At 44.4% G+C, this 72,089-nt stretch overlaps 1 protein-coding gene across 2 annotated transcripts; it reads left to right on the forward strand.

Annotated features, from left to right (window-relative positions):
• Positions 1-21,935: 21,935 nt before the first annotated feature.
• On the forward strand, positions 21,936-49,718 carry LOC147658878 (uncharacterized). 2 transcript variants are annotated; one of them, XM_086952071.1, is made up of 2 exons: positions 21,936-22,045; positions 43,922-49,718. In XM_086952071.1, the coding sequence occupies exon 2, from the start codon at positions 44,626-44,628 to the stop codon at positions 47,098-47,100; it is 2,475 nt and encodes an 824-aa protein (XP_086808197.1). In that variant the 5' UTR covers positions 21,936-22,045; positions 43,922-44,625; the 3' UTR covers positions 47,101-49,718. The 2 variants fall into 2 exon arrangements, with proteins under 2 accessions (XP_086808197.1, XP_086808198.1); XM_086952072.1 differs by lacking the exon at positions 21,936-22,045 and having other exon boundaries at positions 44,477-46,076; positions 46,162-46,348.
• Positions 49,719-72,089: the final 22,371 nt, after the last annotated feature.

Raw genomic sequence — 72,089 nt, forward strand, 5'->3', positions numbered from 1 at the left:
TGTCCCTCCCTAATGTGGACTCCCAGTGATCCTGATATCGCGGCCGCGGAGACATAGTGGTATCTAATGGCAACCTATACAGAAAAGAGATCGCTCCTTTCATGGTGGAGGTGCGAAGGAGGAAGGATTCGAATGTCGTCAAAGGCCTGGTAGCGGCATCCACTACTGCAGGCGACGTCGCCCAGTGCAGAAGCTGAAGATGTCTAAACCGCTCCGTCGGTAGAACACCGTAGTCCCTCATACAGTTGTGGAAAGTGAGGGGTTCGGTGCCATGGAACAGGTGGGTGAGGGCTCTGCAGCCACCCTCCCTCCAAGTCTCAAAGGGGCCCTCCGTCAGAGCCGGGGGAAAAGCCGGGTTGAAATGAATCGGGGTGAACGGGGATGGGAATGTGGTCCATAGGTCATCGCCACTCACCGTGTCCCAGACCTTCAATACTGTGCTCGTGGGGGTGCTAATGTACGCGTTTCTGGGCCGGTCCACCTTAGGCTTCCAGGCCAGATCCCAGATGGAGCGGCCCGCAACACTTCGATCCATGTGGAGCCAATGCTTCTCCGAAAGCTGTTGGGACCACTCCACAAGAACTCTCAATTGGGCAGCCTTGTAATACAGATGCATGTCTGGAAAGCCCACTCCCCCCTCTAAGCGTGGGCGCCGAAGAACCGCAAACGGAAGCCGCGCACAGCCACCTTGCCAGACATATTTCAGCATCACGGTCTTCAGTCGGCGAAAGTAGTCCAGCCCTATCGGGATAGGTAAAGCTTGAAAGAGGTACAAGAGCTTGGGAAGAAGAACCATCTTGAGTGCATGAATCCTGCCCAGCCATGAGATGAATTTGGGTTTCCATCGCTCCAGTTCAGCCCGGATCGACGTCAACATCGGGGGGAAATTAGCTTGGAACAGGGCACCTATGGTGGAAGTCAGTCGTATCCCCAGGTAGAGTAAGGACGACGACGCCCACGCAAGCGGGGTAAGCAGCCGGGTCTGTTGCACCTCCCCTGTTGACAGGGTCAGATTCAAGATGTAGGACTTGTCAAAATTAACCTTAAAGCCCGCCACCTCCTCGTAAGTGGAGAGTACCGAGTGGACATGGGGTAGTGACAGCGCTGGGTCGCGAATGGACAACAGGACGTCGTCAGCAAAGAGCGAGATCTTATGCTGCTCGCCCGTAAAGGGAAGCCCCAGAATCCGCTCATTCTCACGTATCGCCAGCGCCAATGGTTCTATGCTGAGGGTGAAGAGGAGGGGCGAGAGGGGACATCCCCTCGGGAATGGCAAAAGCTCCCGGACCTGTGGCCATTGACCAACACTCGGGAGGTAGGGCTACTGTAGTTGGCCTCAATCATTCGCACGAAATGGGGCGAGAACCCGAAGGCCACCAGCGTCTGGTGCAAAAAACCCCAGTCGACGCGGTCGAAGGCTTTCTCCGCGTCAAGTCCTACCAGCACCGCAGGTATGCGGAACCGTTCCGCCTTTTCAATGAGGTGGACGACGCGGCGCAGATTATCATGAGTCTGCCTACCCTTAATGAAACCAGATTGATCAGGATGGATCAAGGCAGGCATTAGGTCTTGCAGTCTGCTCGCCAGAATGGAGGAGTACAGTTTAGCGTCTAGATTGAGGAGCGCTTTCGGGCGGTAAGACGTACAGGAAGTAGGGTCCTTCCCCGGCTTGGGGATAATAGTAATCAACGCTTCGGCCATAGAGTCCGTGGTCCTACCATCAGTCGCCATTGCATTGAAGAGGGAGACTAAGTAGTCGCAAATGTCAGAGGCGAACGTCTTGTAGAAGAGGGCCGTGTAGCCGTCAGGCCCAGGGGCCTTATGCAGCTTCAGGGCCTTGATGGCATCCAGGACCTCCTCTCGAGTGATGGGGGAGGACAGCAAGTCATTCCATTCTTTAGATACTTTCGGGAGAGGCAGACCCTCCAGAAACTTGGATTGAGCCTCCGGGTCGAGAGCGTCACTCGAGTAAAGTGCTGCATAGAAGCGACCAAATATGGCCGCCTTGTCCGCATCTCTGTGCTGAACAGAGCCCGCATGATCACGTACTCCCCCTATATAATCCCGTTCGCGTTTGTCACGAAGTTGCCGGGCAAGTTGGCGCCCAATCTTATTGCCTTGGGAGTAGGAGGTACGCCGAAGGCGCAGAAGAGTAAATTCCGCCCTGTTGTTATAATGGGCCCTCAGCTTCCCTCGTACCGCCGTCAGGGGGCGTAGAGTCACCCTGGAGGGATTCGCCTTGTGGGCTTGTTCTAAAGCGGCAAGTTCCAATTCAAGAGCCCCCCTCTCCTCGCGCCTCAATTTGTTCAGGTTCGTGTTGAGAGCGAGGCATGTGCCCCTTAAGGAGGCCTTGCACGCGTCCCACGTGTTATATACCGAGGTGTCTGAAGGAGGATTGAGGAGAAAGAAATCACCGATAGCCTTGCGTAAGGCCTTACAGGACATCTCATCCCTCACCAGAGCTGCTGGAAAGTACCATTTACGCCAACCGTCCCCCCCGGCGGCCCAATGTAGTCCCAGAACCACCAGGCTATGATCGGATAACGAGAGTGGAAAGATATCAGACAGTTGTATATCCCCCCGGAGAGCCTGGCCAACCAAGATATAGTCAATGCGGGAATACGAGCGATGAACGTTAGAAAAAAAGGTGTAGTCCCTAGTTTGTGTATGGACAAAGCGCCAACTGTCTACTAGCCCCATATCACTTAACTGACGTTTAGTTTCTTCTGAGAAGACGCCAGTGTCCGCTCTGCGCGCTCCAGAACTATCCAAATCTCTGTCCCACACCATGTTGAAGTCACCCAGCAAGATCAAGTGCCCCTCCACAAAGTCCCCCATCTTATCCAGCAAACCCTGCAAAAAGCCATTCTGACCCGTATTCGGAGCATACACTACAGCAAAAGTACAGAGGCGGCCGTGCAACATCCCCTTCACCATTAGCCAGCGGCCCTCCTTATCAACATTCACTCCTAGGGGCTGAAAGTGTAGGGAAGCCCGGAAGAGAAGGGCCACCCCCCTATGCTTCATGGTCGCGGACGCCCTGTAGATAAGAGGGAACTGCCTATGACGGAGCCGCAGCTCGTCCCTCCTAGCCAAGTGAGTTTCCTGAAGAGCAACCACATCTAAGTGATGCTCCACAATGTACTTCCAGAGTTTCTGCCGCTTCTGCGGGGAGTTGAGGCCTTTTACATTCCAAGTTCCTATGCTAATAGGCATAATGGGGAACTAAAACTCCACGCCATGCATACGTCCAGACAGCCACGCATTCCGATAAAAACTCCGACACACATTGGAGCCCAAGCCCATCGAAGATATGCAATCAAAGGGACCCAGGGGAAAGACCCCAGCCACAACCACACCAAGGGGGCCACCCGTCTACTCCCCGAGCCTCTCAGGGCGGCTACTCTCCCAGGAAGCGCAAGAGCCAAGGGAGCCGCTCCACAGAGCAAAATACGAAACGCAGGAGTGAACACCGTTGAAGTCACCATCATCACACAGCCAGCACACAAGGTCGCCACCACAACCCCCCCAATCCCCACCCCGAACCTGAACTGTTCTGCCATTACAACTACTTGCAGAGCACCAACTGACCCACCCCCCCGCAACAACCCAAAAACCAAAGAAACGGAGCACAAGGCCCGCAACCTGAAATGTACGTTCGGCAGTTCCAATGGGCCACAGGTCACACGGTCCACATCAGACTGGTATCGGGGGGGGGGCACCAGATCAGGGGCCCCCAGGGCCAAGGCCCGGGGTGTCTTCTCCAAAAGTACCATAGTACCCCAGGGCCGTAGGGATAGAGGCGCCCCGGCGCCCAACCATCAAAGAAGGCAGGGGTCAAGCCGCTCCAGAGGACTGCTGAGAATCCGCAAGGGTGGCTGAGGCCACCGCCGATCCTCTCTCCTGCAGGCTGATAGAGTGGTCCGGTCGCAGCCACACCGCGGAAGCCCCAACCCTGTGCCACGAGGAAGAGCGACGTCGGCGCCGCGAAGGTGAGGACTGCGCTGCTTGCGATGGTGGGTCCTCCTCCAGTCCTAACAGCCCCCTTGCGGCCTTCAGGGAGCGGATCTGCACCAACCTGTTCTGCCATCTGAATATAATCCGAAAGGGGTGACCCCAGGAGTAGGAGATGCCCTGCTCCCTCAGATAGGCAGTAACCGGCCGGAATTCTCTGCGTTTCTGAAGCGTGGACGCTGCCAAATCCTGGAACAGCTGCGGTCGATGGTCTCGGAAGCTCAAGGTGGAGAGGGCCCTGGCTTTCTGGAGGATGCGTTCTTTAATCTGAAAATCATGGACACACGCAAGGATGTCTGGAGGGGGGCCTCCTCGCCTGGGCAGGCCAACTCTGTGCACCCTGTTCAATTTAATCTCCCGAACGTCCTCCTCATCTAGCACCCGGAGGAAGAGAGCCTGCACATATCCCCTCAAGTCACCAGCCTCTCCGTCCCAGGGGACCGCTCTGATACGGATGTTGTTTCTCCTGGAGCGGTTCTCCAGGTCCTCGGCGTATGCTTGCAGATTCAAGTTCTGGTCCGTAAGGCGAAGAACATCCTGCTGCAACTGGTGGACATCATTCGCCATACTCAAGTCGTGATCTTCTAACACGGCCACCCGCTCCCCGATGCCGTCCACATCTCTCCGGACCTCACGTAGGTCCGACGCTAGTTGAGCACGAAGCTCGGAGATGTCCTCCTTGATCGAGGCAAAGAGTTCCGACATGAATGCCTTAGTGGCTGGCGCCTCCTCGTCTGATTGTCTAGCCGAGCCACTCGCTCCAGGGGAGTTTGGCGGTTGCGACGCTTTAGAGGTTCCCTCCTTCACTGTCCTCCCTTTGCGCGGCAAGTTCGACATTGTGGCGGAGTCGCAGAGGCAAGGCCGTCTAAGATGTAGGCCGCGCGAGAGCACCTGCGTCACAAGCAGTAGCCGCCCGAGAAAATGGCGGCGCGAGGCCTCCCGTCAAAGACGCCGAGGTATGGCAGCAAAGCCGGTCTTCCCGTCTCCCGGAGCCGGGCACTTGGTCAGTTATTCGACACAATGCACAACTGAATCCTCCGTCTCTGGATCGTGTGGGCCTGATAGATGGACCTCGTGGCAAAGCAGGGATCCAAGGCAGCCAATGTCCAATCCCGGGTGCTCCGCACAAGCCGACAGCCCCAAGCTGCAGGCAAAGCAGTGTACGGGGCCCTCCCGAGCGGTACTGTGTGCACAAAGACGGGGAAGATCCTCCGGGCAGCAGGGGTCGTCGAGATTGCCGAAGCGCCGGGCAGGGATAGCCACGTCTAGGCCGCTCGATTCCGCTAGAGCTCCACAGTTCAGGTTCCACGTGGTCAGCCGGCTGTCGAGCCTTCCAGCCGTCCAAAGCGAGTGGCGTACCACCAAACCAACGTTCCGCTGTAGTGGAGGGAGCCTGATTGCCGGGGAAGGCAGAAGACGTCCGCCACTCCGTGAAGCCACGCCCAGCCGATGCCGAGCCACCACGCCCCACGGCGGCCTCGTTCTCACGCAAGGCCAGTGCTCAGCAGGCCCGACGTTGAAGAGCTCTCGATGGCGCCGTACGACCACTCCGGGATTCGCCAAGGGCACCGGACCACCCCGCTCAGTGCCGCTGGCTTCTGCGGTCGTTTCAGAGCGGATTGAGGCCCCGTAGGCGATGCTGTACAATGCTTAGCAGGTCGGGCGCCGGAGCGACTCAAAAGCACGTCTTACCCCGACGCCATCTTGGCCACGCCCCCTTTAAACATTTCTTAAACAGTAAATATACATATATATATATATATATATATATATATTTGTAATTTTATATTTTTGTACCTTTATACTGCTTTTTAGAATGTTTACAATGCATATTTAATTCTCATGTTAAATTTTTAAGAACTCTCTGATGGTTTTTGAAATAACTGGCCTAAAAAGCATTACTGCAACAGTATTTAGAACTTTGCGAATATGGCATCTACTTTCATTATTTTTTGCTCTTTATTTAAACTGCTGCAAAAATCAAATGTTTCTTCTATGTTTACCTCACAACAGCCATCTCGTGCAAAGGTGTAGCTTCATAATTGGTCTGGTACAGTTTCAGCGTTGTCATGTGATCAAGCCGCCTTGGGTGGCAAAACGTGTAATGGCCAACAAATAAACTTGTGATTTGAGCACCAAAAAAACAAGTCTGTTTCTGCTTGCTAAGGGACAACAATGCGGGAGCAGCTTTGAAGCAGTTTGGTGGATATATATATATATATATATATATATATATATATATATATATATCTATATATATATATACATATATCTATCTATATATATATATGTATATATATATATATATATATATATATATATATATATACATATATATATATATATATATATAGATATATATATATATATATATATATATATATAGATATATATATATATATATATATATATATATATATATATATATATATATAATATATATATGGTGTTGTTGCAATAATAAAAATACCTTTAAACTGAAGAAATTGTTGTGGACTCCGTCTGTGCCGTGGAGAATCTCGGTTGCCGATGGCAGCCTTGCAGGTTTCTTTTCTCGAGACTATATATATATATATATATATATATATATATATATATATATATATATTGCAAACCAGTCCAAACTCTCAATTTAGAAAGACGCTGACTCCGTGAATCATAATCCAAAGAATATTTATTTTCTCAGTTGCTGTATATATGTATATTACTTCAGTGTTTTGGGACAATATTTTCAAACTATAAAGTAGTTCATGCAGCATATTTTAGTGCAAACACACTTTGTATGTAACCAACATACAAAAACAAGCATTGGTAATGCCAATAGGTTTGGCTTTAAAAGAATGTTGTATGGTAATGTGAAGCATTACAAGTAGATAACATGGTATTGGATATGTATTTGTTATAGAAACAAATAATTGCAGAATAATATTGATGTAATTTAAATGGTCAGGTGAAGGTTGGACTGTTGAGCCAGACCTACAAATCCATGTAGTTTGATGACTGCTGTCCTTCTATCTGTGCTGCGTTAAGAGAAAAACATCACAAAGTGTCTAGTTATCTAAGACAATTTATAAGCAAGTGTTAGCCCTTGAAGGTTCAACCTCAGGCAGCTGGATAAATAAACAAAATGATCACAGCTGTGTGGAGAGCAAGCACTTTTTGAGGAAGTGCACACATTTTGCCCAATCAAAATTTGTACTCCAGGCTCCCAATCTGTGGGTGGAGCCAAAGCCCCTCTCCTGGAGTTCTCACATATTTGTCTGGCGATAGCTGCATTGTCAAGCCAGGCCATAAAAATATGCATAATTTGAGACACTGCTGTTTAAAGCAACTCTCATGTTGGCATTCTTTGTGACATACCAAGTTAGTAAGCCAGTGTCACCATTATACGAACTGATAGGAAGGCCTGTTTGCAGGCCCCAGATGTGTGGATATAGCAGTCACCATCTTATTTAGAAGATCCATGGTACTGCTTAAGTCCCTTATTCACAGCTTTAGTTGACATGAGACCAGTTGGAAGTCAAGCATTCCTGAGGCATGCAGATGGATCACCATTAATTAGGTTCCAGTTTCAGGTAGTTCTGCTCAAGAGTCCATACAGGGCAAGCTCGAGGGCAATCGCTAAGGCATATATTAAGACTGGGAAGCACTAACCGTTGCCCAAGAAGGGTGTATTTGTGGGACACCATGAGAAAGATGGATGTGAAATAATAATAGTACTTATGCTTAATATAAATTTCAGGTCCTTGCAGGGAGCTTCTGACAATGAAGACTGTCTTTTAACTTAGTGGGGCTGGGGGAACACCAGGTGGCATTGGTGTCAGCGACACCTAAGTGGCCAGGACATGGCAGAGGGTGAACCTACCTGCCTCTTTCATATGAGCATGTCACTCTGCAAGGTTTTCGAGGTCCATGCATGACTAGACCAGGCATTTTGTTTGCATTCGTAGCCTTTTTTTATTACTTTATAAAACCAGGACTACAATCCTCAGACAGTAAAGAGGCTACGTGAGCTAATCTCACACCAACCTCAGAAACCTGGCAGCTATACAGGGTGGCGGAATGGAAAGTTCCTGGTTAGCTGCGAACAGCTTTTCCAATAGTAATGCAATTGCTTACAGCATTGCCAGATCAGTTAATGATTCACCTCAGGGTGCAGCAACTTCAGTAAATTGACTAAATTGACTGGGGACTGAAGGACTGGGTTTCTCTAAGACCCAGCGGTGCCAGGGATAACACCTAAAACCTTCGTGGGTAACCTGTTCCGGCGTACAAATGACAGAGACACGGGACACTTCCTTCGGCATCAAAGATTCGAGGTTTATTACTGCAGGGAACACAGAAGTCACAGGAAGTACAACACGTGTAGGTTCGAGGAGACTGCTTCAACTTGAATCTGTGGATCAATCTTTTTATACAGTTTTTGAGCATAGGATAACATGGTGCACAAAGGTTTACAACTTGGTTCCCATCGTTAAGACCATAAGGGGGTCGCTTTCATGTATTCAGGGCCCGGAACATAATTACAGTAACATTTGGCGGTTCCCAACTGTAAAAGTACATCTTCCCACCATTGGTACATTCGAATCAACAGTAAACGAGTCAAGGAAGAGACAGAAACAGGTGCAGAGGAAGACGAGGACAGTGAACAGATCGAAGAGGGTGTAAAAGGGGTGGTACCAGGAAACACGAGTTGCAGGCATCAAAGGGGACGTGCCTAATGAATGCATAACTGAGACAATAGACCGGCACAGCAAGATGAGCCTCTAGCGGGGCCATCTGCCTTACAGTATCATCCCCCTCATCATAAAGACACCTTCAAAGGAAACGTGTCTTCCGCAAGAGTTTGGGAATCCCAGGGTCGCGAAGCGGACAGCGTCCGTTCGCTGGCTACTTGAGGGCAAGAAACAAAATGGATGCCGTATCTAAGATGGAACCCGTGGGTTCAGATGAAGAAACCCACGAAACAAACGAACGGTTTAGGCTAGCGCAGCGAAAACGCGTACACCCACTAAACTCGTCATTTGCGGTTCATAGATACCAGACTCGACCATATCCGTGCGAGTCAAAAACACCACTTACAATTGTCACGGAACCTCAGACGCTCCTTTTGCCCTCATGTAGGCAAGCGCTAGTCGGAATCATAATCGATCTCGATATTCATCAGACCATCTAGATGCTGCTGCAACATAATTCTATCCATCAGAGTTCCTTTGGTAACAGGCAGCTGCCTTATACACGTCGTAGCACAGAGGCCACATAAGGCAGGACCACACTGCACACAAAGACAACACGTGAACAGGAATGCTACAACAACCCCGATGATCATCAGAATTTTCCAACCCCAAGTCGACATTAGGCCCCAAAACCACCCGAGTAGCGTCCAATCCCCTACGTCCACGTGTATGGACTCAGAGATCTTATGCAACTTCGAGATGGCTTGATAGACAGTCGGAGCGTTGTCTGGAATGAAAATACAACAGCTCAAATGGATCACCTTACATACTCCACCTCGATCTGCTAAGACAACGTCTAAAACCATACGATTTTGTAACGTCATAAGCCTATCTGCCTGAAGCTCTGCTGTGATATTACCAAGGGCACTGGCAGTGATATTAGCTGTTGATTCCACCACTCGAGTCAACTGTCTCAGGTTCCTACTATTGATCATAGGTCCCCAAAATGGCAAGAAACCCTTGAAAAAGTCTCCTGCCTCTTGACCGGCAGTGTCCTCTTTGCTAATCACGCCCCTCACAACTCTGGTTTTGTGGTAATCGGAGGCGACTGTAAAAGTCGGTGGCAACAAGTTTGCAATATAACAAGTGCCCGCAAAGTCAAGGGGCAACCATGTATATGCACGGTCGTAACAAACAAAGTACGTACCCTTGGCAGTCAGAAGAACAGGGGAAGAGAGCATTGGTAAGACATACGTCTCAGAGCAAGCACTCTCTCCAAGGTGAGCTCTCGGGCTTCGGCCACGGCCTTTTAGACAGAAATTACCAAGGTGGGGTACGATCCATATTGGAGACGAGCTTTTGAGCTGTCTCTCGCCCACGAGCGCACTATACTCAACCTCACTGAGATCCCTATAGGCTCGCACCTCTTCCTCTGGGATGAGCGACGGCTCATAGATATCCCTATCTAAATCAGCAATCGCTATTGCCAAAGGCTTATGGTACGGACCGGGACCAAAGTGTGGAGAACATGGCTCTCGATTGGGGTAAGAATCTAGTGCACTTCGAAACATTGTTTGGAATGCTCGAGCTGAACCCTGGGAACTATAAGGAAGGACCAAGTACGGAATTCCCTTATCGGTGGTATGTGGCATTAACCCACACACCCAACAATTGGTAGTGTTCATCACCAACTGATGCTGATGAAGGAGCTGAACGAAGGAATTGTTCATGAATTCCGCACGTCTAACCTGCTCGTGTTGAGGTAAGATGTGGAAGGAGTGAGGAGAAACAGTGGAGGTAATTTTAGGTTCAGAAGAAGGGGTAGGTGAGGCAGAAGGCAACAATGACTGTATCATGTAATACACCCCACCCACCAATAACGAAGAAACAGTTAAGAACAGAAGGAACACCTGAAACATGAAGCATTTTGTACGAGCAATTTGTTGCAACTTGAATCTTTGGGCCTGAGCTTTTTCCAATTCTGACAGCTTCGAGAAAGCCATCCTCTAAAACCGTCCGCAACGTTCTTGACGCACTTCGTTCTGTGTAGCAGTAGTCAACCCCCAGGAGTTCCTAGGAATCGACGGTCTCCAACCTAGTGTCAAGACCTACTAACCAGAAGGAAGTACCCGCGCGGACCTACTGTCCACCCGGATGTAAGGTATCTTTAATTCACAATATATACAAGATCTCCTAGCTGTGGAAGCAAAAACACATACATAGAAAAAGGCTCAAAATTTACAAAAAATCACAATTATACGAGTGTGTTAAAACTGAATAGTGGCAATGGGGTAACGTGGATGTCAGGGGAGAAAGAAAAGATATTTATTAGTCTCTAGTATTGGATCGAAGAAAATATCGGCTTCCCCCAGGACGTGTCTGTTCGTCAAACAGTTGATCCGATGATGAGACAGAGTTCCCGCTGATTAGTCAATTGTTCAGATCTTGAGTTTTGTGATGACAAATGTTCAACAATGTCGTTCTGCTGCACTGAGGTCTCTCCGACAGGCTGAGCGTCGCTAAAAGGAACGAAAGTCGGCACAGTTTCGCCTTCAGACGAGGCGATGCCCTTCCTCACCCACGAGTCTGCCGGTAAAGGTATAGGTACCTTTTTGGTATGGGTGGCATGCACCCAGTTCTTGCGTCCTTCCAAACGAACAGCAGTCCTCGTGGCAAGGAGCACTTGGTAGGGTCCGGTGAAACGAGGCTCAAGGTTGCGCTTCCTGCCAAAGTTCCTCGTCACCACCCAGTCTCCGGGCTGGAGCTGGTGGCCTGGACCCTCCGTCTGCGTCGGCAGTGCTTCAAAGACCTGTTGGTGAATTAACCTCAGTTTAGCAGTCAGATCATGAAGATAATCGATCAACATTGGGTACTCAAGATCAGAAAAAAACTGGGTCTAGGGACCCCCCAAACATTCGCAGGGCGGCCGAACACAATCTCATAGGGACTGAGCCCTACTCGGGAGTGTACCGTCGCCCTAGTTGACAGAAGAGCTAAGGGCAAAGCGTCAGGCCACGAGAGACCAGTCGTAGCCTGAATCTTCGCTAGTTTCAATTTAAGGGTGCCATTATACCCTTCAACCAAACCTGCTGACTGGGGTTGATTGGCGCTGTGGAATTTCTGTGTAATTCCAAGGCCCTTACACACACTCTTCATCACACTCCCCACGAACTCACTTCCGTTATCAGACCATACAATCCATGGCATTCCATACCGAGGAAAGTATTCCTTCAGTAGGATTTTTGCAGTGGACAGAGCAGTGTTGTCTTTGAGAGGGTAGGCTTCAATCCATCGGGAGAATGCGCAAACCACAACTAAAACGTACTTCAGGTTATTGCATCGCTCCATATGGATGAAGTCTAGCTGAATCACCTCAAAGGGACATGAAGGGGGAGCAAAATGGCCAGGGGGTGTAGGGGTTCCCTTACCAGGATTATACATCATACATATCATACAATTCTTGACCAATCTCTCAGCACACTTAGCAATACCATCATTCTTCCATACAGGGGACAACAACTTGCAGATACCTTTCACGCTAATATGTGCCAAGCCGTGTGCCATTGTCACAACAGCTAGCACATACGCATCCGGCAACATCCACCTCTTGTTCTCCGACAAATCGATCCAACAACCATTCGCATCCAACTTTCCCGTACTCTCTTTCCACTTCGTCTTTTCAGACTCAGTGGCCTCGTTCTGAATCGCTTTCACACTCTCGATAGTGTCCTCACACATACCAGTTTCTGTAGGCCACCTTACCAAACTCGTCACATACATTTTAGTGCTAAGATTCCTGGCAGTCTCCTTAGCAATCTCATCAGCGAACGCATTACCACGACCAACATCATCCGTCACCTTACGGTGTGCACTACATTTAATAATCGCCACCTGCTCGGGCAATGTAAGTGCATCCAAAAGATCATTCACAAGCTGTCCATGCTGAATCTTTGTGCCATGCGATGTCATAAAACCTCTCTCTCTCCACAAACGTCCAAAACTATGCGCAACACCAAATGCATACTGGCTGTCCGTAAACACATTCACCCGTTTCCCTTTCGACAACACGCACGCTCTAGTCAAAGCAATCAGCTCTGCCGCCTGCGCAGAATTCTGGTTCAATCTCGCAGTCTCCACAACCGTACTCAATGTCACCACAGCATACGCAGTCGTCACATCACCATTCGGCAACTTAAAACACGACCCATCCACATACAGGGTCCCATCGGGATCTTCCAATGGAGTATTTTTCAAATCAACACGACCTTTTGTTTCCTCCTCAGTTCGTAAGTAGCAGTCATGGGGTGCTACTTCGTCTGATTCCATACTGATTGGCAACAAAGTCGCCGGGTTCAGGACATTACAGCGTTTTATTTGAATGTGACTTGCCAAAAGCGTCAACTCGTACCCAGACAACCTTGCGCTCGTCAGGTGTTGGGTTTTAGTACGATTCAAGAGAGTGTCAACTGCATGCGGAACCATCACCGTAAGCATATTATCCATGACCAATCCTGCAGATTTTCGATGGACACCGCAGCTGCCGCTGTTGCTCTCAAACAACTCGGCAATGCTCTAGCTACTGGGTCCAAGGTCGAGAAAAAATATGCACATGGACGTTGCTTACCGCCAAATTGTTGCGTCAAAACACTCAACGCACAACCTTCCCTCTCGTGAACGTATAGTGTAAACGGCTTACTGTAGTCAGGGGTACCTAACACAGGGGCCGAACACAAAGCATCACGCAATTCAGAAAAACTTTTCTGACATTCTTCCATCCATGGCAAAGGAGTTGGAACATCCTTGCACGTAAGAGCCACCAATGGTTTCGCTAGCAATGAAAAATTTGGAATCCATTGCCTGCAGTATGACGTGATACCTAAAAAGGCACGTACATCTCTTTGAGTTGTTGGCACAGTCATTCGAGCAATTGCTGCAATTCTCTCTGGGGTCAACCTCCTTCCCTCCTTTGACAATAAGTGACCTAGATAGGTTACTTCTTGGCAACAATATTGCAGTTTAGAAGGTGACACCTTGTGATGTAAGTCACAGAGATGCTGCAACAACGACACCGTAGCAATTTTGCAAATGTCCTGAGTATCTGCAGCCACCAATAAGTCATCGACATATTGGATCAAGGCCGCACCGGCCGGCAACACAAACGCATCAAGTTGGCTCTTCAAGGCTTGGCTGTATATCGATGGACTCTCACAGTAGCCCTGAGGAGCGCGTTTAAACCTAAAGCTGCGGCCACCAAGAGAGAAACCGAAAAGGTCCCTACTCTCCTCAGCAATCGGAATGCTGAAGAAAGCATTCTTCAGATCGATCACCGAGAACCAAGATGCAGAGGCTGGAATCAGAGTCAGCAGAGCCGTAATGTCAGGCACCACAGGGAACTGAGGAATCACAATTTTATTCACCTCCCGTAAATCGATAACAAAACGATAAACAGGGGGCTTTGATGGATCAGTGCGCTTCAGAATGGGCAACACAGGGCTATTGCACACGTTTCCCCGAGTCTCCTCAATAACATCTTTCTCGATCAAATCGTAGATGATCGCTAACAGTGCTCGCTCACCATCAAGGGGGATACGATACTGGGGAATACGAGGCAATCGCACATTAGATTTCAAATAAACAACATAAGGGGGAATGTCAAGCAGGCCCACGTCATTGGGACCTGTTGCCCACAAAGATGCAGGAAGAGAACTCAATTCCGGTGGAAGCTTATCGATGGACAAATACATAGGAGAGACAACTTTCTCACCCAATGTAAGCTTTACTCCCGCAGGAGAACAATACAAAGTCGCATACAGACGTTTTAGCAAATCCAGGCCCAAAAGATTTTCACCACAACCAGTAGTCAAAACCAAAGGAGCTTTCAGCTCACGTGGCCCAATTGCAAGAGGCAAAGGGCACGAAACCGGATTGCTAACAGGGGCGCCAGAGAATCCAACGGAAACATTTGTTAAGCCAGACAAAGGTGCGCCAGGGAGTTTCGAATGCATGATGGAACTTTTCGCTGCACCAGTGTCCAACAGAAAAGGCTCAACGACGCCCAAGGTGGCAACTGCGACGTAAGGCCCTCTCTGATCAACCGGAACTGATACTACTCCCTCTCCTTGTCTATGGCTGTCCTAGTAATTAGTCGTCAGCCTCCTGATCTACGTAATAATCGTCCACATTATACTGCGCAGATCTTCCTTGCGACGATCCACGCTGATCGAAACAATTATTAGAATCAGAAGAATTGTTAGAACGATCATTTTGAGCACCGCGGCCTCTACCACGTGATGCCTGCTGAGGACCACTACGACCTCCTCTAGATGAATTACCATTATTTCGATCACGCAAAACTGGACAATCAAATTTCAAATGACCCTCTCCCCTACAATAGGCACACTGATTGTACCCCAATGTAGATCTCTGCGAAGAGGAGTCATGACGTGATTGCGACCTATTTGACTGAGACTGCGATCGATTCCGCTGTTGCGAATCTAATCCAACCCATCGCCATGTTGTACAGCGAGTCACGTTCCCTACTACCGGGAAGCTGACTTCGCCTTTGGGGACCATCAGAACGAGCGGACTCAAGAACGGGTCCAAGAGAATTAAAGAAGTTAGCAGCGACAGAGGGGACACGACGTCGAGAAGATGGGGAAGAACAGTAACTCAACGGGGTAACAAGAGAAGTGTCAGGAACAGAAGAGACAGCAGGAGTAACCAGAACAGCAGGAGCAGCGGGAGCAGGAGTATGAGGAAGTACAAGCGGGGGAGCAGTAGGGACGGGAGCAGGTAATGGAGCAGGAACAGGTTGAAGAACAGGAACAGGTTGTGGAACAGGAACGGGAGCAGGTGGAGGAACAGGGACAGGGGGAAACACTGGAGCTACAGTACCCTGTGCGTACGGAGGAGGTGACTTCAAGAGATAGGACAACAAGGGGTCCTCTACCGATTCCTCCTTCTTATCTGTACCCGTCGGTAAAGCGGGGTAACACTTATCAATAGTCATACGCTGCAATCTATCGAAAACTTCCTTTTCCTTTTCCTCCTTATCTCGCTGGAACTGCTCTGCGTTTTTTACCGTTGTAACAATACCTTCTCTCTTATTACGTTTAATCTGTTTGATTTCTCTCTGCTTGGCTTCTTTACGCCACAACCGAAAGGAATCAAACATGGCCGGCCTTGCTTTTCTCTGGAACAATTTAGCTTCAAGATTATCTAAAATCGGGGCCTCAAAACTACCATGAGGTGGCCAACTAAGGACACCGTCTTTTTTAGTGTAACGAACCCAACACTCATTAAATGTAATTGGACCCAAACCGTGTCGACTGTACAACTCGTAAGTTGGAGTTCCGACCGGAGGTATCGGATTCGAGTCCTCCAGTCGGGAATCCGTACCACAACTTCTAAAGCAACTGAACAAAGTACTACGGCCAGGCATCGTGCACACTAACCGAGTTTCACAAACGTCAAGGGTTATAGGATTTACAATGTCCCTGCAAAGAGCAAAAACCCTCGGTTTTTGGCGACTGCAGACGTCAAATATCACAACAAAGAACAAAGTACTAAGAACCACAAATGCAATGGAACCATGCAACGACTAAGCACCCACAACAAAGGACTCTGGGAGCGACCCACAAATACTTAACTCAAAGATCAATGGCATCACCAGGAAGGCCCGTTAATCGTCTCGCTGTACCAAGGTCTACGCCAGGCGCCAAAACAGGTCTACAGTCAGGGCAGCAGTCCGTCGCAGCCGTCAGGAGGCGGGGATCTTCGCGGGAAAAGTCGTCGGGCCACTTGTTTCGACAACAGGATCGATGAAGCGGGGTGCACCTTCCCTCGGAGATTTCACACGAAGTTCCTCACGATCGTCGGGCTTGGGACCGGTACCACTGATGCAGCCCCACTTGGGGCGCCAACTGAAGGACTGGGTTTCTCTAAGACCCAGCGGTGCCAGGGATAACACCTAAAACCTTCGTGGGTAACCTGTTCCGGCGTACAAATGACAGAGACACGGGACACTTCCTTCGGCGTCAAAGATTCGAGGTTTATTACTGCAGGGAACACAGAAGTCACAGGAAGTACAACACGTGTAGGTTCGAGGAGACTGCTTCAACTTGTATCTGTGGATCGCTCTTTTTATACAGTTTTAGAGCATAGGATAACATGGTGCACAAAGGTTTACAACTTGGTTCCCATCGTAAAGACCATAAGGGGGTCGCTTTCATGTATTCAGGGCCCGGAACATAATTACAGTAACATTTGGCGGTTCCCAACTGTAAAAGTACATCTTCCCACCATTAGTACATTCCAAGCAACAGTAAACGAGTCGAGGAAGAGACAGAAACAGGTGCAGAGGAAGACGAGGACAGTGAACAGATCGAAGAGGGTGTAAAAGGGGTGGTACAAGGAAACACGAGTTGCAGGCATCAAAGGGGACGTGCCTAATGAATGCACAACTGAGACAATAGACAGGCACGGCAAGATGAGCCTCGAGCGGGGCCATCTGCCTTACAGTATCATCCCCCTCATCATAAAGACACCTTCAAAGGAAACGTGTCTTCCGCAAGAGTTTGGGAATCCCAGGGTCGCGAAGCGGACAGCGTCCGTTCGCTGGCTACTTGAGGGCAAGAAACAAAATGGATGCCGTATCTAAGATGGAACCCGTGGGTTCAGATGAAGAAACCCACGAAACAAACGAACGGTTTAGGCTAGCACAGCGAAAACGCGTACACCCACTAAACTCGTCATTTGCGGTTCATAGATACCAGACTCGACCATATCCGTGCGAGTCAAAAACACCACTTACAATTGTCACGGAACCTCAGGACAGCTGTTCATGGATATGGGGAAGGCACCCATGACTATGACCACATTACTGGTCCCAGCAGGAAAACATTACCTGGACTTGTTGCACTGCAAGCATTGGTGGTGTTGGAGAAGAGATTTTACATCGGGAAGTGAATAAAAAGCACATCTTGTACAGAGCTTTGTGTCCATGCATGCTGCATTTCTGAGTGGCGCAGCACAGTGTTCTCGTGGTGCACTTCCCATGATCAGGGGTTTTAAGGAGAGAATGGGGAAGCTGTCTGTGTCCTGTTCACCTTCATGCTGTGAATTCCTGGACACACCTAGCAGTTTGTTTGAACTCAGAGTAGGCAGTCCAGAGGAAAGCAATGCTTTGGTCTCTGAAAGAAAGCTGGAGATGAGCTATGAAAGATAATGCACATGGAATACAGACTTGTGTGTGACCTACACGTCATAAGGTCATCCCTCTAACATAGCCTAGTTGTTAAGTCTCGCATAGAATTGCAGTGCAATGCACTGCCATTGCTTTGCGAGGCATGCAGTATACACTAGTTGGGGGAAGTTCTGCCCACTTTCCATCCATAATTTTCATTGGCTGCAATCATAAATTCAGCTTTGTGATTGGTTTTTGCCTTCTTAGTCCCGCCTCCTGACAGCTATGTCGTCAGTTTTGTTCTTCCGAGGCTACCAGCCCCTTTACTTTGAAAATTGTTTGGTTCCCCTACTTCTCCCTATTCCCTCCTGCAGTCTGTATTTTTTTTCACCACAACCACCCCCCGCACCCTCCCATTCGTGCCTTTTTTAATGACCGTACTTCTGATTAAAATGCAATAGGGCTTCTGTAAATACGAGTCCTGTTGCATTTTCAGTGCTTGTTTGTTTTTTGATTGGTGGCTGAATTTGCACTCTTTGTCTCGCATGCATGCGATGCCTTACATCATAGGCATGCATGACAAAATAGTGACGATTCACTCTGGGAGTCAGAGACAGCACAAGCAGCGAAGCAGCAGCCGGCCTGTCCAGTCACCGGTCAGCACTGCTTGTTTACTCTCCCTCCCGTTGCCCGTGCCTTCAGGCTTGTTTTGTATACTTTAGCAGTGAAGACATAAGCAGAGTAAGGGTTTGAAAATAAGGGGAGGAAACCAGCACTTATAGATTTGCTCTCCTGTTTCTTCCTCCAGTTAACATGGGCCACCGTCTGACAAAGTGAAGCTGGCAATTAGCTCCATTCTGTTATGGCAGTAATTAGCAGGCGATGATCTATCAGTGTGTGGCCTGCAGCTCCTAATGCAGACGCGCCACGTGGCAGCGAGCGCGAGGTCAGGTACGGGCTCTTATCAGTGAGCGATTTTGACAGCAAGCGACCAGTCACAAGGAGAGACTGTGCTCTGAGACACAGTGCCACAGTGAGCTGTTTTGTACGACGAGGTACAGTGCCAATGTTGTAGCATCTAACCACGATAAGAAAATCTACAGAAGTGCCAATCTCGGAGTGAGAGGGGCCACTGTGCTCGTCATTTTAAAGAACAAGAACAAGTACAATTCACACTGATGCATACTGTACAGAGAAGAGTGGATCAGTCACTCTGAGAATTAGTCTACAGAGGTAACACGGCACTGTGAAGAGATGGTCAATGTTTCAGCGCGAGTTATTGCACAGAGAATACAATATAACCAGTTATAGTGTGAATATATCAAAGAAAGAGAAACAGGTCAATACAGCACTCTCAAAGTCTATTATGTTGATTCTATTAGTATAGAGTATCCTGAACTTGTATCGTGGATCAATGAATCAAAGAGACCAAAACATATATTCTGGATAAGTTCCCACTCATTTATATAAAAAGTTCAGTTTGTTAGCAGCCAACTCCAAAGTATGGATCCAGACCAGATTTTGTACTTCCAATTCTTTATTTTCATAGACATATAAAAATTTCCAGCTCACACCGCCGAAACGTGTTTAGTCTCATAGAGACTTTTTCAAGGCAAGAATATTATATCTGAAGGAGCAATCTGAGGTGTATGGTCAGAAAATCGTGTCTCTCAACGGTATCAAGAGGATGGTTCCGGTGGTTACATGAACCCTTCAGGCAGTTTCCCAATGGTATATCTTGAGGGGACACGATCTCAGGTGTTCTGGCCAAATAACCCGTGTATCTCTATGGTTGGTGAATTGGTTCCGGTAGTGACAAAACGATTCTCACAATTGGAATTCCTCTTAATTGATGAGAATTAGTTACGGTGGTCACATCAATCTTCTAGGTCGGTTTCTTGATGAGTGAAACGCTATTTCTGCGTGGAGGTAATTCTTCTATTATATTTCCCAGTTCGAAGACCTTGATAAGTCTACTACTGCATCAACCGTCACGGACCTCCACTTCCGATAGCCATAATGTTGTAGCATCTAACCACGATAAGAAAATCTACAGAAGTACCAATCTTGGAGTGAAAGGGGCCACTGTGCTCGTCATTTTAAAGAACAAGAACAAGTACAATTTCACACTGATGCATACTGTACAGAGAAGAGTGGATCAGTCACTCTGAGAATTAGTCTACAGAGGTAACACGGCACTGTGACGAGATGGTCAATGTTTCAGCGCGAGTTATTGCACAGGGAACACAATATAACCAGTTATAGTGTGAGCATATGTAAAAATTCCCTATGAGACATTGTATAAAGAGCTCCGCTGTTGAAGTGAAAGTCACAGAGCTGCAATGTTTAAGTGAACAATACTGCACAGTGAGGAGCGGGGCTCAGAGAGGCAAAGCACCTCAACGAAAGATACTAAAGACAGCTGCAGGGATTAACAATGTGCCAAGAGGTACCATGCTTCGGAGAGGTATAGTGCTTCAATGAAGTGCACTGAAGTGAGTGATGAGTATGGAGCTTTAACGAGCTACACTGAAAAGAGACGTAACGTCCACGGAGATACAGTGCTTCAGAGAGGTACCGCACTTCACTTACACAAACTGTACACAGAGCTGCAACGTTTCAGTGAGTTTTAGTGTACAGAGAGGTGAATTTTCTTCATTAGAACATATTGAAGGGAAGTGCTTTAAATGGGCAGGTACTGTCTGGAACGGAGTACCTGCACTTCTTTAATTTAACAGCACTTCTCAGAAGCAAACAGGCACTCTAGATTGTTAGTACCTGCACTTCTATATTTGCCTTTCAAGCACTACTGAAGGGATGTAAGGCTTCAGTGAGCTATAGTGCTCAGAGAAGCACAGTGCGACAGAGGTCCTATGCTACATTCAGAGAGCTGCAGTGTTTTAGTGAGTAATAATGTGCCAATAGGTATAGTGCTTCAATGAAAGGTGACCAGTCTTGGAAGGATGAAAGACAGAGTCATTCCTGTCTGTCGTCTTTTTCTCCCTCACAGGTTGTCGTTGCTCCCCTCTCCCTCTACTTAATTTGAGCAGCTGGTTGCAGCACACAGCCTTATGTGCTAGACGGATAAATAATTATAAGGTCCCAAATGCGAGACCGATTGCATTGCAGATGCTTGTTTTAACTTGCTTGTGATATATTATGTAGGCACATAACTCACCCTCATTTGGAAGCTGCTACCCTCTGTTTCAATTTATTTCCACCTTCCACACGAGGGAAATGCCTCCCATAGACTTCAGTGGAATCACCCACCCTGAAAACATGCCCACATTCCAAAAAGCAAAATAAAATGTTCATGTACGTTAGTTTGAAAACCTGTATACTCCAGGACCTCTCGAACTCACCCTCCTCAGGGTCTAAAAGGTGGATTATAGTTCACAGACTCCCACCCAACATAGGATCACAAGGGTTAGCAGGTATAAAAATATCATTTAAATCCGTACATTTTTAATATAAATTTAATTCAACAAATATAAACGTGTCTAAAAAATTCCAATGCAAGTCAGTTCTAAAATACTTTAAAAGGAAACAAGAGCAAAATCTTCTGAGTTTAAATTTCTTTCATGGGTTTTACACAAACTGTAGCACTTCCAGAACCACACAACAAACCGAGTTAGGATTGAGGATGTAGCCTAACGACTAGACCGACCGACCTAAAGGCTGATGAACAGGATTTGAGTCTCAGCTCAAAAATATCCTGTGATTCTGGGCAAATCACTTAATCTCTCCCCGCCTAAAAATGAACGTGTCTGAAAGAAATTGTAACTGGGGTTCATATAAATCGCTCTGATATCTTTGGGTCGAGTTTGTGCTATTATAAAACTGCAAAAAAGCATAAAACGTCCCGTAAAAGGCGCCCCCTGCTGGAGCTGTCAGTACAGATGAAACTATGCCCTGGGTGGAGCACTCTGTCTGAGCATGCGCGGAACGGCCAGTTTCCTCTGAGCATGCGTGGAATGCAGTGCTTTTTTTCTGAGCATGCGCAGTCATAGCATGCCTTTTATGCGCCTGCGCACTAGCTCCGTCTCAATCTCTGCTCTGCTGTCAGTGCTGTTCCTCCTCCTTCCTCGGAGCCGCTCTCGGGTCTCGGTTCACGCGGAAAAAAAATGAGGAAAAACGGACCGGAGGAATGAGGGGCAGGAAACCAGAACACGTGAGTGATGGTGTGTGCAGTGACACCCAGGGCTGGAGGGAGGAGGGTCTCCCTGTAAATAGCAGAGTCAAGAACAGAGGTGACCAGGCCGACCCTGAGCTGATTCAAGGCCCCTGAGCTGGGGCTGATCCTGGAAAGGACAAGGACTGAATTCCGTCTCTATTTGCTCCAATGTTTGTTAAAGAACAGGTTGGGATACTTTGGAAGGAATTCAATTTTGAATTCACCGTTTTAAGAATTTGTTTGAAAGGGGGGAAACACTGATTTTACAAATGTTAGTTTTTTATTGGCTTTGAGATGATAAAACTGGTCATTCTGGTTGAAGCACTGGCCAGGTGACAATCCTGTACACAATATTGCATACAGTAAGATGATTTAGTCGGGATTATGAAAATGGTCCCACTGTAGTGTGTTTACTGTGATACATTAACCCCAACCCAGTAAACAAGGGAGACTTTTTATTTCACTGACTAGGTTACCTCATGAGAGAAACCTCTCTGTTCAGTTGGCGCCAGACAGAGATGGCCTTTGCTAAGATATCGCTCTAGACAGGGGTGGAGAAAAAATTGGCACCGTTGCTGAGGGTAGTGAATTTATTGAGGCAGCTGAGGGTCCCTTTTGTGTTCTCTGGACAGTACCTAGATGAGCAGGGACTGGCCCCTGAACACAAATATCCCTGCACTTCCCCATATCACCTAAATCACGATAGCTTAGATGCCTCATGCAGTTGATAGTTTTGTTGATGTGTGTCAGCAGAGGTCAGAGGGTGAAGGCAGGGCAAGAAAGGGGACTAAAAGGGTATTAAAAACATCACCTGTCATATGATAATGATGGACTAAAACCGCTTTAAACCTGCAAATCAGACAAAATAAAGTTCTGTTTTCTTTTCTTTTAATCCAACAATGCCTAGCCAACGCGTGTTTCCTTGATTGGCGAAGACTCCACGACTTCTCCAGGGCTGCATGGCTCTTGAAGTCCTAAGTTAAATCATCTCTGCCGGTTATACTTCCGAACAGGCTGGTCAGTAAATCCCAACTAGACTGTCTTAATTGCACCGGAAATGCTTTAGTCTGACCTTATTGTAGGACTGATGAAAACGAACCGAGTACGGTGGCTTCCCTCGATCAATCTGGCGTCCAGACTCCATGTTTCTCAAGCGCACTCGCTCATGGTACTCCTACATATAAGGTTTTAATAAGTGATCGGAGCATTTGGACAAGCCACCATACTCAGCTCATTTTCATCAGCATGGAAAATAAAGTGGGCAATAGGTAGAAAATGCTTCTATTATGACTTAAGTTAGTTTAATTTTATTTGCCACAGCTGATTAAGTAGGTCAAAGTACTTTTAAGGAATAATTTGCCATTTGAGCGCTGGCTGCTGTTCCCTCACTAGACACCTTGATTTGGAGTTTACCGGGTAGGGGTGACAATCTCCATTAGCCGTCATGTTTCAGCACTACAGTAAAGTGCACGAAAGTTGGATGGCACTAGTGACTGTCGTCATAAATGTCAGGCATAAAAGCCAAGGCTAAAAAATCAACGGTTGACAGCTTTTTACCTTCCTGCCGAAGTCTGTGAGGTTATTCTGACAGCCAGGCGTCCCTCCACGAAATTGGTATACACCTGCAGATAGCAAAAGATTTGTAAATACTGTACAGAATGGTCTATTGACTCTTTGTCTGCTTCCCTGTCAGATGTCCTTCTATTCTCTCATTAGCCCAGCAGGGCTCTAGTCTGGGCACTATGAAGGGCTACCTGTCAGCCATGTCTGCTTTTTTTTTCGGCTGCCCGATCCGTCATCTCTTTTCAATTCTCCGCTTGCTCAGAGATTTTTGAATGGGTTTAACCATATGTTTGCCCCTTCGCCTTTTATTATGCCCCAATGGGAGCTTAATTTGGTGCTTACTTTTTTGATGTGTGCACCATTTGAACCTCTACACATTTGTCCCCTCCCGCTGCTCACTATTAAAACAGCCTTTTTAGTGGCAAATACTTTTGCCAGGAGGATGAGGGAACTACCAGCCCTTTAGCTCAATCTCCATACCTGACCGTGTTTCCAGACAAAGCAGTGCTCTGAGCAAGGGCAACTTTTCTGCCAAAGGTGGCAAACCTTTCAATCTTTTCCAATCTGTTTCTCTGCCCACTTTCTATGCTCCTCCGCATCCTTCCAAGGAAGAAGAGCGTCTCCACAGTCTGGACCCAAAAGAACGTTATTGTTCTACCTTGATTGTACGAAAGATTTCTGGGTGGATGACCAAACCTTCATAGGATATGTGAGAGCAAAGAAGGGACGAGCAGTTCAGAAGAAGACTATTTCACGCGGAGTCATCCTTTGCATAAAAATATGCTACACCTTGTCGAAGAGACAACCTCCTGAAGGCCTTAGAGCCCATTCTACCAAGGCAAAAGCTGCCACCACTGCTCTCCAGTGTGGTGTTCCGGTTTCTGACATCTACCAAGCAGCCACGTGGGCTTCTCTGTACACGTTTGCCAGACACTACTGCCTGGATTCTCAAGTCCGCAGGGAGGGCCTCTTTGGCTGCTCTGTTTTGCAGCACTTCTTGGTCGGAATCCTTTTCGCAGTAACCCCCTCTAGGGTTGGAATTCCTTGGGTATTTGTTCAAAGTTAATAAATCTGCAGCTACTTGTGTCTATATCAGATGGACAAGTTACTTACCTTCGGTAATGCCTTACCTGGTAGAGACATGATCTAGCTGCAGATTCCTTACCGACCCTCCCATCCTCCCCGCGCTGCGGATTGGTTTAGTGTCAGGGCTGTTTTCCCTTCAGGGCCGTAGTTGTTTTTGGCACACCAGGTCAGTCACTTCATCGCTCCGCGCGTCTGTAATGAAAAGTACTGATGTCAGCACGCTGGGGTGACGCCTATATAGACGATGCGGACGTCACGACGATGACGAACCCAATTATTCCAATTAACATGGAGTCGACCGACACCACCTTTCGGCACGCAGGGATACTGCTATCAAAAATCTTCTGGATCGAGCTTAACGCCTGGAATTTCAAAGGTAAAGAATCTGTGGCTAAATCATATCTATACCAGATATGGCATTTCAGAAGGTAAGTAGCTTGTCCAACAAGGGGAATAGACTTGTAAGAGAATATAAAGGTTAAGAATTTTGGCCAGAGTCTGTTTAACCATTTTAGGAAAAGCGTATACACCAATTGCAGTTCATGTCTGACTGGAAATTACTTTAGTCAGGAGCTTTTTTAAAAAGAGAGGCATCCAATTTTTTCCAATTCCCTGTAGGTTTAGGACAGGAACAGTAATATGATTTGCGAAGGATGAAAGATGACTTCAAACGTAACAGTAAAATGAGCTGACTAGAGAGCTGGAAGGGCCTTTTTTTTTTTTTCATAGTAATAATAATAATCTTTATTCGGTTTTTACAGTTTGAAAAAGCCATAAAAGATAACATGGTATAAAAAACATTCGTTTAAAAAGGGATTTACATTTAAATTTTAGAGTAAAAATATTCCCCTTTTGTTACGAAGAGTAAAAAGTAGTGAATTACGGTTACAGGTTATTTCTATGTCTCTGTCAAGGCGACGTTTTCCTCAGGATCTGTCGTGAAGTTATAAGGACCCACCTCTCGATACCTCCAATTCCGAATGTAATTACTACACAGAATCTTGGAGTGATCAAGCGGGGGGGAAAAGGGAATTAGGAAGGGGACAGCAGGGAAGGAGATCTGGAAAGGAAAAGTTAGTAACAAAATATTCCGTAAATCTAGTTGACCATAAACCTTGAGCCAAAACTGAATTATTCAGCAGAACCCTAGTGCTTAATCACAGTTATAGACGATACAATCAACTTCTTGTAAATAAATACTAAATCATTTAAAACATTCTTATCACAATATTGTTATTCTCTTGTGAATAGCGACAGATTCTCCTTTAACAAGAACAAACACCACTCTTTAGTAAATATCCTATTTACCAAAGTTTTCAGAACAATCCAATGCAAAATCACACTGCTATCTTTATCTTGAGTTATAACTAAAAACTCCTTTTGGCCTTTTCTCCCAAAAAAACAATCACAAGAACGAATTGCGCTTAGACAATCTGTATTAGAAATGATGCGCGCACTTTCATAAACTTTGCACTTGTACGTTAAACATCCCTTGCCAGCAACGAGATGTAAACACAGTTTCAAAGAAGAATATACACCAATGATTCGGGCTTTCAGTGCTCTTGATTATTCCTTACAAAATTAACAATCCGATTTGCCACCTATAAACCAGAAGAGTATACTTTGAAGTTTTTGCGCTGGGAGCTAGGTTTGATATTTCCTACCTGTAGAGTACGGCCTACTCTACTACCTTGAAGGACAAGATGTCCCCTCTGGATACTCAAAACGGCTCTTCCATCCGATAACCAAGAACACGGAGCAAGCTGGATACTGCCACGCCCCCTGGAAACAATCTCCAAAGGCCTCCGTCGAAATCCTTCTTCAAACGACTGGAGCTGTATTCAAAGGAGAGGGAGCAAGAAGAGAACACAGCCACTCCCCAGAAGATACCAGAATAGTGAGCACAGGAGACAGGGCGCGGTCGCGTAAGCTAACGTGCCTACGGCGCTCACGTATGCGACCGGGCTACCAAAGCTCACGCATTAGGCGGACATGCCGAACCTCACGCATTAGGCGGAACGGCATTAGGCAGCAAGCACAGAACAGGAAACTGGCACAGACTCTCTAGGAAGGACGCAGAACAGATGGACAAGCGGATTTAAAACACCACAACCACCAACGCCCTCCCATAGATGCCTGATGCATTTTGCCACACAGATGACCCCGAATGTTGAGTGGGGCGGGCCCTAGACCACAGGCCACCCTAGCTCTGACAGTCTCATGATACATTTTAAAAAATTTAGTACATGATATACCGTACATTCAGAGTCCAGAAGTTGAAGGGATAACATCGCTGGACGGCACTGTCTATGGCCCCATTTTTTTAATAGAGGGATAAGCCATGTCTTTCGATGTGGGTGATAGAACTTACAGAAAAGTACTGTATGGATGGTGGACTGTTGGGAATGATCGTCACAGGGGCACAGGACCATTTGGGTGCTCCAATTGTTCTTTTCGGGGAAGGTCACCAGTCTGAAAAATAGGTTCAGTCTGAACCTTGTTAGGAGCAACTTTTCGTAGGTGGTAATCTCCAGTGTGAGATATGGCTGAATTTTCAGGGTCTGCTGAATGATGATTGCATGCGTGGCGGATTTTTTTGTGGCCAGCGTTAATAGTCTCAGGGAGTCCAGATGGCTCAGTGCTATCTGTTTTAGTTCTTTTTTAGAGATTTCCTTCATTAGTTCTGGGTTGTTATAATATTTCTCGATCCCTAGATCATGGAGGAAATTTCTAATATATGTGAGCCAAGGTATTTTTTTTGCGTAGTCCAGCTCCATGATATCTCGAAGAATGTTTTTTGTCAGATTATTTTCTTCGGATAACCAGACTCTTCTCCAAAGCATTAGGAGTTGGATTTTGATCAGATCTTCAATAAAGGGGATTCCCAATTCTATATGCGAGGCATAGGTGGAAGTGCCTCGTGGTATTGATAGGAGGAATCGCGTGAAAATGTTTTCCTCTTTTTGAATGGGGCTGGTGTTGATATGCCCCCAGATCCCAGCACCATATAATGCTATGGATTGGCACTTTGCAGCGTATATTTGAAGCAGTTCAACTTGAGGTTTTTTCCCTAGTCTATTTGAAAATTTCACTAGTGCCATAATCGCTCTTTTAAAAAGATGTCTCCTGGCCTCTACCGCCGGTTTCCAACTTAGGGCATCATCTATCATGATGCCCAGATAGGGGTAATGTGAGGTTCTTTCAATTTTTTGTTCTTTCAGAAAGATGGTCTTTGCATGTTTTTTTTGTGCCGCCTGCCACCATAATGAAGGTTTTTTTCACATTTATATGCAGGTCCAAGGCAGCCATAAAATCTGCATATTTGGTTAGTGATTTCTGTAGTTCAATTGGAGTTCGGGCTAAGATGACAGCGTCATCCGCGTAGAGCAGGGCGGGGATCAGGCGATCTTTTGCTTTTGGAAGGTCTCTTCCCCCCTTCAGCATACACTCTTCGAGGCCGTTGGTGTATAATGAAAATAGAAAGGGGGCGAGGACACAGCCCTGCCTCACTCCCCACTCTACCCCAAACGGTGCCGTCAGTTCTCCTCTTGTCCCAAACCTCACTCTCGCTGTGGCCCCGCTGTAGAGTTCCCTTAGAAAGTCCAAAAGAGGAGGGTCTACCCCCATCTTGCTCAGCAGCGACCAAAGCTTGGTATGTGAGACACAGTCGAATGCGGATGACAAATCCACGTATGTCATAAAAATAGACCCTGTTTTTGCGAAGGTATACTTGGATGTAAGCAAGGAAAGATTCAGTACTTGGTCAATGGTTCCGAAGCCCTCCCTGAAGCCGAACTGTAGGTCAGAGAGAATGTTTTCGTCAGCTACCCACTGTTGCAACTTGCCAAGGAGGACTCTGCCGACCACTTTACCCAGAGAATCAAGAAGGGAGATTGGACGATAACACTTGACGTCTTGCCTATCCCCCTTCTTAAAAATGGGGACCATTATTGATGATGACCATGAGTCTAACAATCCGAGTTCCATAGTTGCAATGCAAACTCTCGTGATTATTGGGGTCCAGAGGTCGGGAAGGAATTTAAATAAATCGACGGGGACCCCATCGGGACCGGGAGCTTTTCCGGGCCTACTTAAGGATAACGCTTTTTCGAAATCTTGTAGGTCAACTTCCAGGGAGATAGGGAAGGTGACCGGGTTATATGCAGACTGGTACGGATCGCAATTAGGTGTGGATTGAAAGATTTTCGAAAAATGTCTCGTCCATGTGGCCTCGTCTATGGCCACGTCTATTTTTGGTCCACTGGAATCAGTTAAAGAGGGGGATTTTACTATTTTCCAGAAAGCCTGGGAGTCCTTCGCGAGTGCGCTCTCGTGTAGGGCCTTCCACAGGGATGTTTTTAGTTCTTTTTTCCTCGTCTTTCTGGCAATAGTGTATTCTCTTCTGAGGCCTTGGATCTTTGTTGGATCTCCGTTAGGTTCTCCAAGAGCTTTCCTCAAGTTGGTTTGTGCTTTCGTGCAATTTCGGTTAAACCAGCCTGTGGTCTTTAACTTATTTTGGTTGTAGGGTCTGGTTAACAGGTTTTTGGCATATTCTATGATAGTATTAAAATTTTCCAAGATTTGATTCGCCTCCGCTTGGGGATCAAGACAGATCAAAATGTTTTTATAGGCGAGAGTAACTAGTCTCTTCGTAAGGATATTAGGGTCCACTTTTTTCCATTTGATTGTGAAGCCATTGGTCTTGTTCAGCTCGAGCCTGTTCTGTGATAAAGTGTTGGCTATAGTTACCATCAGAGAATTCGAGTAATGTAATTGGAGACTAAGGCTAAGAGCGGAGTGGTCACTGAGACAGTTTTCCAAGATTTTAAATGTTCCGATTAGCGGTTTTAGGGCTTCTGTGATTAATATGTAATCCACAGTGGTCTCGTGGCCCCTTCCTCTGTATGTTGGCTCTAGTTTGTTGGTTGTTTGCTGAACGGGGTTCAAGATTTGGAGATCCAAGTCTGACAGTATTTTGTTCATGGCAGACCCCACTCCTGAGTGGGTGAAGTGAGTTAAAGGGATATCTGACTCATCTACTATTCCACAAATGTCAATGTTTGGGCAGGGATGCAGATTAAAGTCGCCACCCCAAATTATGTGGGCAGTGTCCGCTTTCTGTTTGTAGTGGGTATGTTCTATTAATTTGTCTTGAATTTGGTCAAGAATGCTCAGAAAATTATCAGGGTCCAAATTATTGTATGTGTTTACTATTGATATACGAGTTTTTTTCCCTACAGAGAGCGTGAGGATCTGAAAGTTCGGAAGGAGGTCTGTCTTGATGATCTTTGTATCTACAATTGTGTTGGCCATGTAGATTACCAGACCCCCCTTGGGTCTACCTGAGGTGCTGGGAAGGGCGGGAGAAGTAAAAGTTCTATATCCAACTAGATGGAGGGCAGCTATTGCCCATGTTTCTTGAATAGAAATGATTTGATAGTCCTTCAAGAAGACTGCTGCCGAACCATCCTCAATCTTGTTACAGAGTCCAGCAACATTCCAGAAGATCATGGAAAGCTGGGTGGGTTCATGCTGTTGTGCGACATTGTACTTGTGTGATGTAGATGGGATAGGCGCTGGAATTGGGTGTGAGAGTGCTATTGTAGTTGATGAGGGCTCCGGTGATTTAGGTGTTTGTCAATCGACCGTTTCCAGGCCACTGAACCTGTTCGTGGTCGGGAAGCCTAGCCAGTGTTGCCCGTTACTGGTGCCTTTGTAGTTGGGGCCAAAAGATTGGTGAGGTGGTCTCTCCCAGTGCTCCCAGTTTCCAAATCTATTTTGAGGGCCCACGATCTGCCATGGGACTTCTCTCTGCTGGTAGCTCAAATTAGATGGATACCGAGAGTTAATAGGTTCAGTAAGTCGCATTACAGGATTGGGAGCGGCAGATTCAAGCTCCCATGGTTGCGGGATTGGCTTCCTCCACATGTTGTCAAAATTACGTTGATAGTTGTTATTGTTGAACCTTTTCGGGTAAAAGTAAGACAGGGGTCTTGTTACAATCCCCCCAGAGGAGTTGTTACGTTCCCAAGAGCATATATAGTCAGCTATGTTGGGATCCTCAAACGTAATGACTATACAGTCTCCTCGAATTGTTTTTTTCCTGTAACCTACCCACGAGGTCCGGGATACTGAGGCTATTTTACTTTTCCAAGGTGGCGGGACGGGACGATTTGTATTCAACCAATACTGGACCTTGTTCTTTAGTGACCAGTTGGGTTCGGTCCCCTCACCTGTGAGTTCGGGGACCCCCGTCATAACTACCACGTATGGGGTGGCCTCAGGTGGTAAGTTTAGGGTGGGTACTTGTTCGGTTGTCGGTCTCGGGCATTTTTTGTTTGGGGTAGTTTAGGGGTTGTTGTTACAGGTGTTTTGGAAGCAGGTGTTTTGGGAGCAGGAGTTTTTGTGGAAGTAGAGTTTGCAGTAGGTAATGGTTGGGAACTAGCTTGTGAGGGGATGACCAGGGGCGTGGGAGTCAACTTTTGTGAAATGGTAGTGTTTGTTGGAAGGATCAATGTGGTTTGTTTTTTAGACTGTGGGGGAGGTACAATTGCAGTTTTCTTAGGAGCGGTATGTGTGGGTTCTGAGTTTGCAGTGGGCTTGGTATGAGGTTGTGGAGATATGAATTTTAAAGAGCCAGTGATTTTTATTAGCTGCCTCTATATTGCTGAGTCTTGTTTCTAGTGGGCGTATGTGGGAATTTAAAAGAAAAGCTATCTCTGTGATTAATCTTGCTGTTTCTCGTTGTCTTCCTATATTTTCTGAGGTTAGTGAATCTGGCATTAAAGGATCACAGAGATCACGCGGAACATGATGAATTGTTACCACGTTATTAGTTGGTGGAGCAGGGTGGTTAGATGCCACTGGGACATTTGTGTCAGTAACCAATATTGAATGCTTGGGTGTTATGGGTTTTGTAGTATGATCCGATTTGCTCTTTGTGTTCCGTTTTTTTACAGCCCCCTCCCGCTTGCCTCTCATTTGTCTGGTTTCTTCGGGTGTGGGGTCGGTAAAGATATCAGGGGTGTTCTCAAGATCGGTTTCTGAAAGGGTTACGGATATTTGGGATGCTGACAGGTCAACATTGTTAGGTAGGCTAAGTCTGTTTGTAGTCACCGCCGTTTGCGTTGAGACTGGATGTATTTCCGGGGTTTTTGCTGTTGCAAGTAATCCCATTGATGAACGACGCGCAATTGCCAGTTCTGTAGAAACTCTGCCCTCGATTAAGCTTATGCTCTGATCAATAAAAGTATTAGCTTTGGCTAGGAAGTCATCCATTGGGCCTAGTAGTTGGTCGCCTATACCATTCTTTTTAGATTTTTTTTTTTGCCTGGTGGATCTCGTGTTCATTTTGCAATGATTATACACCTGGGGAGGGTGATCGATTGACCAATTGTAGAGGGGATCAAGTTGTTTGTAGATACCTGTATTAGGGAGGCCGAAATATAGTTGTTAGGGTGGTGGGCCGGACCGGACTCACCCGTACTCGAACGGCCTCAAACGGCCCTGTCTTTGCCCAGTCTTAGCCCGGGCTGCGTCCCGCGCTGCGGGAGTGAATTGGTGTTAAGTAGGTGGCGGTTTGGGCGAGGGGCGGGCCAGCAGGGAGAGCGGACCGGAAGCTCTTCCGTGGTCTCGCAGGGACTTCTGGGAAATGAAGTCCCTGCACACTCGCAGCCCCGCTGGTGCCTCGCGCCCCTTACCGCTTTTCCGCCGAGGTCCTCTCGTGTGCACGCACAAAGTTGCTGGGACGGGGGCTCACCAGCGAAGCGGCACCCGTGAAGCGGCACCCGCGAAGCGGGTGCGGCGAGTCGTCAGCTGGGAGCCTCGCACGCCGATGCAGAAAGTGCGCTGTGCAGTCGGTAGCCTCTTCACAAGTAAGTAAGTGTCCCACTAGACAGGAGTTGCCTGTGCACTTTTGAAGTCTTTAGATGGGCGGGGGGCGGGCCAGCAGGGAGAGCGGACCGGAAGCTCTTCCGTGGTCTCGCAGGGACTTCTGGGAAATGAAGTCCCTGCACACTCGCAGCCCCGCTGGTGCCTCGCGCCCCTTACCGCTTTTCCGCCGAGGTCCTCTCGTGTGCACGCACAAAGTTGCTGGGACGGGGGCTCACCAGCGAAGCGGCACCCGCAAAGCGGGTGCGGCGAGTCGTCAGCTGGGAGCCTCGCACGCCGATGCAGAAAGTGCGCTGTGCAGTCGGTAGCCTCTTCACAAGTAAGTAAGTGTCCCACTAGACAGGAGTTGCCTGTGCACTTTTGAAGTCTTTAGATGGGCGGGGGGCGGGCCAGCAGGGAGAGCAGACCGGAAGCTCTTCCGTGGTCTCGCAGGGACTTCTGGGAAATGAAGTCCCTGCACACTCGCAGCCCCGCTGGTGCCTCGCGCCCCTTACCGCTTTTCCGCCGAGGTCCTCTCGTGTGCACGCACAAAGTTGCTGGGACGGGGGCTCACCAGCGAAGCGGCACCCGCGAAGCGGCACCCGCGAAGCGGGTGCGGCGAGTCGTCAGCTGGGAGCCTCGCACGCCGATGCAGAAAGTGCGCTGTGCAGTCGGTAGCCTCTTCACAAGTAAGTAAGTGTCCCCTTTAAATGTGCACAGGATAGTCTGTACTGAATAGGCAATCAAGAAAATAACTTTCTTAATGTGAGGGTTGTTGAGATTGAAGTTTAAGTCTGTCTATATTTAGAGTGGTGTAGAAAATTTCAGACGTGATGGGTTTTCAAACCACAAATTAAAGTCCTGAAGCGCAATAATGAGGTCTTTATTGATAAATAATTTGCAGAGGAAGACTTGTAAATCATGGAGCTTGGAAATAGCAACGTTTAGTTAGCTGTATAGTTCATGGAGCTTCGAAATGACAAAGTTTAGTTGGCGGTATGGCAGGATTTGCTGCACAGATTTATGATACCATTGTACTGAACATGCCGGGCCGTCCTGAAGTTGAGAGTCTGGGATTGAGGAGGGCAGGATTTGAAGGTCAGAACGGTGAGTAATGGCGACCATGCCTCCCATGTGATCTATTGGTTATTAATTTTCCGGTGTGTGGCTAGTGTGTTGGTGGTCAATCTTATGACAATATGATGCTGGGCAGATGGTGGGGAAAGTAAATGGGACCCATTCATCTGAGAATTGGAGTGAACAGCACTTGCCAATGAATGTAGTTGCTGAGAGGTAAGTAATGAGAATGAATTCTTTATTGCGTGATTTAAAATAAACCATTGCAAGTACAAAACATTTGAAAAAGGTTTTAAGATTGCATTTAAAATGTTGAATTCTTTAAAAGTCAGTATGTATATATGACAACAAGTGAAACTTCCATTTAAAAAGTCATATTCATAAAAAGCCAGCAACAGCAAATAAAACTTGGCAGCATTATTCCAATGGGGGGTCGTTAACTCTGGGCAGATCAATAACTTTTTTTGCAGCGCGCTCCATGAATCTTACTAGGGCACAATTTAATTTGGTGTTCCCAGGGTCAAAACAGGCCAAAACTGCTGCTCTACAGCTTCTAATCATATTACTATTCCAATGATGCTGAAGTAGGACCCGTCTCTCTGTCAAAAGTAGTGGGCACAGGCATATGATGTGTATGATATCTTCTTTGTGGGTCCCACAAAGTCGGCATTGAACTTTTCCATGTTCTCTTTTCCATTTTGGCCAATGAGTCAACAGGTTAATAACTTCCAGTCTCAGTTTTAAAAAACTTAATTTCGTCTGAGCACTGAACGATATAGTAAGATACGGCTGTGGAATTAGCAAGGCATAGGATTGAAGGGTCATCCACCCATGGCTTCTTTTTGCAAGGCTGGGTTTGTCTTCCACTATTGATAATTGTTTGGTGTTGATTTTCGCTAGCCTTTTAAATTCCATCTGACTAGCGTGAAAGTTACAGAGGTCATTTAGGCACAGGGTTTTTAAGCCTTTTGACCAGTATTCATGTCCTGCTCGCCATGAGTTGTTATCAATGCTGGCCCACAAGTGGTATCCTAAGCTTCCCTCCTTTGATAACCTCAATTTGTGACAGCACACAAGGAAAGACATTGCTCAGGCCAAACATTGTTTGCAGATGCCAAGTTCCAACCTAATTTGTGCTGGTGATGTATGGTTTGGTAATTTGAACACTGACCTGTAGATCTTAGTAATTATTTTATCCAGATGGTTACTGTCCATTCCTTTTAAGGCTTTGCTGCCGTAAGTTAAGGTAGGAATGATTTTTACCTGAGCCACTTGCAATGTGGGTGCAAGAGTAGGGCCTTGTAGTTTCTTTTGAATTAGTCCGATTGCAAAAGCGAGTGCTGTACCTTTCCTTTTTTGCTCTTCTAGGTAGGATTTGTATTTTCCATTGTTGTTGAAAGTGACTCCAAGGTACCTTTGCCAATTGATTCGACAATGCTTTCATTGTTCAAAGCCCAAGACAGTTTCTTAAATTTCCTTGAGTGCACTGCTAAAATTTTCCTCTTCCTGTTGTTGATGCGAAGCTCATTGTCGTTTGAATAATCGGAAGTAGCGTCCAAAAGTCTTTGCATCCCGATCTTTGTTTTACTTAACAGTACAACGTCATCAGCGTATAATAGATTTGTCAGCAGCAAGCCAGATATTTTGGGTGCGTGGGAGTTGACCTTGTTGAGAACTTCAGAGAGGTCCGCTAAGAATAGGTTAAAGAGTGTCGGGCCAAGACACAACCCTGTTTGAGGCCTTTTTCCATCGGAATCGGGCAAGACAGTCTTGAGCCGTCCCCGATCTTAATTCTAACCCATGTGTCCTGGTGTAGGAGTTGTATGGCTCTTAGGAGGGCCTCTGGGATGTTAAGTCTGGACAACTTCTGCCAGAGTTTACTTCTGTGTACATTGTCGAAAGCCGCTTGGTAGTCAATAAACCCCATATAAAGTGAACAAGAGCAGAATTTCGCTTGGTCAATCAAGCATGAAAGAGTCATGAGTGACTGAGGTACCGGTGTTTATTGTGAAACCTGTTTGGTTCGGAGGAATTATAGAGTTTTTATCTGCCCATGCCCTAAGTGAGTTGAGCAGCACTCCCGCAAAATACTTTGCTTCGTTGTCAATAAGTGCGATGAGACGATAATTCCCTGGGGATTTTTTGTCCCCGCCTTTGAAGATTGGTGCAAGGATGGATCCACGCCAGGAGGGCGGTATGGTGTTGTTTTGCAGACATGAGTTGAAAAGGGGGCTTAATGTTGCTGCCCAGTAAGTTGCATTTTTCTTGAACATAGCTTGAGGAATTCCACCTGGACCAGGCGCACCATCCTTGCAACCCTTTTTTATTATTTTCTCAATTTCGACCTTCTGGACTGTCGCAAAATTGACGCAGCTTTGGATCGAGTGACGTTCTTTTGTTGGTGTCATTTTGTGACCTAGCTTCTTTAGGGAGTTTGAAGTGTTCAGGAGAGGTTCCCGGACAATCTCTGTCTGTATTAATTTGTCCATAGGAGGGGGATTTGGATGGTTAGTGTGCAGTTCCTGGTCATTAAAGTGGGAATAGAGGAATTCAACCCACTCTATTTCGCATTAGATGTGCGCCCAGATGCACTATACTGTACTGTAAGAGACATTTCTAACGCGCAGCTTTCACTCCAAGAAGTATCTTGGCGCTCGCACAACTCGGGTGGAAGAGTTGGAGGGAAAGGATGTCCTGCATTTTACACCACAGTTACACCAAAGTTCTACATGTAGCATCGGGCAGAGAGAAAATCCAGGTTTTTAATGCCTTCCTAAAAGGGGCTTCTAGGGAGAATGTACGTAAAGAAAGAGGAAGCTTATTCCAGGTCTTGGTGCCCAATACAAAAAGGGATTTACCCCCTTTTGTGGCCAGCTTGAATCTAGGAGGAGTGAGTAGGTTCTGACTAGCAGACCTCAGGCAGCGCGTCGGATGATATCTTTTAAACCCATTGAGTAAATATTTTGGGCCACGCTGGTGAAATGCTCTAAAGGTGATTAAGAGAATTTTGAACAGAATTTTTTTACTTACAGGCAGCCAATGGAGAGTATTGAGTGCTGCTGAGGCTGACTACCTCCGAGGCCAGCGTAGCACGAGGCGGGCTGCCGCATTTTGGACCATTTGTAACTTATGGTGAACGATTTTGTTGGCTCCAGCATATACTCCATTACAATAGTCCAGCCTAGAACTTATTAAGGGCACTGCGACTGTTTTCCTCGCTGATAGCGGAAGTAGATCGAAAAACTTCCTCAGTGCTTTGATGATTTGAAAGCACATGCCTGCCACTGCTATGGCCTGGGGCTTAAAAGATAGTTGGTTATCGAATTTAATGCCCAGGTTGCGGGCAGATGCAATTGTGTTGGGCGGATCTTCTGCCTCCGTTGGCCAACACATTTTAGGGGAAAACAAGTTATGGCTCCCAACAGGTAGGATTTCCGGTTTACCGGTGTTGCACTTTAGATGATTGTTGGTCATCCATCTAAAGGTAGCTGCCAGACACTCCTTAAGATTTTCCTCTGCGCCTGGTCGTTCTCTATCCAGCACCAGTATGAGCTGAGTGTCGTCAGCGTATGAGATGGAACTGATCTGGAATGACGCAATCAGTTTCACAAGGGGTACCATGTATAGGTTGAAAAGAACAGGGCTCAAGCTTGAACCCTGAGGGACCCCTGAGCTAACGTCTTTAGCTTCAGACTGATATTGGCCTAACACTGTCACTTGGCGTCTATTGCTAAGGAAATTCCTGAGCCATGCCAAGACTTGACCTCCTACTCCTGCGGCAGCCAACCGGTCCACTAAGATGTTGTGTGAGACCGTATCGAAGGCTGCCGACAGGTCGAGTAGGATAAGGACAGCCTTCTTTCCTTGGTCCTTTGCTGCCCGTAAGGTTTCTGCGGTAAAGAGCAGAGCCGTCTCGGTAGAATGTTCTGACCGAAATCCTGACTGATTGGGGTGGAGAATGTTATTCTTCTCCAGAAAGTTAGTCAGTTGGCTATTGGCAAACTTTTCAGTCAGTTTAAACAGGACAGGTAGCAAGGAAATGGGCCGCAGATTGGAAAGAGTGGTGGGGTCAGCCAGTGCTTTTTTTTGGAGTGGCTTGACAGCTGCAAGCTTCCAGTCATTAGGAATGCTTGCAGTAGCTAAAGAGGAATTAATAATCCTGTTGATTATAGGATTAACCAACTCAACTAAAATATGCAACACCGGAGGGGGACAGGGATCAAAAGGGGATCCCGATTTACAAGCCAAGATAGCCTTAGAAGATTCCTCAAGGGACACTGGGGCAAACTCCTCGAAGCTGGAGGGAGTCGTCATTTCATCAAACTGTTCAGAGTCCGCAGTTGCCATTACTCCTGGTGGAAAGGTCTTCACAATGTCAAGAATCTTGTTATCAAAATAATTGGATATCGCATTGCAGAGATCTTGGGATGGTGGAATCTCCTGCGATAAAGCTGAAGGATTCATAAAATCCTTTACAATCTTGAAAATTGCTTTTTGTTCCTGACCTGCCATGGATACGGCCTGTAGATAGTAGTTTTTTTTGTGGATTTTATTTCTGCATGGTATTTCCGTCTTGCTGCTATGTAGATATTACGTGCGGTGGCGTCGTAATTTCGACGCCATCTTCGTTCCAATACTCTGACCTCACCTAATTCAAGCTTCAGAGTCATTGAGAACCAAGGGGCACTCTTTTTGGTCCTGCTCGTTTTAGAATTGTTGTTTCTAGGCGAACTTAGCAGGAGTCCAGCTCTCGCAATCCATTCACAGAAAGTCTGATTATCTGTTGAGGTAAGATCGGTTAGGACTGGTAAGTTGTCTTTAAGCTTGTTAATTACATCAGGTCTATTAGTTAAAGATTTCCAATCAGGGGTAGATTTAGTTTGGACTTTATCCGCGTTGTGAGATTGGTGATGGGTTTCAAATTCCAAACAATATTGAAAGGAATAAAATAGTGATCCGTCCATGTCTGAGGGCTGGGTGGTTTGACTCTCAGAGTAGAAGAGTTGGAGCAGATGCAGTCTAATAAATGTCCTGCCTGATGGGTGGGTTCCTGATTCATAAGTGAGAGTCCCAATACCTCGATAATTTCCATAAAACAGCCTACTCCGGGATCATTAGGGGACTCTAGGTGCAGATTTAGAACACCCAATACTGAGAAATGGGAAATCTGAGTGCTAATTCACTCAGAGCATCACCTACTGTTTCTAAGAACTTCGAGGATGGACCCGGAGGGCGGTAAATAAGGGCCCCAGAGAAGACAAAGGTGTCATGGATCTCCAATGAGAATGCTAATGCTTCTGCTTCTTTGATATCCGTCAGTTCTTGAGATGAACACTTAATGGTGTTGCTGTAGATGATCGCCAGGCCCCCTCCACGTTGTTCCGGTCTATCCAAACGTTGGATAAGAAAATAATGTGGGAGGGCTATGGCTAGATCAGGATTACACCAAGGCTTTAGCCATGTTTCTGTGACCAAAAGCCAGTCCACGTGGGCCTCAACAATAAGGTCATGGGTATTCTGGGCATTTTTGGGTAAGGATCGTGCATTGATTAATCCGCCCCGTATAGTACTGGAATCCAAAGGGGTTTCCATAGGAGGCTCCGGAGTTAATGTCATACGGCAGTGGGTACAACATACGGGGCCATGCCAACTCTGGGGGAGTAGGGCATCTTTACAATGGGTATGGGGGCCAGTATGTGACAACAAAAATTCTCTGGACATGACTGGACGAGGATGTGGGGAAACGGCAGAGATCGCTCAGGGTCACCCGCCTTTCCCGCCTCCTTAGCGCTGACGGGCGCAGACGGGCAGACTCTGGCTCGACTCAGGCGCGAGTCAGGCGCGCCCGCTGCGCGTTACCGCTGCGCGAGAGGGGTGAGGTTTAAATAAAGGTTCACCTGCTCTGCTGACTGAGCACTAGAGCGCTCAGGCGAATGGCACACAGGAGGTCCCGGTCCCACCCAAGATGGCGGGAGACGCCACAAATAGCCGATGAATACACGCTTAAATCCGCTCTAAAAGCGGTGGGGGCACAATTAGGATGCAAGTATGTGGGCGCAGTGGTGGTTATTTAAAAACAGGGGCAAAGAAATTAAATTAAACTAAAATAGCAAAATCAGTAATTTTTTTAAAAAGTAGCGCTGCACGCTCTGTTACACGCCGACAATGAAGCGTGATGCAAATACAAATGCTGCCTTTCCCAAGGGCGATTTGCTTCAGGTGTTCGCCTTAAATAAAGGCTCTGCTGACTGAGCACTAGAGCGCTCAGGCGAATGGCACACAGGAGGTCCCGGTCCCACCCAAGATGGCGGAAGACGCCACGAAAAGCCGATGAATACACGCTTAAATCCGCTCTAAGAGCGGTGGGGGCACAATTAGGATGCAAGTATGTGGGCGCAGTGGTGGTTATTTAAAAACAGGGGCAAAGAAATTAAATTAAACTAAAATAGCAAAATCAGTAATTTTTAAAAAAAGTAGCGCTGCACGCTCTGTTACACGCCGACAATGAAGCGCGATGCAAATACAAATGCTGCCTTTCCCGAAGGCGATTTGCTTCAGGTGTTCACCTTAATAAAGGCTCACCTGCTCTGCTGACTGAGCACTAGAGCGCTCAGGCGAATGGCACACAGGAGGTCCCGGTCCCACCCAAGATGGCGGAAGACGCCACGAATAGCCGATGAATACACGCTTAAATCCGCTCTAAAAGCGGTGGGGGCACAATTAGGATGCAAGTATGTGGGCGCAGTGGTGGTTATTTAAAAACAGGGGCAAAGAAATTAAATTAAACTAAAATAGCAAAATCGGTAATTTTTAAAAAAAAGTAGCGCTGCACGCTCTGTTACACGCCGACAATGAAGCGCGATGCAAATACAAATTCTGCCTTTCCACTATTGATTGTGCACCAAAACCTGGCAGAGTTGTTTGTTTTAATATCATGCTGCAGTTTGACCCAAAACAGGTTCCATTGGCTTGTGCTTAGGCCACGAATAACCCGATGAATACACGCTTAAATCCGCTCTAAAAGCGGTGGGGGCACAATTAGGATGCAAGTATGTGGGCGCAGTGGTGGTTATTTAAAAACAGGGGCAAAGAAATTAAATTAAACTAAAATAGCAAAATCGGTAATTTTTTAAAAAAGTAGCGCTGCACGCTCTGTTACACGCCGACAATGAAGCGCGATGCAAATACAAATGCTGCCTTTCCACTATTGATTGTGCGCCAAAACCTGGCAGAGTTGTTTGTTTTAATATCATGCTGCAGTTTGACCCAAAACAGGTTCCATTGGCTTGTGCTTAGTTCACGTTTTGCTTTCTTGAGCTGATTGCGGGCCTCTCTCAGTTTTATTATTTTAATGGGATCCATTGGATCAGTTTTTAAAGCCCGCCATAAACGATTCATCATTCTTGTTGCAGATAGTATCTCAGAATTAGGGGGCGGCGTATACTTTTGATCAGTTTGACTTGTGTGTTTTGTTGATTTCGCGAATCTGTCAATAAGTTTGGTAGCAAATGTTGACCAGTTGGCACATATATTGTCCGTGCACGTTTGCAGCTCAATTATTTGTTTAGCCTCTGCTGATATGTGTTGGAGATTCTTAAAGGAGCATTTGATACGTTTGAGGTTGATTGTAAGGCTCTCAGATGGCAAGTCCCTTACCTTTTTGTGTTGTATAAGGCAAGTACTCAGAATAATTTCTTGTGGGCAGTGATCACTTTCTGTTCTGTTTCCAAGAGAGTATCCTGCTACTTGATGGAGCAATGAAATGCTGACATAGGTATAGTCAATTAATGAAGTGCCTTTTTTCGATAGGTAGGAGAATCGAGGTGGCTTGTCAGCAGGATAACGCCCATTTAGGGCCCTTAGGCCCAGATTTTCTAGGTTACCTTGTAGAGAACTTCCATGTGGATCGTCCTTGTGCCAACCAGGCTGGGTTTGCGGTGATATCACCCAGATGCTATCATGTGATTTGGTGACCTCATTCTTTTGAAGGACTGACATTAACCACGTTAAAGTCACCAGTAAGTAGGATTTCTGAGTTTAGAAAACCTGTTTGCACTCTTATTACTGACGCTATTGCTTAGTCTACAAAGGATTTCCTGGATGCTGGGTTTGGGCGGACGTGGAGAGGTAAGTAAGAAAAGCCAGCTTACCTTCTAGGAAAGAAGCAGCATTTCATGCAGTGATTAGGGGAATAAAAGCACAGACCGGCTTGCCTATGGCACATCTGAGGCACTCCCTTGCAGCTTATGGCCTTATATATGTTTAGGGACTTCTGCACATGCTCAATACATGGTTCAGCTCCCTTTAATGGCGTTTCTGGGATGTAGAGGAATTGAAGGGAAGCGAGTCACTACTAGTTGTATCGTGAGCAGCATGTCATTTTAGATTGTAAAATGGAACACCTTTAAAAACACTAATCATATTTCACCAACCCCAAAGAAGGAATGCAATTTTGGATCCCACAGAGGGTTACAGTACGTGATAAAAGCTTTTGTAGAGACAACTACTAAGGCTACGCTTATTTTTTAAAATTTGTATATTGTTGCTGGATTTGTTTATGTTAGACTTGAATTTGTTCTAATCTGTTTACGGCTTTTATGTTTCAATCAAATACTTTATTTCAGTTGAAACCATAAAAGCATAGTTATAGCATTCATATAACCATTAATAAATACAATTTGAATTCAGTTGATGTGCTACTGAGTCATAAGATCTTCAGGTTAGGAGTAATTGCCGTTGACACAGTGATTACATTACAGATATATTGGTTTCTGTTTAATTCAGTTCTGTGCGCATCTGATCACAGGCATCTTGTAGCCCGATTTAGAGTTTGGTGAAGAAAGCTACTTAGTCACAAAAGTGACAGAGTACCCTTTTACCCAACTCAACGGTCTTCCCATACTAATTTGAGTCAGGATAATTGACAACTTTCTGTGCACAAAGCCCCGTAGACTCTGTTGACTGAATGCACCCTCATGCAGCACAACAGAGAAGGGGCAGTCTGACGAAGGGCATTGCCCAACCCATTTTATTTAGGGTGAACAATGCGTTGTGATGTGTTTTTGTCTCTCTGTTACCTGGCAGTATACCCTGGCGATGAAAGAACAAAAAAACACATAATGACTCCCACACTGAGGGGGAAAACTCCCTGCGTATGGCGGTGAATAGTTTTCTGTTTTCAAGTACACTTTTTGAAAAATAAAAACTTTAGTTAACTGTGGTGAATGAATGCTAGAACAAACAGCGGCTGTCCACCAAATGTTTAGCATATTGACTGTAACTGTGTGGCCGGCAATGATCTCTAAGTTTGGCGGATGGCTGTACAACTGCCAAACACTAGATCAGGCCCTTAGTTTCCATGTTAATTAAAGCTCTGATCAATGAATTCGAAGGTATCTTTGTTTTTGGCATATCCACGCTCAGCAATCTAGACCACATTTATCCTTGTTTGAGTGTTATACTGTGCTTTTGGGACCTTCGATCTGGCAGAAAAATATACATGGAAACATTCATCAAGGAGTTGTTGGGTTCGTACTCTCTAACCTAAACTCTTCGTTCCTCTTCAGCCCCCCAATTGTAAATCCCAGAAAAGTGTGTGTGCTTTTCAGTCAGTTTCTAAACTGTGGAATCCTTTTCTTTCATATCTCTGATCGATGCCTGATAAGATTGTTTGTACAGAATGTCTAAAAACATGGCATTTTCTCCAGTAAAACTTTAACCTCTGGCTGCAGTGTTCTCTTCTTTAGAGCTAGAAAACTGTAGTTGGTATTGCTGTGCTCCTCAAATAACTGGAATAAAGGTCTTAGAATCTTTCCTATTCATCCCAATACATTCTGTTGATATCACAATTTAATGATATTTTTTAAATGTCAATTCATGCCTTGATTATTTGATTAGACATCCAAGTTTTTGTTTTAATCCATTTTGTGAGCAGTCATGTTTACTAATTTTACCTATGTTTCTCATTATGTGTTTGGTAATTGGATTACAGATCTCTCAGTGTCCATTATAATTTGTGTTGTGAACATTGTTAGTGGATGACTAACAAAGTGCTTTGGATCTCATTACAAATTTGCAAATCTTTTGGTTCGTAAATGAATAAAATACTGAGGTCGCCAGATTGTTTATACTAGTTCTATGCTAATGCGTTGTGCCTATAACTTACATAAGCATTCCTGGCTTTTATTACTTCATATCCATATAAGAAAACAATTCTGATATTTGTATTTTTTGGTTCACAAAATGCTAATGCTTCTATATATTTTTTTGTCCCCCAAGTGAAAGAAAACCAGAAAAAAGCAATGGTCAGAGGAATATCGTGGACACCAGGGACTGCAATTCAACTTTTGAGACAGTAGCCTCCCGAAATTTACAAAACAGTTTTTTGAGACTTCATTCCACTGAAGAATCTCTATGTAATTGTTCGCTATATGCGCTTCTTGTGCAAACAACTTTTTTCTGTGCAAAATTGGTAGCAGACACCAATGAATGCCTCATGAAAGGGATATAGTATGTCACAACAAAGGGGTAAGGATTATCTCATGAGTATGACTACAAATTAACATTCCAAGGAATTCTAATCCATCAATGGACCCATAACGGAGAAAGGCCACACAAATGTATGGCATGTAGTACATCTTTCCAGGAAAACAATTTTGCAGTTCCTATACTATTGCTAAGAAATTAGAATGTAGAGAGGTTATTTTTCATATATATAGTAAACTGCACCTAACTTGAAAGAACTAACCTATACTGACACAGGAGAAGCTACTCACATTTACCCAGAGTCTCTAGGATTTTATTACAAGGAATTCATTATTTAAACATAATGCGTGCATTATGGAAAAGGTGCACAGATGCTCTAAATGTGACAGAGGTTTCTATATAAGTACCCATTAGGAAAACATCAAGGAGATCTCCGCATCCTAAAACAAAATAAATCTGTAATGTTTACCAAGCCGTCTATTTGAGAAAGCCATTTGATGGCAGGCAAACAAAATCCTACTGAAGAAAAAACATTGTACTGTCTCAAATGTAAAGATGTTTTCACAAATGTCTCTCTCATTGGACAAAAGGCAGGCAACACTGAACCAAGACCATATAAATGCAGTGAGTGTGACCAGACATTCGTTACAAAGACACAGCTGAAGATAGATCAACAAACTCATACTGAAGAGAAACAATGTGAATGTTCTGAATGCAATAAGGCTTTCAATAAAAAGTGTGAACTAGCACTACATCACAGAAATCACACTAAGGAGAAACCATATAAATGTTCTGAATGTGACAAGACTTTCAAGGAAAAGAGTGATTTATCATCACATGAGAGAATCCACACTGGGGAAAAACCATATAGATGTTCAGAATGTAATAAGACTTTCAGTCAGAATGCAAATCTGATAAAACATCAGAGAACCCACACTGGAGCAAAACCGTACAAATGTTCTGAATGTGATAAGACTTTCAGGCAAAATCATCATCTGTGTGTACATCAGACAATCCACACGGGGGAGAAACCATATAAATGTTCTGAATGTCAGAAGGCTTTCAGTACAAAGGCACAGCTAATAATGCATCAAAGAGTTCACACTGGGACAAAACCTTACAAATGTTCTGAATGTGAAAAGGCGTTCACTATAAAAGGAAATTTAAGGCTGCATCACATGTCTCACAGCGGTGAGACTCCTTACAAATGTTCTGAGTGTGACAAGGGCTTCAGAACCAAACTTCAACTAATGCGACATCAGAATGATCACACAGGAGAAAAACCATATAAATGCTCTGAATGTGACAAGACTTTCAAGCAAAAAGGTGATTTATCATCACATGAGCGAATTCACACTGGGGAAAAACCATATAGATGTTCAGAATGTAATAAGACTTTCAGTCAGAATGCAAATCTGATAAAACATCGAAGAACGCACACTGGAGCAAAACCGTATAAATGTTCTGAATGTGATAAAACTTTCAGGCGAAATCATCATCTGTGTGTACATCAGACAATCCACACGGGGGAGAAACCATATAAATGTACTGAATGTGACAAGGCTTTCAAGCAGAAGATTAGCCTTTCAGTTCATCAGAAAATCCACACAGGGGAGAAACCATATAAATGTTCTGAATGTGAGAAGGCTTTCAGTACAAAGGCACAGCTGATAATACATCAAAGAGTTCACACTGGGACAAAACCTTACAAATGTTCTGAATGTGAAAAGGCTTTCACTATAAAAGGAAATTTAAGGCTGCATCACATGTCTCACAGCGGTGAGACTCCTTACAAATGTTCTGAGTGTGACAAGGGCTTCAGAACCAAACTTCAACTAATGCGACATCAGAATGATCACACAGGAGAAAAACCATATAAATGCACTGAATGTGACAAGACTTTCAAGCAAAAAGGTGATTTATCATCACATGAGCGAATTCACACTGGGGAAAAACTATATAAATGTTCTGAATGTAATAAGGTTTTTCGTCAAAAAACACATCTGATACGACATCAGAGAACACACACTGGTGAGAAACCACATAAATGTTCTGAGTGTGTCAAGTGTTTCATCACGAAGGGCCAGCTAATAATACATCAAAGAATTCACACCGGTGAGAAACCATATAAATGTTCTGAATGTCAAAAACTTTTTAGCAGAAAAGATGACCTATCCAAACACCAGAGAATTCACACTGGTGAGAAACCCTATAAATGTTCTCAATGTGAGAAGTCTTGTAGTACAAATTCACAGCTGATAATACATCAGAGAGTTCACACTGGGACAAAGCCTTACGGATGTTCTGAATGTGAGAGGGCTTTCATTACTAAAGGATTGTTAAGGATACATCGCATGTCTCACAGCGGTGAGACTCCATACAAATGTTCTGAGTGTGATAAGGGTTTCAAAACCAGATTTCTTCTAAAGCGCCATCTGAGCGATCACACTGGAGAGAAACCATATAAGTGTACTGACTGTGACAAGGCTTTCAGTCTGAAGAATGAACTATTAGTACACCAGAGAAATCACACCGGAGAGAAACCCTACAGATGTTCTATATGTGACAAGTCATACGTTATTAGGCAAAGGCTGACAATACATCAGAGAGTTCACACTGGAGAGAAACCTTATAAATGTTCTGAATGTGATAAGGCTTTCAGTCGAAATGATCATCTGTGCGCACATCAAAGAATCCACACAGGGGAGACACCATATAATTGTACTGAATGTGACAAGGCTTTCAGCCAAAAGTGTAGCCTTTCAGTTCATCAGAAAATCCACACTGGGGAGAAACCATATAAATGTTCTGAATGTGACAAGGCTTTCATTACAAAGAGAAACCTAATAATACATCAGAGGATTCACAGTGGAGAGAAACCATTTAAATGTTCTATATGTTATAAAGGTTTCAATCAAAAAGGTAATCTGTTGCGTCATCTGAGAAGCCACACACCTTCTCTACATGTGTAGATCCAGTGACAATTGAGATAATTTGCAACAGAGAAACCATGTACATTTTCTTAATGTGACAATGCTTTCCAGCAAAAGCATCATCTATCACCCCACCTGAGAAGAGATAAATGCAAGAAATCATATTAATATACTAAGGGCCTGATTATGAATTGAATAATTATTTATTGCCCCTGATAAATACTGATACCATGTGGTACATTAATTATCAGGTGCCATAAGGTACACCTATTACAAGTTCATTGGGAATGAGATGCATGCTTTGGTCTTTAGCGCACCAAAATCCACATTATACAGTAAATACCATATGTTATCCCCTGTTAAAATTTAACAAAGGTTGAGCTATTTAACATATCCAATAAATATCAGATGCGTTGAATACCTTCAAACTCGTAATTCCAACCTATAAGTAAACAGGGATTAGCACATGCCTCAGAAAATTACAACCAGCTCATACTCCGGTTCCTAGTGCAAAATGTCTTTAACTACATAGGGTCATCATGACAGTCACCATAGATGGAAATCACGTAAATACTTTGAATTCAGCAAAATATTCATGACAGAAATATCACTTGTATTACACAAGAGAAACCGCACGCATGTGGTAAGAAATTCAAGTAAAAAAGTCCTCTCTCATTGCTTCAGGAAGTCCAGAACAGGGAAATGAGGAACTCCTGTAAATATTTTGCGTTTTAACAAGAATCCAGTTGAAAAATAACTGACAGCTGCTTGGACATTAAGGAATCTTTCATGTCTACAGTAAACCATCCCTCGTCCATAGAGCTAATGACAACAGCAGTGACCCAAATGTTCAGAATACAGTACAGCTTGGGGAGATGAGAGTAAGTGCTGATTTCATAATTTCATGTGGCCATACAATGCAAATTTCAAAACTGTTATAGAACACAACCAGTACGCGAAGAGAAATCAGGTATTCAAGCATAATAACTGAATAACCATTTAAGCAACAGATCAAGCAGAAGAAAACAAGACAATTAGGCAGAATTTAACATAAAGTAAAAAGTACCAGGTACTACAGAAACATCATACTGATCAAAGTAGAGGCATAAACAGTTATATATGTTTATGAAAGGTCAATATAAAACTCAGAAACAATATATTACGCATAACGTACAGTTTACAGTATGGCGGAAACACTGGGACCACAAGCTAGAGAAAATGTTGAAATTACAATTATTTCTACACTGCTGTTTAACCACCCCATTTTGTAGTCAAGAAAAGTCAAATATATAACATAATGCATATCTGTACCTTACGAATGCTTGAAACTGAGCTTTTCACTTCAAGGTGCTACATATATTTTTGTGAACATGAATCAATTTTGGAGACCTTACTGAATTAACATGAAAACTTTAATTGGATCTGAAAATCAGTCAATGCACCTGATGAAGTGACTCCCTTCGTTAGAGTCCTTCATTTGCTAGGCCTTTTCTGGGTCTGAGGCGCACAACGCGGAAAGATATCCGGGACAAAGAAATCTGAAACAAAGGGACAGATGTGTTCCTGGAAATTAATTTAAAATGAGTAATTTCCTCCAGTTACCCTTCCTGAGTGTGCTTGTTGTTATTTATTGCATCACTGCATTTTGACACTTGTTTCTCTCAAGATCTGCTAGTTACACGATTACAAAAAGACCCTCTCCTGAATATTTGTGAGTCATTGCCTTTAGATGTGGTTAGTGTAATACAATTTAACAGCCTATCTCGAGGAGCATGGCGAGATGGCAGCAATACTTAAAACCGCCTCAGATGCATTACAAGATCCCTGTCCCAATATATTTTGTACTTTGTACATGCCTCCACCTTGGAAGCGGAGTGTAGGCCCTAGTTAACAGAGAAGTTGCTAAAGAGATATCAAAGCAACAGAATTGTTGAATGGTTATTTACTGTATATGACGATGTTGGTAATGATATCATGATCAGATGTAACTGAGACATGAGGAGGAACATTGTGTTCTGCTGCTGTACAAACAGCATTGCAGTTGCCCCTAACAAGAGCATAGACTTCAATAGTTCTGAAAAAGAATAACATTTTGTTATACACAATAAGTTTGTGACATCTTTATTAAGAACACATTGAGACACGTCATAGAGAATAAACATTCAAAGAAGAATAAAGTATGATTACATTTGGACACTCATGCTTTCTGACCTAAGTTTGGTAAATTTTCGACAGTGGTTATACCAACACGCATTTGCAATGCAATATGTCTCGCATTAGGAAAGTTTGAGCTATTGATATTGTAAATGTCAAATTTTTTATTTATGTGTTGGTTTTGAAAATAGCGAATTTAATAGCTTTGTCATTTACAATGCCAATAGTTTTAACTTTCGCAAACGTGACACCTATAGCATTTGTAATGCAATATGTGTTGTATTTATGTGACTTACATGTATTGATATTACAAATAACAATGGCTTTTAATTTGTTTTAATAATTAATACTTAAATAAGTTATGGCAATAGCTTAAACTTTTGTAAATAACTTTTATGAAGATTATGTTCAGTGTATTTTATTGTGACGAAAATCCAAGAACAGAAGTGAAATATTAACATCTTTTTGTGACATTTGTAATAAAGCTTGAAACATTGAGAGAACATATTTGAACCAGTTGTTGTTGAATGGTTGCACAGAGTGATGGTGTGGTGTTCAGTGGTGCTGAGTGATGCTGTGGCGTTCAGTGGTGCTGAATGATGCTGTGGCGTTGAGTGATGCTGAGTGATGTTGTGGCGTTGAGCGATGCTGAGTGATGCTGTGGCGTTGAGTGGTGCTGTGGCGTTCAGTGGTGCTGTGGCAATGTAAAATGTAGCAAGGCGAGAGCTGGAGGGGCCTTGTGAGGAACCAGAAACATTTGAAGCTAACTAGGATGGCAGAGAGCTGATGAAAGGGACGCTTGTGGATGTCTGACGCTTGTGGATGTCTCACGCTTGTGGATGCCTGATGCTTGTGGATCCCTGACGCTTGTGGATGCCTGACGCTTGTGGATGCCTGATGCCTGTGGATGCCTGATGCCTGTGGATGTCTGACGCCTGTGGATGTCTGACACCTGTGGATGTCTGACGCCTATGGATGTCTGACGCCTATGGATGTCTGACACCTGTGGATGTCTGACGCCTGTGGATGTCTGACGCCTGTGGATGTCTGACGCCTGTGGATGTCTGATGCTTGTGGATGCCTGATGCTTGTGGATGCCTGACGCTTGTGCATGACTGATGGGTGATTCTTGTGGATGTCTGATGCTTTTGGATGTCTGATGCTTTTGGATGTCTGATGCTTTTGGATGTCTGATGCTTGTGGATGTCTGATGCTTGTGGATGTGAAGAAACAAATATTTACAATACTCCTTCTCAGGGGTCTTACCAATAAGTAGTCCATTCCAAAGTGGCAAAGAAATCAACAGAGAATCTGAAATATGAAAAGACATCTTTATTATAATTAATTGTGAGGCTCTGTCGCCCAGTCACACATAAAGCAACTGGATGAGGGAGTCTGTCTGCATGGCCTATGCACAGGCCTTTTATACAAAATATTGTGCCCACAGCACACATTCCTGCTTTGAAGTGCATTATGTTGGTCACTCCCAGGACGTGCACACAAAGCACCACTTTCAAGATAAGTCCAGGCTAAAAAAGGATCGCACACATGCTTAGTTTCCTGTTCAATCAGGCCGGACAAACCCATCATAAAACCTTCAACCCAGATCGATGAACATGTCTTAAAGGAAAGGCAGAAACAGATGGGAAGGAAATAGAGTAGTGGGAATGGTGGGCCATAAAGTTGGACACGTCCTGCTCTTTGATCTTTATTGCGCCAGCTGCTGAACAAGGAACTGGCTTTCCGAGATTAGCCTCAAGCAACAGGGTCAGCTTTTGTCAGGTCATGCAGAAGTCAGCACAAACCCATGCTAAGGTTATGTCCTTTAAATGCTTGTTCTGCCATGGTGAGAGCCTACTGTAAGGGCAATGCATAACATGGCTGCTGTTCACAAGATGGAACCCAAGTGTTCAATACAAAACCTTCAAATGCACAGTGAATCCATTGGTGTAACATGATGAAAATACTCATGCATACCGCATTTGTTATTTGCGGTTCGCTGATACCAAATTCATAACAGAATTATGATATTTAAAACACAGGTTCAGAAATTTCAGAACCACAGAGCATCCTTTTGCCCTTACATAGGCAATAACCTATACTCATGCTAATCTGAGTCCATGTCTATATTCATCACTAGCTGGTGTTGATGTAGAAACTGTACAAAAGGAATTATCAGTAAACTCTGACCTAACCAGTTCATGTTCAGGTAAAATATGAAACTCATGTGAAGAAACAGTAGAAAAAGAAAGAGTAGGTTGAGAAGTTGGTGCAGACGTCAATTGTGTAGGAGAAACAAACCAAAATATAGTAGCCAATAAAATACATAAAAGTATTAAAATAGATAGAGCTATACCGCACTTAGAGAACAATATTCTATAATTTCGGTTTTTCATCTCTTGCTTTTTATCGTCATTCCTCAATACAATCTCCATTTTCTAATGTCGCTCACGCAATCTTGGTAGAGTACTTCAGCTGTGATTATTAGCAGGTCATAGGGACACTGCAAGTCCTGCAGGCCTACTGCCACTACTCAGGTCACAAACTGAACCGTTGGTACTCCTACGTGACCCTGCAACTGGCAAATGGTAACCAATCAAAAATTTAACATAAAACCATAATACAATTTCAGAAAAAGCAAGAGAAAAAGAAAAACAAAAGTCAAATGCAAAATACTTGCACAATCCTAAGCAGAAAGCAAATCCTAGAATTATCTAATAACATTTCATATAGCTTCCTATGCATTTCAGTAATTCATTATATGTTTAAGTGAAACAATGGTGTTCCTGACCAATGCCCTCAGATGAAAAGGGATACTCTTCCACAGGGAGTGGACTTTATTCTGCTGTTACTAAACAGCATAGTACTTTAAAACAATGCCAGCAAAGCAGCAAAAATTAGTTTCCAAACTTCAATTGTATACAAGCTCACAGAAAATACCCAAAGTCCATCAAAGCCTCTCCTGGCAGGCTTCTATTGTCCATCAAATCCGCTTCCAGTGTTTTCTTCGCGTAGGGCCCTTCAATTCAGGCTTTTTCATGAGAAAACAATACTGTTTAGTTGGAGTGCCCTCCGGGCAAAACACTCACAGCTCACTCGAAAGTCTCAATGTCTCAAAACAGTGCACCAGTGTCTCTTCTTTGTGTCAGACACTACAAATGATGTGCTCTTCATTGATTTGATCAAGGGCACAAAGCATCTCGTGCAGATCCAAGCACTACTTAAAAACAACCTAGCAAGATCAGCAGCACTTTCAGACTCCAACACTCATCATTTAGTGTCAGAGGACTCTCAAGCTGCTCTCTCATGGGCACCAGAATGTAGTGCCTTTTTCCAAACGTGGATCCTTGGGTGCACTGCCTTTCCACTGGAGTGAAGCCAAAGAGGTGTGAATATGGCCAAAACTCGGGCCAAGGGCTCAAGGGAATGTACACTGACAGAGGTTTCCAGCACATAACAGGTACAGAGCCCAAACAACAAATAAAAGAATCAGCTCCTCCTTTCTTCTGCAACGCCTTTCGCAAATCAAATGCCTTGCTTTGGAGGTACCACTGATGTTGCACTGATGATCACTGTTCAGCTTCGCGACTTTCTTGTTGCAAGAATTGTAGAGCCAGGACATCTATTCATCTTAGAGCGGTCACTGATGGGGAGTGAGCTTAGTGTTGATCACAGGTCTGCAGGGAATCACTCTTCCTTTAACTCTGGAAGGTCTAGCAGGACCTAGTGATGTAGGGAATATAACACAATTGTTAGTTTCCTTCAAATCAAGCACAAAAAATAGTTCATGTGTTTTAACAAGAGGACTGCAGACAGGTGGCCTGCAATCTGCAAGGGAGTGGCCACGCGCCATGGGACAATTTTGGTCCAGAACACACTGGCATTTTCAAAAAACAATTTCAAACATAAGGGCAGTAGGAAAAACAGTGTCTCTAGATTTTTCAATTGGGTTTCCGTGTGAGAGCATATCCTTCATCATCTAAGGGTAGTGCATCAGGTGCACTATGCAATACAAAGGCTAATGATCAAATGTGCAGAAAAAGGACAAACACTAGAAAGTCCTGATATTTGCATGTTTAGAACACATCTAATCCCACCAAAAAATTAAAGCAGCAGGAACACAAGAGAACTGAAAAATTAAAAATAGGCATTGGAAATTCGTCGTGTTTAAAAAGGTAAACGTAAGGTATCTCCTCTCGGGATGGAAACATTGTCTTACTATAATATTGAGCCAGTTAACCAGCCTATCACTACCTTGACAGTCAGTCTGAAAAAACATTTTACATAACATGGGGGGGGGTCCCTAATACATAACTACAGTCTAGAAGTGTGCACATAAACAATACACCCATAATAATAAATGGGCTGACTGGTGAAAGGAATATAGGAAAAGGGGAAATGGAATTAGGACACAACTAAAATGCCTAATAACTAAGCATAATGCGACATTGGTCAGGGGCGGAACATCAAAAGAAAAATCTATAGGAAGAACAAGAGTTTGCTTGGGTGCCTCATGCATGTGACACAGCACCAAGAGAACGGGGAATACACAAAAGCCAAAGTTACACACATTCTAACTCCACCATATACAGTAATCTTAGCTAATGTTCCAATTCCTTCTTCAGGGAGAGAAAAAAATGAAACCTAGTTTCCTTTCAAGGGACAAAGCCATATGCTATTTGGGAAACAAAACATTATTAAGTAATGCAATATAAAAATTAGGTCACCTTGAGTCACAGATCTATAATTCTATCCTTAGGTCCAATCAAGGATACATAACAATTTAGGGCTGCCTATTCCTTTAAGGGAATGTGCAGTAAGTAACATCAGGTGATACACTTTGAACCTGTTATATTTGTTTAGTTTTCTTCAATATCAATATAGCCAAATTTAGGCATGCACTGGTAAAAGTGCTGCCTGTCTTTCTCACAGTATGCAAACCATATCTGTGAAATTTATCATTATACCAAATTCATCCAACTGTTTTGTGCAATGGTACGTATCGTCATAAGGACCCCTCCACAACACAGGAGAACTTGTAATGGTAACAACATAAAACAAAACATACAAAAAATGCAGCACCATGGCATATAGTAACGACATATAACAAGGCATACAAAAATGCAGCACCATGGCATATGTACTTTATGCACTGTTAATTTGCAGCTAAAAATGCAATATTTGGGCCTGTCTAAATTGTCAGGTCTAAACTCCATACAAACTCTATACCATCTTTTTGACAATGAGCACAATGCAGTTGTAGTTCTATTGTCAAATATAATATGTCATGACAGCGTTAAATACCTCAAACAGAAACATGAACATTTGTTATTCTGCGAAAGAAATGACGCAAAAACACATTTCTTTTCAATTAGCCAAACTCACGTGTCTTCTCTGTCTTAGAATAATCCATGAATAATCTGTTGGCAAAAACAGAAAAATACACAACACAAAAAAACATTGTAACATACACAAAAAATAACTGTGTATTACTTAACTGTTAATGAGCAAATCTGTATTGTACGTAGGCCTGTAACCTATAACCTTCAAAATTTGGAAAAGGGCTGCACGTTATTTTCTATCTAAGACTTAATGCAACACTTCATTTTCTGTAAAATAAACGCAGCTTACAAACATTATTGTCCTTAGTGTGGAAACACAATGTATCAGCTCTGCCAAGCATTTAACACGATCTTTGGGACTTTCAGAAAACCCCCTATTTTTTCTTTGAAATTAAGTTCTTTCATTGCATTTATTTTCTCACGAAGAAACCAGAAACCTCATTCTTAGCAGCCCGTTCAGATAGGTCATTCTGCATTCCTTGGAAACAAAGGCCTAATTAAGAGGCTGTAAATGTCAATACACGAGGGGCCTTCTCCATAATTTATGGGGAAACACTTAAAAGAGAACATCTCAGCGAGCGCGCTGAGCCAGCCTTTGCAAATTCTCCCGGCCCCCGGCCTCTGCCACAGTGGAACTGACAAAGCCAGTAGGCTCTATTTAATCCTGCAAGAATGCAATCTATTTTGTAAAATAATTTCGCTTTTATTTTTTTTTTTAGGCGCCAAAATTATCTCAATTCCCATATCATTAAACTACATTCACTGTCAATTTATCTCAAAAGCTAAAGACATGCATTCATTTGCTTAAGGCTGAGACACTTTAAAGAGTACTCTGAATGAAAGCAAAATGCAGTTTAAACAGTAATTTTACTCAAAATCGACTTTCTCATTTTAGGCATTAAAAAATGAATATCCTACAATCTTCTTGCATAATATGCATTACTAGAATGTCTATTACATAACCCATGAGTCAGGTATTTGAAAATAATAATTTATACGTTATAAAAATGAGCTTGCTTGCGCCTATGGCAAGCGAAATTATACACATGAATTCTTGTCATTTTAGTGATGCAACATAACTAAAAGCACATTTTAATGCTAGGAGGTCATAGTATGAGTGTTAAGCTTTGTAAACATTAAAAAACGATTTTTGTAGCACTAATATTTAATAATTATTTTTCCATTATTAATAATTTTTGTCTTCTAATAAAACCCAATTATTTCTGTTTGTGATTGTTCTACATATAAGAGCCCGCTGCATCTCTTGCCTATTATTTAGATGCATTAACTCACAAACCTGAGCGCATATGCCTAACTTAAAAAGCGTCACATTCTGCGTCACTTTTTGGGCCTCTTTTATGTAAAAGGGCCGTCATGCAAAATTCCACCTGTGTTTAACTGCAAAAAGTGCTGGCTGAAGAAACATTCCTATCAAATATACTGCAGGTAAAAACGTTTTGCCTGTGAACATTTAATACAGTGCATTTAAGTGAAAATGCTGTAAATTTATTTATTTTTGCAGAAACATGTAATTTCGTTTTTGTCTGGGGCCTTATTTATATCCATTAAATGTGAACCACACACATTGAGCTCATTTCAGACATAAACAGAAAGTGTTGAAACATTTAGGACACACAATACAGCGCTCTCTAACCATTTCTTGTAAATAGCGCCGTCGCAATTTACAACAAACCCCACAAACAAAATAGATATTTAAACACACATTTTAACCACGCATTCAAACACACATTTAAACCCACAAATCAACACTCAGGACGAAAACAGGACAGTCCGGACTGTACGTAGCTGTAAGTCATATTTACAAGAAACACTGCTCAACAGTGTAAAAACCAAAAATACACTCAATTCACTAGCTGTAGCTGGCAGAACACCAAAAAATCGTTCTGCATATCCATTCATAAAATTGCACAGAGCAAAGGATCCTTGTTATGTATTATGTCATATTTTAATTCCCTAGGGATACAAAATCACCAAGGAAGAAATATGTTTGTAAATCTAACCTATTTAGATAAACCGGCTAATTCAAACGTATACAAAGTTGGCCAACACAAAGCTCCAAATTTGCTAAGATCAGGCATCTTATAGCTCACTAATCTAGCTTCAAACTTCAAGGGATTATCTCCATGGATACATTTGCAAATATACAAAAACCCTCGGTTATTGAAAATTGCAATCTTCAAATAATACCAAGAACCAAACAAAGAACAACAAAGGACTGGGAGCGACCCACTTATACCTCAAGTAAAGCACATTACCTGCCTACAAAAATTACAATTCGCATGTACACACCTATACAAACTTATCAAAGCTGTACCAAACAAATAGTTGTCCAAATTCTAACTGCCAAGTTCTAACTGCACTAACAGTTTCTTTAAAAAAACTTACGCCCAAAAAGGGTTGCTCAGTCAGGAGTAACATCTTTTGGAGAGTTTTAAGTCAGAAAAATCAAAAATATACTGGGCCGCAAAGACAGAGAATCCCCCAGAACCTCCCTGCACAGAGTACCTCTTTTAGTAGATTTCTGTCTTGCCTTCCCCAGCAGAATTCTGTTCTCTGACAAAATTTCTCCTCCAGGTAGTCACTTCATGATGAGGCCCGCGTTGGTTGCGCCAACTGAAGAAACAAATATTTACAATACTCCTTCTCAGGGGTCTTACCAATAAGTAGTCCATTCCAAAGTGGCAAAGAAATCAACAGAGAATCTGAAATATGAAAAGACATCTTTATTATAATTAATTGTGAGGCTCTGTCGCCCAGTCACACATAAAGCAACTGGATGAGGGAGTCTGTCTGCATGGCCTACGCACAGGCCTTTTATACAAAATATTGTGCCCGCGGCACACATTCCTGCTTTGAAGTGCATTATGTTGGTCACTCCCAGGACGTGCACACAAAGCACCACTTTCAAGATAAGTCCAGGCTAAAAAAGGATCGCACACATGCTTAGTTTCCTGTTCAATCAGGCCGGACAAACCCATCATAAAACCTTCAACCCAGATCGATGAACATGTCTTAAAGGAAAGGCAGAAACAGATGGGAAGGAAATAGAGGAGTGGGAATGGTGGGCCATAAAGTTGGACACGTCCTGCTCTTTGATCTTTATTGCGCCAGCTGCTGAACAAGGAACTGGCTTTCCGAGATTAGCCTCAAGCAACAGGGTCAGCTTTTGTCAGGTCATGCAGAAGTCAGCACAAACCCATGCTAAGGTTATGTCCTTTAAATGCTTGTTCTGCCATGGTGAGAGCCTACTGTAAGGGCAATGCATAACATGGCTGCTGTTCACAAGATGGAACCCAAGTGTTCAATACAAAACCTTCAAATGCACAGTGAATCCATTGGTGTAACATGATGAAAATACTCATGCATACCGCATTTGTTATTTGCGGTTCGCTGATACCAAATTCATAAAAGAATTATGATATTTAAAACACAGGTTCAGAATTTTCAAAACCACAGATGTCTGATGCCTGATGCTTGTGGATGCCTGACGCTTGTGCATGCCTGATGCTTGTGCATGCCTGACGCGTGTGCATGCCAGACCCTTTTTGGATGCCTGACGCTTGTGGATGTCTGATGTCTGATGCTTTTGGATGTCTGATGCTTTTGGATGTCTGATGTTTGTGGATGTCTGATGCCTGACGCTTGTGGATGCCTGACGCTTGTGCATGCCTGACGCTTGTGCATGCCAGACCCTTTTTGGATGCCTGACGCTTGTGGATGTCTGGTGTCTATTCACGTTATTTTAACTTACTGCACGATCATTTTTAAAAATTGTGTTACCAAGTTGTGTGTTTTGTCCTGTGATTTTAGACTCGACATTGCACTGTTTTCAGCCCTAAGCGCTTCCCTATACCTACTCACCTTCCTCGCACAGCAGATTACTTGCTGGGGCGAGAGAAGGCGGATGCCATCTTGGGGGAAGGCAGGGGCAGCGCTCCAGTTGCTGGCTGACCCCGCCCTCCCAGCTGATTTAAATCCCCGTTTTCAAGACGCGTGGCACAGATCAAGTGTTTCTACACCCCTGAGGCGAAAGCCGGGGGTTGCTAGATAAGGAGGGATTTTATTTTATTAAATCTGCTGCTATTCACGTTATTTTAACTTACTGCACGATCGTTTTTAAAAATTGTGTTACCAAGTTGTGTGTTTTGTCCTGTGATTTTAGACTCGACATTGCACTGTTTTCAGCCACAAGCGCTTCCCTATACCCACTCACCTTCCTCGCACAGCAGATTACTTGCTGGGGCGAGAGAAGGTGGATGCCATCTTGGGGGAAGGCAGGGGCAGCGCTCCAGTTGCTGGCTGACCCCCGCCCTCCCAGCTGATTTAAATCCCCGCTTTCAAGACGTGCGGCACAGATCAAGTGTTTCTACACCCCTGAGGCGGAAGCCGGGGGTTGCTAGATAAAGAGGGATTTTATTTGATTAAATCTGCTGCTATTCACGTTATTTTAACTTACTGCACGATCGTTTTTGAAAATTGTGTTAACAAGTTGTGTGTTTTGTCCTGTGATTTTAGACTCGACATTGCACTGTTTTCAGCCCCAAGCGCTTCCCTATACCCACTCACCTTCCTCGCACAGCAGATTACTTGCTGGGGCGAGAGAAGGCGGACGCCATCTTGGGGGAAGGCAGGGGCAGCACTCCAGTTGCTGGCTGACCCACGCCCTCCTCTACTCCTCCTATAAATGAACAACTATCCCCGACGGCGCAGCGGGAGGGCACAGCGGGCACGCCTAAGGCAAGCCCGTCTGCGCCCGTCCGCGCTAAGACCGCGCTGAGCGCCACGTCCTCTGGTCCTCCTAGATCCCATCAAGGAGGTAAGACTATTTCATATTCTAGCAACAATTTGAGGAACATAAGAAACATAATGAGAAGTCCGTGCTGTCCTAACTTTAAGGCAGACTCTCTGATTACCTTACAAACCATACAATGCTCAAATTGCATGTATAAACTTACACTCCCAGTTCCTTTACAAATACAATATTTGCCCCAACCAAACACTAAGGCCAAATCTATACAGTGTGCGCTTATTAATGCTCGGTCCCTCATAAAACACAAAGAGGATATCCTTGACTTTATACAAACCCAGAACCTAGATCTCCTCTTTGTAACAATAACATGGGCAGATCAATCATCCGGTCCTGATTTTCGTATTGCCGTCCCTGATGGATATTTTGTGGTTAGGCAGGACAGACCCCTAGGGAAAAGAGGAGGCGGCATCGCCATTGTATATAGAGCTAATTTGGTAACAAGGATAGAACCAACTAACCTTGAGTCAGCAGAAGCACTCACCTTCTGCATTAAACTTTCTCCCATACAATCCTTTAATGGCACTCTTATTTACCGCCCACCCTCCCCTTGAACCCCCTTTCTATCATCCCTCAACACATTACTAGAGCTTATAGCAGCTAAACCGGACTACACCATACTAGGTGATTTTAACTTTCATCTAGAAAATCTTAATGATAGAGATTCGTCAACTTTACTGTCTGACCTTTCCTCTGTAGGTCTCAAATTATTGAATACCGCTCCTACCCTTCAGGCCGGGCATACTTTGGACGGTATTTTCTCCAACAATCCTTATATCATTTCACTTTCTTTACAACCACTAACATGGACAGACCATGCTGCATTAATGTTTACTATCACAACCAGAAATGTTAAAAATACAACCCTGTTAAACCGCTGCACACAATTTAGAGACTGGAAGAACTTGGATGATTCAACTCTACAGTCCACGTTGTTCGTTACCCAACCAGGGGAAACAAAGGAAGCACATATCGCCTCAGAAAATTAGACGGCCTGGCTCAATAATGCCCTTAAAGTATTGGCCCCTGTAAAATCTATACAGCCAAACCGCAACACACCTTCAGCCCCTTGGTTTTCCGAAACTCTCAGATTGGAAAGGCAACGCTGTCGAAATTTAGAAAGACGTTGGCAAAAACACTATCATAACAATGATAGAGATGCATACAAAAAAACCCTAGCCTCCTACAGAAAGCTGCTAATCATAGAAAAACAAAAATACTACACGGAGCAAATAGAATTAGCAAAAAACTCAACTAAACAACTCTATCAAGTGGTTTCGAATCTGTCCACTCCACCCATGTGCACCACCATTGAACCAACTCAAAATCTCTGCAATGAACTGGCTGACTTTTTCAAACTTATGGTCAACGACATTTATGCTAATTTTTCCTCAAAACTAACCTCAGAACCCCCTAGCTCCAACACAAATCACGCCCCCACTCCCACAGTTTTGTCTGAATTTATTCAAACTACTCCTTCTCAGATAAAGGAAATCATGGCCACTATCAAGTCAGGATCACCACTGGATCCATGTCCTCCCATGGTAATAAAACCAGTTACTGATTTAATAGCTCCCATCCTAACAAACATTTGTAATGCTATGTTTTGTTCGGGTTCCTACCCCTCGGTTTGGAAGAAAGCAATTATTAAACCTCTATTAAAAAAAACAAGCCTGGACCCTGCAGAATCCAAAAGCTACCGACCTATCGCTTCCCTTCCTTTTCCGTCAAAAATATTTGAAAAAATCATGAACCATCAGCTGGCCAATTATTTCGACCAGAATAATCTTCTTGATGAGACCCAATTCGGATTCAGGAAGGGTCACGAACTGAAACTGCCCTAATAAAGGCGGCAGAGGAGATCAGAGTGATCATGGATCAGGGAGGTGCAGCAGTCCTAATATTACTGGACTTGTCTGCGGCTTTCGACATGGTCGATCACAACATTCTGATCGACCATGTCGGAAAGATTGGCATTCAGAACAAAGCCAAATCACTGCTGTCGTCTTTTCTTTCTGGCCGTGAGCAGTCAGTTAAACTGGGTGACTTCTTCTCCCCTGTTTTCACCTTACCCTGTGGTGTTCCCCAGGGATCCTCGCTAAGTCCACGCTATTTAACATCTATGTGTCGGACTTGGCGAGGGTCATTAAATCTTACGGTATTGGGTTAACATCCTATGCTGATGACACCCAGCTGGTACTGGCTGTTCATAATAACGGAGGAACAGTTGCGGTTAACTTTCAGGATGGTATGATGGCAAACACCTCCTGGATGGACCATAATTGTTTAAAATTAAACTCCGACAAGACGGAGGTCATGATATTTGGTAGTCTGACCCCGTCTTGGTCTCCAACATGGTGGCCTTCTGACTTAGGCCTTCCCCCTACCCCGGTCAATAAAGTCAGGAATCTAAAAGTTCTATTTGACAACAAGTTGTCATATGTAAGCCATGCCAATGCGGTAGTCTCAGCATCATTTTATACTTTAAAGATGATTAAGAAATTACTACCGTTTTTGCCAGCCAGTGCAGGCAAAACCCTGATGTCAACCTTGGTTCTTTCTAAGGTTGACTATTGTAATGGATTACTCCTAAATGCCCAAGAACAAGTACTGAACAAGCTACAGCTTGTCCAAAATGCCGCCGCCAGAATCCTGACAAATACTCCAAAATTTTCCTCCACTTCCCCCATGATCCGACAATTGCACTGGCTTCCAATCAGGAGTCGCATCAAATTCAAGGCGTTATGCATCACCTACAAGGCCAGGAACAGCATGGGGCCAGAATTAAAAAAAAAAATCCTTGTCAGTTAAAACGCCCAAAAGAGCACTGCGCTCCGCTACAGCCAATTTGCTACAATTTCCGCGCACTAAAAAGTGAATTGGGGGGACAGACGCTTTACTGTCGCGGCCCCCAGGCTAGGGAATACTCTTCCCCTCCAAATAAAATCTTGTCCTTCCTTGATGAGTTTCCGGTAGACAATTAAAAACATGGCTTTTCATTCAATAAGATCTGATCCCCTCTTGCACATGATCTGTACAGCGCCGAGACACCTTAGGGTATTTGCGCGCTAAATAAATTGCATAAATAAATAAATAAATAAATGTCTGATGCTTTTGGATGTCTGATGCTTTTGGATGTCTGATGCCTGACGCTTGTGGATGCCTGACGCTTGTGCATGCCTGACGCTTGTGCATGCCTGACGCTTGTGCATGCCTGACGCTTGTGCAGGCCTGACGCTTGTGCAGGCCTGACACTTGTGCATGCCTGACACTTATGCATGCCAGACCCATTTTTGGATGCCTGACGCTTGTGGATGTCTGATGCTTTAGAATGTCTGATGCTTTTGGATGTCTGAAGCTTGTGGATGTCTGATGGGTGATGCCTGTGGATGTCTGACGCCTGTGGATGTCTGACGCCTGTGGATGTCTGACGCCTGTGGATGTCTGACGCCTGTGGATGTCTGACGCCTGTGGATGTCTGACGCTTGTGGATGTCTGCCGCTTGTGGATGTCTGACGCTTGTGGATGTCTGACGCTTGTGGATGCCTGAAGCTTGTGAATGCCTGACGCTTGTGGATGCCTAACGCTAATGGTGTGTGTGTGCGCCTATAAAGCGTGCACTGACGGCTGTTTGTGTCTGCCTAGTGAAAGCGTGCCCTGACGGCTGGAGTGTGCCTGTTAAAACGTGCACTGACAGTTGGTGGTGTGCGTGTGCCTAGTGAAAGCGTGCACTAACGGCTGGTGGTGTGTGCCTGGTGAAAGTGTGCACTGACGGCTGGTGGTGTGTATACCTGGTGGAAGCGTGCACTGACGGCTGGTGGTATGTGTGCTTGGTGGAAGCATGCAATTATAGCTATGGTGTGTATGTTTGGTGAATATGTGCACTGGCGGCTGGAGGAGTGTGCCTGTTAAAACGTGCAATGACAGCTGGCGCTGTGTGTCTGTCTGGTGAAAGAGTGCACTAACGGATGGTGATGTGTGTCTGATGAAAGCGTGCACTAACGGCTAGTGGTGTGTGTGCATGATGGAAGTATGCACTGACTGGTGATGATGGCTGGTGGTGTGTGTATCTATAGGAAGCGTGCACTAATGGCTAGTGGTGTGTGCGCCTGGTGGAAGCGTGCACTGATGGCTGGTGATGTGTGTGTGCCTGTTGGAATCGTGCACTGATGACTGGTGGTGTGTATGCTTGGTGAAAGTGTACACTGACGGTTGGAGGAGTGTGTTGGTTAAAACGTGCACCGACAGCTGCCGTTGTGTGTCTTCCTGGTGCCAAGTGCACTGATGGCTGGTGGTGTGTCTGCCTGGTGGAAGCGTGTACTGACGGCTGGTGGTGTATGCCTGGCGAAAGTGTACACTGACGGCTGGTAATGTGTGTGCCAAAGAAAAAGTGTGAAACAAAAATAACGAGTGTAAAATAAGTGTAGAGTGTGAGACAAAGAGACCAAAGATGTGAGAGCAATTTTAATCTCCATTCAAGATACATAATGGAAAGTTATATACCTTTTGCGCTAATGTGACAGAAAACAAAAGAGAGAAGGAAGAGAAACAATCATCTAGTGTACTGTGTAAACTTAAAATAAGGTACAAATGTCGTTTAAGCAAAATAATACAAAACTTCCTTGAGGTTGCCTGTGACTAACAAATAAAGTTTTTTGGGAAAAAATAAAAACTTACATTGGCTAAAAGCCCTAACATATTGCTAACAGGGGGAAATACTTAGATGCGCCCATCATAGTGCCTTTCCAATTTTACCACAAACACATTACTGTTTAAGATACTATATATTTCTAAAAAAAAGAACCTTTTGTATGTTAGGAGTTACTTGTAAAATACTTTGGCTGCCAGAGGAAACAACCCTTAAGGAGGATGTCTGGATGTCTCTGTGTGGCTTGAGCTCTTCTGGCGCCTCAGGCATGTTTAAGGTTTTCACGTGCAAATGCAAATCCATTAATCAAGCAGGATGGCAGGATGGATCTGTCTGGCTTCAGGCCCATTTGTGAGAGCTCCCCTCTCTCAGTTCCATACTATAACGTATTTGATTGGATGCTAATGCGCCGTAATTCTAGCCCGATGGCATCCGTCTCAGCACCCATTGCATTCTGGGAGATGTGACCAAGACAGCTGATAACGAGCGACGTGTGAAGGAAAGCTCGGGGGATGGAAATGGGATGTGCTGTTGACAAACAACCATCTGGTCACCACATCTGTGCTTCGAAGCTGGCACTTGTAGGGCTAATAACTTCTCCTAGAATCTGAAATACCGTTCAATCAGTTGCTGGGCCTTTCTGTACAACCCATGCCATAGGGTAATGCGTCGGAATTTTGTTACCGAACTGGGACTGAACGGGGCTCATAGATATCATTAAAAGCTCCTACTCCTGTCCATCGAAAGCGCTACGGCGTGTTCTCAGTAACACGAAACGCTATGTAAATGCATTTGCAATTGTTTTCAGGCTTGTGAGATTGTATTTAACTAAAAAAGTGCATTCTGGGAGTTGTAGTTGATTCAGTTCGGCTCACAATCGGCTATTTGTAAACGGAAACAAAACCAAGGGATTGAAAAACCAACTCCCCACTGACTCATCTGGCAAACCAGGCTGTGTGCAAAGTACGTGTTATCATTATTTGAGATGTCAAGTTTTCCCGATGATAAGCTTGAATAGCAAAACCGGCCCTGTTTTTTTAGTTTTTATTTGCATTCCGGCTCTCGTAGTCCTTGAACTAAATGTAGAACAAGTATCAAGAAACGAAAAGCGGAGACAATGCTGCCAGCGCGTGATTGGGAACCTTGCGCCCTCTGATGCCTCCCTGTCCCTTGTATCACAGTGAAACACGCTCAGCCAGTCTTGGCCTTTTAGCACATCGAGACGTCCGGCTGACCAGAGGGGATAAAGCGCCTTGGTGGAGAGTAACAAGCAGCAGAAGGAAAGGAAATTGGTTTTTGGCTATTAGCTTTATGGGATACTTGCTACCACAGTAAATAATGTGTTTCTTGCGCTACTTAATAAGGGACTGGTTTTATTTACCTCTGGGGAATTAAAAACCTAAAAAATAAAGCTATCTGGTAAAGCCTCTACTATCCTCGGGCAAAGTACGCGCTATATAAAAACAAGATAACACACTGCAAGACCAAGATCAAATGTAGTGTGTTAGCTGCACATACTTTAAGGTCACACACTGTGTCAGCTTCACTGATAAATACTGTATGCTGTACAGATTCCAAGAAACAGAGGTGCAAACACCAGGATCACACAGTGTTAAAGCAAAACTGACGAATATCACAAATAGTGTCAGCTACATAGAAAACACAGGTACACTCAAAGTGAGGGCCACAAACGCCAAGATCACCCACTGCTAGACGAAGACCACGTACAGATACCAAGATCACAGATACTGTCAACAGGATAGGATCATAGAGTCTGCTGCACAGAACTCAAGATCAGGCACAGTATAACGCGCATAGATATCACGAACAGACAGCAACAAACACCAAGATCACACAGTGACAGAGCACACTGTTAGAGATTAGACAGGCGGATTCACAGACACGAGGATCACACACGGTGGCAGAGTCTCATATAGTATCTGCTACACCACTGAGTAAAATGAGGGTCGCTGTGGGGGCTTGCTGGAGGAGACCCTGCATGTTCTCTGAGTGCTGTGCTGGGCTGGGGAAAGGTGCCGTGTTCATCTAAAATCACACACTGTTAGACGAATGTCACAGAGTGCCAGCGCCACAGACACCAAGGTCACGCATAGGGTCAGCCGCAGTCAACGGTGCTGCAACAACTTCCAGAATGATGGTGCTGCCATTAATGTTAGCGATTGTGAAAAATCTGTGTTTTTTCTCAAAGGGGCATGGAAGCTGGTACTCTGTAAATTAATATTTGCTTGACGTTCGTGCCAGTTTGTCAGCGTTGTTTTTTCCATTTCACTTAAAAAGAATGAACGAAACGTGGTTACATATGCCTCTGATTTAACACTGTCACCAAGGACAGGGCAGTGGCCTCATGAGAAACGCACTCCAGGGAGTGAAGCTGTCCGCAGTACCGGCAGAAGTAGGGCTGCAAAAGCGGCGCAAGCAGATGTTTCTTTCCTTCAACTCTATCGAGTACCCAATCTGAGTTGTAGGTGGAAGGGGAAAGAAAAAACGCTGCAACTGCGACTGAAAACACACGAGTGAGAGGGCGAGGAGAGAGGCGCATTTAAGTGATTAAGTGTTACCTTGGCCTGTGTGAGAATACAATCAAACAAAAACAAAAAAAACAAAACGAGAAATGGTCGCTTCTGTGGGGGACACCACAAGATTTCCAGACAAGCTACTGCCTTTCACTGACCCATAAGGGTATGGGCGTGCGCGTCATGAGTCAGGCAGGTAAGTCACTCCCCTGTGTACCATCTGACTTGTCTTAAGTGTGTTCAAACATGAAGAGGTTTATTCCTTTGTAGAGCTTAAATAACTAATATTTAGAATACAAAGTACTTCTAACCAACCTACTAGGAGGCATATCGGGGCTATTAACTCCATCTGAGGTACTTTGCTTCTTTTAATTCTGAATGCTGCAACCAACTAGCAAAGAGTGGGGTGGGAAGGGAACCCCAGCAACGTCGGGAGCTGCACTGCATTTCACATGAAACATTTGTTGTATTTTTTTATCTATTTGAGCTACCCATATTGCATTGTGCCAAATTAATCAGAATCTTTGGCAGACGGTGCATTACTTGGTAGGTTCAGCAGAACTCTCACATCCAGAATTCAAGGTGCCTGTAAAATATCCAATCCCTGCTGAGATGTACCACAGTATCAATGTTTAACAGGTTCGGTCAATACCTTATCCTCATATGCTCCACTCAGAGTAAGGGATCTAAGTGTGCGGAAAAGGGAAAGGTGATAGAAGGTAGGGAGAGAAAGGAAGGAAGAGGAATGGAAGAATGAATGGTGTGGAGAGGAAGGGGACGGGAAAAGGATGAGAACAGGTGGAAGAAGTCAGTCAGCGGGAGGAAAAAGGGGACGAGAAGGAGAGAATAGGAGGAATGAACAAAGGACTAGCAGTGAAAATGGGGTGGTGGGTCTGGAGGCCTCGGAGCATGAGTGTGCGGGCTGGGGGAGTGGGAGCACAGGGAGAGGGGAGAAAGCCTTTGATGCAGCAGGGGGCGGAGCGGATACCTTTAAAGAGCTACTGGCGGCACGTGAAGTGTGAAGCAGTGGGCAGGGAAGCTCTCGGAGGCAGGAGCAAATGGTAAGGGGAGGAGAAATGCTGCTGGAAGGCTCGGGCAAGCTCATGCACTAGGACGTGCACTTCTGGAAATCCGCTGGTTAGGTTTTAGCTTTGTGGTTTCACCGCAATAGGTCTCTCTGCGAGACCTAAAAATGAATCTTTCCACAAAATGTGGCTAATCTGCACTTTTCATTATTCAACAGAACCATTTGTTTTTAAATCATTTTAGATTTATTATTACTTGATTTTTCTCCAGTGTGCCTAGTGACACAATCCGCCATGAAGGGACGATATTCTCACAGCTTCCACTGATACGTTAAACAAACAAACCATCGTTGCTCATTTAATGTTCCTCACCAATGTTTTTTTTTACAAGCACCCATATTGAACTTTTGTGAGCAGAATGTCATATTCTACTTAGTAGCACAAAGTGGATTCTGAGCAGTATTCATTCATGCACATGCCAATTACCTGATGAGATGTCCCCGGCCTAGCAGAGGTGTGCATTTGTGTCTCTTCGGTTTATGCATAGCCTAGATCTTTTTCTAACGCTGCAATTTCTGTTGATTGGAGTATTTTATTCCACAATCTCCTCTTAAGTCGACATAATCCTGACAGGATGATATCAGTCTTGAAACATATTTTTAGGCTTTTTGGTTGTGTGCTGTTGTGTCTGTTAGCAGCTTGTAGATTTATTTGAGCCATTTCTCTGCTAAGGCTTTAGCCACGTCATTGCGTCAAGATAACTGGCTGGACATTATCAAACCAGGTATTTTAAAGTCTTTGTTGTTTTCTAATCTTTGGTTACCTAAATAAAATGTTTTGCAAGGTGTCCTCCTGCATGTTAGTTCCCAGATCATGATTATATATTTTGATATGCAGAAAATTCTTGGGACATCTGCTTAGAAAACAGTGGAATGCCTGTGTTGCTTATTCTTAGGGACATCGGGAAATGCTGTAAGTAGTTTCCTGTGCATGACATTCTGTCATTACTATAGAAATTTTACAGAAGAGTCAAGATGCACTCTTGGTTGAGTACTTTTGTCTGTGCAAATGTGCATCCTGTGCCATTAGGCCTATCCTGAAGGTGCTTTAGAATCTGTTTAGAATCTGGCTGTTATTTTTAAGCGTGGTTGTGGAAGACCAGACTACAACTCAGTGAAAAGTCCCAAAAAGCATTATACAAGGTTATTTCTCCCTAGGTGGTAAACTCATAGAAAAAATATTGGAGATTGAAGATCTGACCTATTGTCAATAGACCTCTGAAGCTGCCTTCCATTAGGTTTTGAACGTTTTTTCTTCTGGCAATTAATTTATATGACCTAAAATATTTGTGTTTAATTTTCCATCTATATCAATGAAACTGGACTGTATGAACTTGGTTCTTAGATCTCACCTTTACTCTTAAGAGGTTATGATCAAGCTTGTTTTTCACAATTCTAGAAAGCATACTATACTTTATCGCAGGGGTCTCCAACCAGTAGCTCGGGAGCTACTGGTAGCTCACCAGCACTCTCAAGTAGCTCTCAGAGGTGAAGCCAAACCAAGCCAATCGGAGAGATTCTGTGTATATTATAGAAGGCAGCACTGCTCATTTCACTGCCCTTAAGAGTTACAGGCAGCCAAACCAATGACAGGGCCTTTTGATAACACTCAAACACACACTGTGGTGGCCTATCAATCAATCAATCAATCAATCAGGGATTTATAGAGCGTACTACTCACCTGTGAGGGTCTCAAGGCGCTGGGGGAGTGTGTGGGGGGGATTTGGGCAGCCTAGGTCATTCGAAAAGCCAGGTCTTGAGACTCTTCCTGATTGCTTTCAGTGTGGGGCTTCATCTGATGCTGAGGGGGAGTTCATTTCAGGTCTTTGCCATGATGTAGGAGAAGGGTGTGCCCCTGTTCTGTTTCTGTGGATGCAGGGGATTTCGGGCAAGGCCTGGTCAGCGGTGCAGAGGTTTCTTTTGGGGGTGTAGAAGGAGATTCTTTTGTTGAGGTATTGGGGTCCGGTGTTGTGGAGGGCTTTATAGGTGTGTGTGAGCAGCTTGAAGGTCACTCTTTTTTTCGACGGGGAGCCAGTGGAGGTCTTGCATATGCTGGGTAATGTGGTCTTGTCGTGGGATGCTGAGGATGAGTCTGGCTGCGGCGTTCTGGACAGTCTGAGTTTGTAGAGTAGAGATTTGTTGATTCCGGCATAGAGGGCGTTCCCGTAGTCCAGCCTGCTGGTTATGAGTGCATGGGTGACGGTCTTCCCTGATTCGGGGGGTGGGTCCATTTGAAGGCCATGCGGAGGGTGTTGAAGCATGTGGACGCTGCAGCATTGGCCTATGGGTCTGCCACACAAACCATCTTTATCCAATTTAACCCTTTCGATGCTCATGACGAAACGGTTCCGTCATGAGCATCAGTCGAGCTGTGCTCATGACGGAACCGTTCCATCATGACCATGCCCGTTTTCATTAGGGCCCAGCACCGGCGGTAAATCGGGGCAGGACAGATGAGGTTAAATCTACCTAAGAAGGAGATTGGTCATGTTATCATCCGTGCTCAATCAGTCGCACTGTGTGTGATATCAAAGAATAGTAGCAGCAGTAACCAGGGATGACCCACCAAAGGGTGTGACTGCAAGAACTAAAGTGAGAATGTGTTAGTTGGGAGCTTGATCAACCAAAGAGCTGAGGAGAGGAGAGTATGCATCCAGGGCAGAGAAAAGTAAAAGTATCACATTAATTTTTGTGTGGGTGTGTGACATTTTGTACTTCCCAAATAAACAGTGTTGATTCCTTAAAGCTACTCCTAATGTCAAGGACTGCAAATATGTATGCTGGTCCCCGTCATAAGAATATTATCTCTGACGCAATTGTGCCCGTTCATGGTATAATTGTGCCATAGCCATAATATTTGTATCCTTGACTATTTTGGGCATACAATTCTAGTAATTGCATACTTGCTGCCATCACTGACATATTAAGAGCAAGACTGGCCTGCTTTTAGTCATTCCTGACAGAGTGGCAACCGCTTCTCCCATAAGAATGTCCATAAATGATATATGTTGGGCATCCAGCTGTGGCACAGTTGTAACCCTGGTTTAATGGTGGGCATTATTAGCATAACAGAGGCATTCTTAGTGTTATGGTGAGGAACCATGGCCTATGATTCCAATACCTGGGTATTTGAAGCATAATTTGTCCATGAGAGGCATTTTTACATGGCGGTACTCAATGAAAACTAAAAGCTGATGTTTAGGGACTGTGTATTTTCTAACAATGAAAACTGATTTTATTTTTAAAGGAAAAAATTATGCTTTTTCAGAAAAGGATTTTCTTCTGGAAAATTGAGTTTGATTACTCAAAGTGGAAAGGGATATTGATAGAAAAGTACGTGTATTTTCAAAAACTAATATGCTAATGAAGAAAAAATATTGCATTTCTTTAAAGTTGTTAGCTGAATCATAATTCAATTTGTGTTGGGGAGACTTACTGCTGTGGTAATACCCTTTGTGGCACACAATGTGGTGATTTGAATTTTATTTTATTACAAGCATTTAATATTAATAAACATTTTCCTAGCATTCTCCTGATAACTTCACCTGGAAATTTTTGGGTGGTTACTACTGATAATTGTGCTTAGGGTGGTCATAGTGTAATGTTAATACATATCATCAGCATTTTACAGTTATAAAATATGCTAGCAGCTCAGCAGGATTTTCCTTGAGCAGAATTAGCTCTCACTACAGAAAAGGTTGGAGACCCCTGCTTTATCGGGTGTAAACTAGCCTGCTAGGATGATTGAATGTGCGTCCTCTGGTCTTTGACTTTTAGTGTGTGCACTAGAGCCATGGCTATCATTGTAGAAAATTGTTTGAAAATATCCTACACCCTTTTAAGCTGGTACAGTTGAGTTTATATTATTTTGCAAGTACCCCCCTATACTTTGACACCAATAACCAGAATGACTTAGCATTACTGACAACTGCTTCCTCGATAATGAGATACCATTGCTGTTTTTTACATTGAGTTTCATTAGTTTGCTTTAGCTTTTTGCACCCTGTTTTTGATGGTTTCAATCTAATTTTGCCTTAAGGCTTAATGAAGCTCTGATTTTGTTTTTTTTAGCTTCATCATCATCAATCGGTGTTGATTTTCTGGTTTTCCTTTTTAAGATTGTTGGCAGAAATTCAATGTGATAGCCATGATAGCATTTGATATGGGTTCCTCATAGGTTCTAATAAAATATGCCCGATCTGATGAGGTGTTTTACTGTGCATAAACTCTTCCACTGTCGCTTGATTGATTGATGATATTGAGACATGAAGAATGACAGTTGATCTGTGTTGACCAGTCGCTAACGTATCCTCCTTTTGATTCGCAAGTTCCAATTCTACATTGAGATATGTACACCAGCTGTATGTTTTATGTTGAGCCGAAAATTTTAACTTATTGGCGTATGATGTCTCTCTAGGCTCTATGTTATTGCTATCAC

The sequence above is a fragment of the Lissotriton vulgaris genome, unplaced genomic scaffold (genome assembly GCF_964263255.1).
Source record: "Lissotriton vulgaris unplaced genomic scaffold, aLisVul1.2 SCAFFOLD_520, whole genome shotgun sequence".
Lineage (NCBI taxonomy): Eukaryota > Metazoa > Chordata > Amphibia > Caudata > Salamandridae > Lissotriton > Lissotriton vulgaris.

Coding starts and splice junctions, on each gene's coding strand:
- LOC147658878 (XM_086952071.1), top strand. CDS start 44,626: ATGGCAGGCAAACAAAATCCTACTGAAGAAAAAACATTGTACTGTCTC.